The 72,089-nt window shown below is 36.1% G+C and overlaps 2 protein-coding genes across 2 annotated transcripts; one reads left to right on the top strand and one right to left on the bottom strand.

Moving 5' to 3' along the window:
* Nucleotides 1-29,457: 29,457 nt before the first annotated feature.
* Srf (serum response factor) lies at nucleotides 29,458-52,942 on the bottom strand. The gene is made up of 2 exons (NM_001145910.1): nucleotides 52,003-52,942; nucleotides 29,458-30,353 (listed from the first exon to the last, which is right to left on the bottom strand). Exons 1-2 carry the CDS (start codon nucleotides 52,525-52,527, stop codon nucleotides 29,817-29,819), a joined length of 1,062 nt encoding a protein of 353 aa, NP_001139382.1. The 5' UTR covers nucleotides 52,528-52,942; the 3' UTR covers nucleotides 29,458-29,816.
* Nucleotides 52,943-57,751: 4,809 nt separating this feature from the next.
* LOC100122097 (palmitoyltransferase ZDHHC3) lies at nucleotides 57,752-59,373 on the top strand. The gene is given in 5 exon segments (XM_031923913.1): nucleotides 57,752-57,769; nucleotides 57,836-57,984; nucleotides 57,986-58,090; nucleotides 58,168-58,326; nucleotides 58,488-59,373. Coding segments are annotated over 5 exon segments (690 nt in total). The 3' UTR covers nucleotides 58,747-59,373.
* The last annotated feature ends 12,716 nt before the right edge of the window (nucleotides 59,374-72,089 follow it).

Raw genomic sequence — 72,089 nt, 5'->3', positions numbered from 1 at the left:
AAGCTGCAGCAGCAGCAGCAGGAATAGCATCAGGACGATGCAGGATAGAATTCGGTGGCTAATTGCCAACGCTCCAACATTGCTTATGATGTTGGAGCATGTCTCCTGGGCCATGGAGGCCATCAATTCACGTAAGTAAATAATTATTTTGATTTTTCATAATTAAAAAATAAAAAAATAATTTTTTCAAAATTTTTTTCAATTTTTAGTGCCATCGCTGCCACCACTTGCTGCCATGCAGCAATTTTATGAAGGAATTAGGCCAGGAAGCTCTTCGCCCAACCCTGCCCGCCGAGAGAGTCCAAGCTCGTCGTCCAGCACTGCCCGCCGAGAGAGTCCAAGCTCGTCGTCCAGCACTGCCCGCCGAGAGAGGCCAAGCTCTCAGCCCAGTACTGCCCGCCGAGAGGGGCCTTCAGCTGGACCGAGCACATCAGCGAGTACTAGGCCCAGTCGTCCGGCGGATAAGAGGACAAGCTCGAAGAGGTCGAGCTCCTCCTCGAGCTCTAGTTCGAGCTCCAGCACCTCATCTAGTTGCGAGTCATGCAAGTCGGTGAAGAGCATGAGGGATTTAAAACCGATTCCGAAAAAAGCAAAATTGGATGGTGAGTTTTTTTTTTAATTCATAATAAAAAATTTTTTTTATATAATTATAATATTTAATATTAATTATTTTGCATTCTTTTTTGTTTAGGTGATTCAAAAACTGAGAAGCCGTCAAGTCGCGGGCTGCTTAGTTTGAAGAAACTAAGCAGTAGCAGTGGCATGCAGCCCATAACTCAACAGCAACAACAGCAGCAACCACGGCAGCAACAACAGCAGCAACCATGGCAGCAACAACAGCAGCAGCAGCAGCAACAACAACAGCAGCAACAACAGCAGCAGCAGCAACATCAGCAGCGGCAGCAACAACAAAGGAATGTTCCGCGAATTATCGATATGGAGATTGTGATCGACCCTATCGATGTAACAAAATTAAAAAAAAAAGTAATGTAAAAATTTATTAATTATTTTTGTGAGCCTATGTACAAAAAATAGAATAAGGTGTTAATAAAAAAAAAATATTGTATACATTTTCGTCCTTTCTTTTTAATTCACTTTGTTCATTGATTTCATTGAAAAAAATGGCCTTTCTTTTAATAATACTATTATGTAGTAGACTATTAATTCATTAACTTATTAAATGAAATATAAATGCTTGATTGTTATTTTTAATATTTGTTTTCTATCACAGAAATATATCAAACTTTACAATATATGATTCTCAACTTTCTCTTAAATTTTTAAGGTTATATCTCAACTCAGTTTTGTGTCAACGTACACATCATGTTTCTTTTTGTAACAATAGTAATATTTACAATATAGAATATTATAAATACACAAAATATAATTTGATATGCATTATAGTATTATATTTCATTTTAATATTAGAATTAATTTTAGAAATTAAAACAAATCAAAAAAAAATCTAATGATACTTTTTACGCATTCTTGGCTTCACTTCATCCGGTCATGACTTTTTTTTTATACAGGGATCATAATAATTATTATAAAAATATTTAAGCATTGTTTTTTTTTATCTTATTGATCTTTATTTCCAATATAAACATGTACATGTATTATTTTTTTTTTAAATATTATCAATTTCATCTTGGCCAAATGATGATTCTAGATAATTTAACAGCCAAGCTCGTATTGATATAACATTGTGAATGGCGCACATAGGTTTTCTCCGTATGCAAAGAGCATGGTTGAAACAAAAGTACTGGTTTTCACTTATTATTTCTTCAAGAGGTGGACAACTTACATGTTTGGCAAAATATTTTTCATCCATCGGGCTTTCTGTTCTCCCTTTATGAATATTTTTTCTACTCCTTGCGTGCAGATTTGCAAGATTCGATAAAGACGATGATACGGAATATCGCCAGAGTTCCACGCTATTCCATGATGACTCTTTTCCAACCATTGAGACATACATTTTTCCTCTTCTGTCAGTTCTTCCCAAGCCATTGGAGGTTTGAAAAGATATGCGGTCGGTAAGGCAGTTTTCCTCAAATTAAGGAAACTTATTTCTTTGAAAATAAAAGTATCTTCTGCGATTCTCTGAAATCCTTGAATGTCGCAAATATAAGCATTTTCTTCTTTACATTGCAAGATAGTATTTTTAAACAACAAATCGTAGTCACGTGTTCTTTCCATCTTTTCAGCTTGTAGACAGCTTAGCAAGAAGTGATCTCGCGAGGTCCCAGCATCCTCGTTTTATAATGTGAAACTCCGCCTTTCACTCTTCCAGGAATGGATGCTCAAAACAAATGCATAGCCCTCATTTGTTGGGGTGAAAAGACGATTTTTGGTTGGTTCAAAAGGAAGAAAATTCATCCCTTCTCTAGAAAATTTTCCTCCTCTTATTGTTAGTCTCATAATCTTCTAGGATTGGATGATGGAAAAATGCGTACCCCTTATTGGAAGAAAATTCATCCCTTCCCGAGAAAATTTTTCTCCTCTCTCCTCAGCAGCGAGATCTTCCACCTCTTCGTATGATGATTTCAGCTTTAAAAGAGAGAAATTTCTCTTAGACGAGCACAGTTCATCTGACACAGTCAGCAAAAAAAATTTTTAGTCTCATCTTTGTGCAAGATTACTAGTGACACTCTAGTGACACTCTAGTGAAAAAGAAAACAGTAAAAATGGCTTCGATTGATCTTATCGAACGTCTTGTACAAGTGCTTCGCGATACTGTACAAAATGTGGATCAAATGAGCGTCAATGATATTCATTATTGGTTAGATATGTGTAATTCTACTATTAATGAATTAAACGAAAAAATTTCTAAATCCAATCTCACGAGAGGAGAAAAACAGAAATGTCAAACTTGTTTGACGCATCTTTCGTGTGTGCAAGTAGAATTTGAACATAATCTTCACCGAGGAGGTAGTCTGCATGCTGAAGAAGCAGAAGCTAGAGTTGAGTGGCGTGATGTGCAATCAGCCTTCCAAAATCAAATCAGGACAGGTGTGGTTGTTAACATAAAGCATGTGGACATATTGAGTTTTTTTAATGATGCACTGAAGCTCTTCAAAGTTAAGACACAAGCATGTTTAGAAGAATATAATGCGGTGAAAATCAATTCGGATTTTATTTCAGAATTTACAATGCAAAAAAATGGTGAAGAAACGACAGATAATAAATATTTTACGAGTGAGAGTGCTACAGTATACATGTCAACAGATTTAGAGAAATGGTTTACAGACAATATTAAAGAGCCCATTCTTTCGCAATTAGAAGAATTTCAAGAAAAGGATTCAGGCTGGACACTGAAAAGTATTATAAGTTTATGTATAAATATGAAAAAATATTCTCCAATTAAGGGAAGTTCTTATATTCCTCTTCCAAAGTTTATTGAAAATAAAAAAGCTTGTGTTAACGTTCATAATAACGACGATCAGTGTTTTAAGTATGCTGTTCTTTCATCATTATATCCAAGTAACAAAAATGCTAGTAGAGTTAATCAGTATCGATTGCATGAAAATGAATTAAATTTTGCTGGTATAGAATTCCCAGTAAAACTTAAAAGTATTCCGAAATTTGAAAAACTGAATAATATTTCAGTAAATGTATACATGCTTAGAAAGTATGGCCACAAATTCGAAGTATCACCTTGTCATATTACGACAGAGAAGAAGGAAAAACACGTAAACCTTCTCATCATTCAAGATTTTTATATAGATGAGCATGAAGAAAATAATCGTGCTGATGAAGGTGACATGCCTAAATATCATTACGTTTGGATAAAAAGTATGTCTCGACTTTTGAGTTCTCAAGTGTCTAAAACTCATTTAAAATCTTACCATTGTGAAAGATGTTTACAAATATTTTATACCGAGGAATGATTGAAAATGCATGAAAGCGATTGTAAAAATTTAAATGATTGTCGAATAAATTTGCCTGATTGTAAGAATAATATTCTCAAATTCGAAGATTACAGTAAGAGTGAAAAGGTTCCTTTTGTTATTTATGCAGATTTTGAATGTTTATTAAAGCCTACTGAGAATGAGAATGCTTTCCAACTGCATGAAGCATACAGCATAAGATACTTCATAAAATGCAGTTTTGATGATAGCTTATCTGGCTATAGATCATACAGAAGAAAAAATGAAGAAGAAGAGACAGCTGCAGCATGGTTTGTTACAGAATTAAAGTCAATTGGTGAAAAAATTGACGTACTCTACAAGAATCCAAAACCAATGAGACTCACAGATTTAGAGGAAATATCTTTTCGGAGATCATCAACTTGTCATATATGTCGGAAACCAATCACTGGTGAAGAACTTGCTGTACGAGACCATTGTCATCTCACAGGGCGGTAAGTTGCCTTCTCGATTATATTTGAAATAAAGTAAACGAAATTTTGTAATTCTAAGATAGATTTTCTTCTTCAGTTTCAGAGGTGCAGCTCATAATTCTTGTAACTTGAATTATAAGGATTCAAGATTCATTCCTGTGGTTTTTCATAACCTCAATTACGACACTCATTTTATTTTAAAAGAGATTGCTACTTCTACGTTGATGAAAGGACGAGTAAATTTAATACCTCACAATAAGGAGAAATATATTTCTTTTACAAAATACGTGGATGACTGCAACATAAGTTTTAGATTCATAGATTCTTGGCGTTTTCTACCTTCATCATTGGAAAAGCTTGCATCATATCTGAAAAATGTGCCGATAGCAGTAAAGGAATTTCGATCAGATGGACTTACAGATGAAAAGATAGATCTCCTTCGACGAAAAGGTGTATTTCCATATGATTTTGTAAATGGATTAGATAAGTTGACGACTACAAAATTGCCAGAAAAGAATGATTTTTATAATAAGCTAACAGATTCTCATATTGCTGAAGAAGACTATAAGCATGCTGTCCAAGTTTGGAATAAGTTCAATATTAGTACGTTGGGAGAATATTCAGATCTTTATCTGAAAACCGATGTTTTACTATTGGCCGACGTTTTCGAGAGTTTTCGAGAAACATCTCTTAAAGCCTATGATTTATGTCCTGCTCACTTTTATACGACTCCTGGACTAACTTTTTCAGCAGCTTTAAAAATGACAAATGTAGAATTGGAGCTTCTTACAGATATTGACATGCTAATGTTTATTGAATCGGGCATTCGAGGTGGAATAAGTCAGTGTTGTAATCGATATGCCAAGGCAAACAATCCATATATGGGCTCTTCATACGATAATGATCAGAAAACAAAGACTCTCTTATATTTTGATATTAACAATCTTTATGGATGGGCAATGGTACAGCCTTTACCAGTTGGAAAATTCAAATGGATTGAATATGAGACAAATCCAAATTTTTTTAATACACCACCAGATTCTGATATTGGCTATTTTGCTGAAGTTGACTTGGAGTATCCCGAAGAAATACATGATGATCATAGGGATTTACCTTTTTGCGCAGAACATCTTGCACCACCTGGCTCAAAGCAGAAGAAACTTCTCACGACTTTAAATGACAAAAAAAGATATGTCATTCATTATCGAGCACTTAAGCAGGTTTTAGATAATGGACTTCGATTAAAAAAGGTGCATAGGATTTTGAGTTTTGAGCAGAGGGCGTGGCTCAAACCATATGTTGAATTTAACACAGAAAAGCCAAAGCAGGCAAAGAATGAGTTTGAAAAACTCTTCTACAAATTGTTAATTAATGCAGTCTATGGAAAGTGTATTGAACGAGAGCGGAAACGTGTAGATGTGCGATTAGTAAATAAATTTACAGGCAGATACGGAGCAGAAGCACGCATAGCTCTACCAAATTTTCACAGTTGTGCAATCTTCGATGAAAATTTGGTTGCCATTCAGCTGAAGAGGACAAGTATTACAATCAAAAAACCAATATACGTTGGTCTCTCAATTCTAGATTTGTCAAAAACACTAGTATATGATTTTCATTATTCATATATGAAGAAGCGAGTTGGAGAAAAATGCAAACTCCTTTATACGGACACCGATAGTTTAATATATGAAGTTGAGGATGTTGATATGTATCAAGTAATGAAAGAAGATATACATAAATTTGATACTTCTGATTATGACGAAAATAATCAGTTTGGAATTCCACATGTTAATAAAAAAGTTCCTGGATTGATGAAAGATGAATGCTGTGGCAAGATTATGACAGAATTCATTGGTTTAAGAAGCAAAATGTACAGTATTTTGATTAATGGAGCCGCGACAGTGAAAAAAGCTAAAGGTATAAAATCTAATGTTGTAAAGAAATCAATCACGTTCGAAGATTATCGAAAATGCCTTCAGGATCTTGTTATTATAAAACGTGAGCAGTGTAATATTCGTTCAAAATTACACATTGTGCATACTGAGAAACAGGAAAAAATTGCTCTAAGTCCACACGATGATAAAAGATTCTTATTGCCTCATAGTACTGACACTTTGCCTTGGGGACATTACAGAATTATGGAAGAACAGATGGCGCAAGCTGCAATGCAAGTAGAGGGAGATGCGGTGGAGGGGATTGTAGTGGAGGAGAGGGGCAACAATGACGAAGGACGAAAAAGAGAGGGAGAAAGTGAGTGGGGGCATGAAGCAACCAATGAGAATGCTTCGCGGGTGGGGATGACACTTTATGCTGATGGAGGGGAACCAATCAGGATTGAATATGATGTTTTAGAGGAGTTTATGCACGAGTGGGATCCATCATTCGATAGGTTAGGAACTGAACAAGAAGAGAGAAGTGATATATTACTAGATGCTATGGAAGGGGCAGAAATTGTGGTGGGAAACGGGCTACATGAACGGACGCAGCACGATGAACAGCACATTCGAGAAATCGAAGCGAACAGCCAACCTTGTGCAAAGAGACCAAGACTCACCTAACTCTAAAATAAGTAAGTTCTATTTCTTAGTTCTCTCTCTCTCCCTCTCTCTCTCTCTCTCTCTCTCTCTCTCTCTCTCAATTCTCACCTATGAGACATTTTTCACTAACATATATTTTTATTTGTACTTTTCAGAATGGATCTATCTGCACTCAACAAGATTGCCGAACGCGAGTTCTTGCCTAAGAAGAAAGTCACGGACTTAGAAAAAGATCATGACTACATGGTGACTGCACTCAAGGAGGTGAAGACGAGATTCGGCACGAAGATCGTGGCCGAAATCGATGACAGCTTTCAAATATTTCTGCCGGGGAAGATCTCATCAGCAGTCTTGAAAGATCAAGAACTGTTCAACAATCTCTCTAACACAGCAAATAAACTCAGTTTATTTGTAACATATCAGGGTGGAACTTCATTTAAGTTCAGTACTTGCTAAAAATAAATAAAATAAAATACAAAGATTGATTATTTTTTCAAACTATTTATTTGTTCGAAACTTGTACATAATATACATGAATAAATGCAGTATTAAACTTAATTTACAATTGTTTTCTTATTTATATATCCTAGATAATTCATACAACCTCATTGTTATCTATCCAACTATTGTGCTCGTCACTAAATCCTAACCATTTAACATATATGCGTTTACCACTTTTCTTTAAAACTTTTTCTACTAGATAAATTTCAGGATACAAAGTTTTGTGAATTTCCGTTTCATAAAAGCCGCCAGAGACGGGTTTATCATGATAATCTTTGAGGTGGTAAGTTACTGGATCTGTTTTTACAACTCGCGTTATTGTGAAAATTTCCGTAGACCAGTTAGGCGTGTAACCTTTTTCAAAAACATTTTTTATCCTACTTATTCGTACTTTATCTCCTACTTTGAATTTCGGTTTTTTCACTGGTGACTTTTCAGTAGGAAAACGTCTCTTGACTTCTCGCTCATTTGCCTGTGTAACATTTTCAGGCTCGATTCCTGTCGTCCGATGTTTTCTCGAATTGTATGCTTTGAGCAAGTTAGGTAAAATATCCATCCATTTATAGCTTCCTTGTTTGCTGAATTCTAACCACATTGCATTTTTTAACGTTCTATTGAATCCTTCGCATATGCTTGCATGAAGATTACTATGTGAAGAGTATAAGTGTATATTGTGCTTCTTCATAAGTTTTTGAAAAATTGAATTGTAAAATTCTTTTCCTTGGTCAATTTGTAGATTCTTCGGTACTCGACCTTCTTTCAGTATTGACTTCATAGCTGCAGTAACATCCTGACCACTCTTCGACTTGACTGGCACGGCCCACGCGTACTTTGAAAATACGTCTATGACAGTGAGTAAGTAGCGGAAATATTTGTTCTCGCTAGCGTAAGGAATCATTTCCACAAGATCACCTTGCCAAGTCTCATCTATTCCGCGTATATCATATTTTCTTCGCTTGTACCTGCGGCGTGCAGCTTTATGCAGCTCTTCAGCTACTTTTTGCTTTTCCATCTTCTTTGATTATAAAATTATTCAATTGACCAATAATATATTCAACGCTTGCGAAATTACGTTGAGAAATATCATTAAGATATTTTAATTTTTTATCCACTTCAGATTTAAGGCTTTCAACTTGCTCCCTATATTGGTCTATAAGTTCACCAATTCCAGTAATTTTAGAAGATATATAATTTACTTCCGTCTGCATGATAACTTGCAGTGAATGCAAAGTGATTGCATCTTTTGGATTGCGTGGCTCTCCGAGATTATAAAGTCGCTTCTCTTCTAAGTCAAAATCGCCGTCTGATGTAAAATTAAAACCATTTCCTGGAGGTCCACGACTCACTTGCTGCGAGCTCCCAAGTTTTCTTCCGAACACATCGAGACTCATTTTACTACTGATACAAATAAGCAAGTTGTGTGTGTTAATATATACGTCCAGCTTCACGCAATTCTTCAATAATTGAATGAATTTCGTCCGTGTGATTGTTATTTCCAGCAGATCGTTCGGCAATCAATAATCGAAGTCGTTCGACAAGCTCATTTGGATCGTCCCAGTAGACAAGATCTATGGAAGAATTTTTCTTAGCTATTTTATATTTAGGTACAAGTCCTCCTCCACTGCTGTTGTTCTTTTTATTTGGAGTGCTGCGGAACATGGGTGCTAAGATATTTTTATATTTATTACTTCTCGACATTCTTATAGATTCATCTTTGCTGAATTTTTTCCGATGAGCATTTGATGCTTCCAGAATCTTGCGATAATTTTCACGATCTGCTGAACTCAGAAGAAGATCATCCGGATATTTTTTAAATAGCAATTCCATCAGTCCATTCGTTTTAGGATAACTTTCATTTCTGACTTTGACATATTTATCATCAAACTCTATTTCTGAATCACCAATCATATACACTCCATCAACCTTTCGCACTCCGTATATATTGTCAATTGTTCTACGGCTTTTATCTAACAATGATAAAAAGTCTTCAGCTGATTCATTTTTTCCACTCGCAGATTTAAATGTAGAATTGGTTATTGTGTCAAAAGCATCATCTTCATCATCATCATCATAATCATAAACAGTATAATCCAATAAACTTGTTTTATTATTATTTTGATCGTTGAGCAAACTTGATCGATCGATTCTTGTTCGTTTTTTCATTTTCTTACTGTTGTTTTTAACAAAAATGTGATTGGATGGTTGCTGCAGTGGACTTTCACTTTTCATCTCAACAAGTTTTTCAAGTGGTGTGACGACTGGTTTTAGAGTACCGCCGATGACTTTTTCAAAATCATCTTTCTCCTGTTTTAATAAAGTGTATTTTTTTTTAATAGCCTCACGAGCTCGCAAGAGCTCACTAAGAACATACTTCTCTTTCTTGAAGTCTGACATGCTGACGTGGCGATGTCTACAACTGAACTATAAGTTTGAGACTCATAAGTCCTTTTTTATTGCAAAACAGTCAAATCCTTTTCTGTATCTACCCTCATTCATCGGTCTATCTTTGTCAATAACGATGAATCCATATCTATCATTCTTCCAACATTCAGAACAAAGATTCCGAAATTCATTGAAAGTTCGGTATTCACATGATCTTCATAGATATGTTTAAGATTTACATCATCTTGTCGATAAATCACCAACAAATTAACATTATCCCTAATGAGATGTTTACCTATATGAGCATACGATTGACATAGATAGAAACTGTCTACACTTTTGTGTCTCCCCATGCAGAAAAATGCTCTGACGTTATCCTGCTTCTCACAAGCAACATCGTCAAATATCATAATTGAATTTGGAAGGGCTTCATCTGGAGATGCTACGGACTCATGCTCACTGAATGAAAGATATGATACTCCTTCAATCGGCTCCAAGACATTTTTGAGAAACTGATACTTTGGCTGATTCAAGGATTTTGAGTATACATACAAATTCTCGAACCTAAGACCATTGGGATGTGTAATTAAAGCCAACAAACTATTTGTTTTTCCACAGTTTGATGGACCACAGAATACTGCTCGTATACTATCTGGTAGTAATTCCCCATGACGCTTCTTTCTCTTCTCTTTTCCAAAATCGAAATTCGTGACGGGAAGTTTGATGCTCTGCTCGGTAAAATCCATGTTCACGTAGCAGAGTCAGATTCAACATTGAGCTCAAGAAATATAAACGCTCGTTTTATACCATGAACGTCAGTTGTAAATCAACACTCGAAGAGAGATGATCATACACAAATCTCAGAAACAGCCGAAAGGCAATGGACTGCTTGATAAAGTGATCAATAACTTACCTGTTGAAATGCATCTTCCTGGATATCAATACTGCTGTCCCGGAACCAAATTGAAAAAGCGAATGAAAAGAGGAGATCCTGGTATTAATCCGCTTGATCAGGCATGTAAAAAACATGACATAGCTTACTCTGATAAAAACGGGGATCGTAAAGCTGCTGACAAGAAGATTGCTGAGGAAGCTATGCAACGTGTCAGAGCCAAGGATGCGAGTCTTGGTGAAAAAGCGTTTGCTTTTGCTGTTAGCAATACTATGAAATTAAAAGGAAAAACTGGAATGGGACTGAAATTTAATAAGTTAGTGACTGTAGCTAAAAAATCAATGACAGCAAGTAAACATTCTCGCAAGGTTATTCAATCAGCGTTGAAGGGTGCACGTCAGGCTGTTCAAAGTCAAAAGTGTAGGTGGAAAGAAAAAAGTTATCATTCCACGTGTTCTGCCGCTTCCAGCAAAAATTGGTGGAGTTCTTCCTTTTCTCATTCCATTGTTCGCAGGACTAAGTGCCACCGGTGCTCTAGCAGGAGGTGCTGCTGGAATAGCTAAAGCAGTAAATGATGCCAAGGCGGCACAGAAAAATCTTGAAGAAAGTAAGAGGCATAATAAGACCATGGAAGCTATTGCTTTAGGGAAAGGTCTCTATCTCAAACCATATAAAACTGGAATGGGATTATTCATGAAACCTCATGTTGGGAGTGGTCAAGTTATTAGAAAAAAAAAACTTCGATTTAACTTTGCCAAATCGTCCATTGACTGACTATGATGTCATGAAATACGCTCGTATGCTGCAAATCCCATATTTCCGTGGTGTTTTTATGAGTAATAATCTGCCCTCTGATGGTCCGTGGTGTAATGAATCCGCTATTGTCAACTTGGATGATTTTCAGAATAGAGGCACTCACTGGGTATGTTTTCAAAAACGAGGCAACGCAGTCATTTATTTTGATAGTTTCGGTGATCTGAAACCTCCCATAGATCTCATGATATATTTTAACGTGAAAGAAGTGAAATATAACTATACAAGATATCAGTCTTTCGACTCATTCATTTGTGGGCATCTTTATCTACAATTCTTGGCTGGATCACTATAAAACAGGAGCTCACCAGACAAACAAATCATTCTCTTCCAATCAGTCATGGAAGACAGTTTCACGCTGAGTCTAACGGGAAAATCTTCTGTTCTAGAAGCACAATATTTCCCTTCAATCGAACTACCAGAGCATAAAAATTTTGTTTTGGGCTTAGTTGAACTTTTAACATTCAACTCTATTCCAAACGTTGACTCATCAAACAATAAAGTTCATTTGAATGGTGAATTTATTACTATTCCAACTGGCAGTTACGAGATTGATGCTCTTGATCAATTTTTACAAGCAGCTTTGAAAGCTAAAGGAATTAATTTTTCCTTGAAAGCTAACAACAATACTCTCAGAAGTGAAATTACTTGCAGTCATCCCTTAGATTTCAGACCACACGATTCAATAGGTCGTCTCCTTGGCTTCACTCCTCGTATTCTCAAAGTTAAAGATCTTCACAGCTCTGATTTACCTGTGAAAATATTGAAAATCAACGCACTGCGAGTAGAGTGCAACATCACTGCTGGTGCTTACATCAATGACAAAAGAGTTCACACAATCCATGAGTTCTTTCCCCGCGTGCCTCCAGGATATAAAATCATAGAAGTTCCGTCTCATGTCATATATCCACCGCTCAGCGTCAAGTGCATAGATCATCTACAAATTCGAATCGTCGATCAGGATGGAAATTTGGTGAATTTTCGAGGAGAGGAAATCACTATTAGACTCCACATCAAATCTGTATAATGGGTATCGTTTTCAATTCTGGATCATATATAAGTCAGCCATCATGTCAACCAATCATCAGTCGACCGAAGAAACTCAAACCGTTAACACGCAAGAGCATTCAGTTTCTGAAAAGCCTAAGACTAAAAGTTTGTGGAAAAAATTCACGTGTGTAATTCTTTGCTGCTTCCAGAAAAATGGACGAAATTCTAAGCATTCAATCAGGTGTCGTATTCGATGAGTCTATTGCTCATTACGAGGTACACGCCCATCAACCATACTCATCATTAAGCTTTGATAATAGTGACGAAATTCGTATTTCTATACAACATCAAGATCTATGTCTCCTGCCATCACGTAGTTCTATCCATGTATGTGGAAAATTGGAACTCAAAACTGGTTCAACAGCTCCAGCTAAAACTACATTCGTGAACAATGGCATTTGTCATCTGTTTGATGAAATTCGTTATGAAATTAATGCTGTGGAGATAGATAAAAGTAAAAATGTTGGTTTGAGCAGTCTTATGAAAGGATGGACTTCATTTAATTCGAATCAGAATAATATGCTAGAAAATGCAGGCTGGCTTGGCAATGAAGAAAACGACAAATCGTTTGTCGATGAAAAGGGAAACTTTGACGTTGCGATTCCGCTGAGTATGATCATGGGCTTTGCAGAAGACTATAAAAAAATTATAATTAACATGAAGCATGAGCTCATTCTTACAAGATCGAGAAGTGACTTGAATGCAATAATCCAGGAAGGTACTACGACATCTGGTGTAACTGCTTATGAAGATTGTGAAGTAAAAATATCGAAGATAGAATGGTTAATGCCATATGTCATTGCATCTGATAAACAAAAAATTCAGCGATTGAATTTCATTGGTAAAGATAATCCCATCTCTATGTGTTTTCGTTCTTGGGAGATATTTGAATATCCTCTTCTCTCAAGCACGAATAAACACGTCTGGACAGTGAAAACATCAAATCAACTGGAGAAACCTCGTTTTGTAATTCTCGGACTACAAACAAAGAGAAAAGCTGTAAGAACTGCAAATGCGAGTAGATTTGATCATTGCGAGATAAGTAATGTGAAACTTTTCTTAAATTCACAATATTATCCATACAACAATATGAATCTCGACATATATAACAATCAGTATGCGATTCTCTATGATATGTATGCTAATTTTCAAAAATCATACTATGGAAGAGATCCACAGCCGATGCTGACAAAATCTATGTTCATCAAGAATGAACCGCTAATAGTTATTGACTGTTCACGACAAAACGAATCTCTCAAGAACGCTCCTGTTGATGTACGTCTGGAGTTTGAGGCTAAAAAAGATTTTCCTGCTAACACTTCAGCCTACTGTCTGATCTTACACGATCGCATCGTTCAGTACAATCCTATTAGTGGAGATGTCAAGAAGCTTGTCTAAGCTGCACCGGAAAATGGAGTATGCAGTAGACATGACTGGTTTCAAGCAAACCGAAGAAGATTATATTCTAAAGGAATTAGCAATCATACCTCTCAAGGAAAATAGTGCAGATCCTATTGTTCTAATATTTAAAAATCCCTTCCCCTGGAAAAAACTCTCAGACAAAATGCAAAGGGAAAACAACTGGCTTAAACATAATCATCATGGCATGAACTGGAAAACCGATGGACATGACTACTCTCAAATTGGAAACTTGCTTCGTGACGCTTTACACGATGCATCAAAAATTTTTGTCATCGGTGCATTAAAACAGAAATGGCTTCAACGATTCAAATTTCCCGTCTACAACATTCAACAATATGGCTATCCATCAAAACCATTTTTCAAGTGCGTCACAGTATGCACCAACCATAATCCAATCTACAAGACTGCCTGCGCACTTCACACTGTCAAACTTATAAAATTATTCTATCAGTCATGCAAACATTTGTAAGAAAAAAATAAAAAAATAAATAAAAAAATAGTAGAGAACACTATAGGCATACTGGCTCATTTACGGTTTCTGGCTCACTTTGAGAAAGGGGGTGAGCCAGAATTCGTACGCATTCTGACTCACATTGAGAGAGGAGGGGGTGAGCCAGAATCCGCATGAGCCAGTATGCCTATAGCCTATCTACTAGTTAAGTTGATTTCATGTTGTTCTACGTTACATGTACCTAATTTATCGCCCTCTATCCAAAAAACATCCGGATATTGGTTTATCATTCGCTCGATTCTTTCGTCGTTTCTTTTACCTTCGTTTTTTAATTGCAATTTCTTTCGCAATATTTCCATCCGACTCGGTTTTCTGGTTTTATTTTCTTGGTTTATTTAAAATTTCAGCTTCTATATTTAGAATTAATTTCTCATCAATATTAAGTTCTTCTACTACTTGAGCCCCTTCTGGTATATAATCGATGTCTATTGAAACGTATTCATATTTTTTTTCTTCAAAAATTATTTTTTTATCTGCTTTTTTAATATTTCCTTATAATTCAGCCTTTTGGTTTGGGTTAGCGCTTCTTCAGGCGTTACTTGCTCTTGTAATACTGTATTTACGTCAAGTATAAAATTTTCTATATTTTTATCATCATTTTTCAAAAAATTTGCCAAGTTCCTAGGCTTGTTTTCATTTATCTTGTTTTGTTGTAAACTTTGTAATTCTGATGTCATTTATTTCATGGATTTTTGATATTGTGTTTAAAATGGCGAAAACATCAATATTAAATGTGTTTTCTGTGACACTATCATTTTGTAGTAATGGTTCTGCCTCATTTATCTCAGTATTCTGTTTTTCATGTGATTGTTCAGTTTGTTTTAACTCATTCTCTATGTTTCTGATTTTGCTAGTCCTACTCTCTTCACAAATCTCTTGATTTGCTTTATCTTGCATTCTGATTTTATAAATATTATTCTCATGATCCGTTTCTTTTAAAATATTTTGTTGTTCTATATTATATGCATCATTGTAGCGAATAATTTCTTTTAAAATTATATTCAGTTCCTTTTTGGCTTAACTTCATTCCGGTTTTTGTAATCGGACCTCTCTGTAATTTTAATTTTACATTATTGACCTCTAAGTACCCTTCAGATAAACGTAGTTTACTTCCTCTTAACAATTTAATTCCCAGTATTCCATCATATGGAATCACAAAATCATTAGGTTCTATGTGAAAATCAAAATTTTTACCAATTATCGGTAGTTCTACTATACCTAATGTTTTTATAGAATTATTTGCGATGCCGGATAATAATATTTTTTTACTAGCAGTTGTGTTCCTATAGGATGTAACGGGCTGAGACTTTTATTCGCCTAAACGACGTTGAAGGAGATCGCTATCCCACGTTGCGGCGGATAGCACCTCAACGCCAGCGATTAACCCGCGTTGCAATGTAGCTTATCCCGCTGCTTCCTGTCGTGGATACCGCACCTTCTGGTGTGTGCTCGGCTACTCAGGTGCGTTGAAGTTGCTTGTTCAACGCCCGCGTAGGCGGCGGTAATCGGGGGAAGGAATTAGCAAGGTGGCGGTCGTTAAATAATAACAAAAAGTCGTAAAATAAAAAGACTAAGGTTATATTTAGGTTCGCGAGATAAACGTGAATTTATAATACGTCGAGAGACAAAATAATAATAATGCACGAGTCGCAACAACTTTGCGACTCGTCGCGAAGCCGGAGTATTTGCGCTCGACGCGTGTTTCGCCGCGAAGTTCGCACGTCTCGCACCACGCAGGTGGTATCCTCGCGCACAATCTCTCTCTCTCTCTCTCTCTCTCTCTCTCTCTCTCTCTCTCTCTCTCAAGTACTGCGCGCATCCACACTAACCTTCTGCTGGTCCTCTCGATGACGCCGTCGCCAATTGTCGTGGTCTAGCGCTGGACCGCTCGACAGGACCTGGATCGACCTAACACTCTCACACACACACTCGTTTCCCAACGCCGCACGTACCGCGAAACACCGATGTACGAACTTTCGCGATACGAGCGAAGCCGCGTGTTTACAATTCGGGAGCCGAAAGCTATCTGTCCTCCTCGCTGGACTAGCCCGCGCGCTCGCCCCTTCCGTCCCTCTCGCGCCTTCGAATTTCGCACGTGTTTTTCTATCGCGCGCGCGACTCTACGTACTCTCGTCGCGGCGCAGCGGTACTCATACCGCTTCGTGTTAGCCGCGGTGCTCAACACGTTACAAGGAATTTGATTTTGTTTTATATTTATTTGTGCTCCACTATCGACGAGTAAATTGCATAAATTTTTAGAATGGGGATGTATTATCTCAACATATTCTAATAAATCATTTAATTTTAAATGATATATTTCTAGTTTGATTTCTTTTTCCTCGAGCAATTGAACCTCCTGCTGATCATGATCTTCATAATTTGCCCTGTTCTGATTCTGAGATGCTGTTATGACATTTGTTTTAACTGTGTTTTCTGTATTGCTGAGTGGATTTGTGTTGTAACTTCTCGGCCACTCGGTCCGAGAAGGCTTTATTCGTTTCCCGACTCAACGCTCGGCTGGTTTTGTAATCGGAGACATTCTTCTGTCATATGGTTTGTATTTTTGCAGAGACTGCAAAATTTGCTCACACGCATTTACAATGGTTTTACTTCGGTACAATTTTTTATGTTATGACCGCTTTTGTTACAATATGTACAGTTTACCTCTCTTCTAGAAATATTTTCTAAATTCTTCAATTTTCTACACTTATATACAGGGTGACCACGCATTTCGCAATAATCACTTTTTATTTGGCTATTATTTGTATTTTGAAAATTAGTATTTTTATTGTTGTAGTTGCTATATTTTCTAAAGTTATTAGAGTTACTAAAATTTTGATATTTACTATTTGAATTATTAAAACTTTGCTGTTTATTACCTATTTGAGGACAGTTTTTAGCTGAGTGGCCTTTTTCATCACAGACTTGACATTGAATATTCGTTTGAAAAGATTTTGTCTTGTGTTGCGCTACTAATATTTTGACTTGTTCACATTCTATGACTTTATGGTCTTCTGAATTACAAATTGAGCACATTATAAATCTGTTATTTGCAATCGGACTTCTTACTAACGGGCAGTACTTTTTAACGAAAAATGACCTTAACAAAAGTTGAAGGGGGTAAAGGGGGCCATCGAATGACACAAACACCTATGACCTTGAACTCGATTTTCAAGGTCATTTGAGGGCAATTGTGATTTTTTTAAATAGGAACGTCTATTTTAGACCTTGGAATCGGATAGAGCGGAAAAAATTACGTCGCAAAGGATATTTTAAGTTTGCTTTGGTGACCTTGAGAAGGTCAATTCAAGGTCAAATAACAAAAAATCTGCTAAACAGCTGTTTGTCTGGTTTTATTTTACTGATGTCGAAAAATAACCTTGACAAAAGTTGAAGGGAGCAATAGGGGCCATCTAATTACACCAACACCTTTGACCTTGAACTCGTTTCTCAAGGTCATTTGAAGGTCATTGTACTTTTTTAACGGGAACCCCTATTTTTGACCTCGGAATATGGAGCAGCGGAAAAAATTAAATGACATTTCAAGTTTGCCTTAGTGACCTTGAGAAGGTCAATTCAAGGTCAAATAAGAAGTATCAGCCTAAGATTGTTTTCCTTTCAATTTTTTCGTAGAATTATCATTTTGTTATTGTAATAAACATTAAGAGAATAATTGAGTTAAAATGTGATTATGCTTTGCTGACTTTAAAGCCATTTTGTAAGGTCAAAAGTGCAAAAATGCAATATCAAATGTTATGTGAAGTCCATATTTATATCCTAACTTTAGCGTTACCCAGGAACAACGACGTGGACGTAATAGAATTGTGTTCCCTTTGGGGTGCTTGATTAGAGTGAGTCCCCTTGCCTCTCACTTTTCGGGGTGCTTGATTAGAGTGAGTCCCCTTGCCTCTCACTTTTCGGGGTGCTTGATTAGAGTGAGTCCCCTTGCCTCTCACTTTTCGGGGTGCTTGATTAGAGTGAGTCCCCTTGCCTCTAACTTTTCGGGGTGCTTAATTAGAGTGAGTCCCCTTGCCTCTCACTTTTGCTCAAAATTCAACGCAGGTGCTCAAAGACACCACCATTTTGTTGGATACACAATTCAATTCGCTGCTGAAAATGTTCTACTGTTGAGTAATACAGCTCTTGGGATCTTTTCACAAGCGGTTTGAATTCTACAGTTTTACAGTTCCTGAGAGAACGTCTTCCAGTACTTCTTGAAGAAGTAGATTTATACACAAGAGCAAGAATGTGGATTCAATTAGATGGAGCTCCTGCGCACTATGCTCGAATAGTTAGACAATATCTTAATCAAACAAATCGGCATCCAACGGCAAAACTGCATCCAACAAAACGGCGGTAATTTCGAACAATTAATCAATGGTTAACTCCAGTTAGCATTCCATAAAAATACCAAAAAAATAACAAAAAGGGAAAAAACAAAAAAAAACAAATAAAAAAAATAAAAAAAATAAATAAAACAAAAAACAAAAAATGGGATGCTAAATCCTTTTGACAACCTCCTCGATGGTGCATCCTGGGTTCGGCTGATGTCAAAGGTAATTTCCGCACAAAAGATGATTTGTTTCCAAAATCACATGTTCGAACGTAAAATTTCCCGCTCTTTCCATTTCTGGTGCCAAAAGTAGGGATTTCTATTTGAAAAAATCGACTTGACCTTCAAATGACCTTGAAGGTCATGCTCAATGACATTGTCAAGGTCATCATCAGATAGCCAGGGAAAAATCCTAAAACTTTTACCCTAAACTTTTTTCGCTGGCATGCTTTGCCAACGAGATAATTGAGATTAAAGATTAAAATGACTCACCCTGTATATATATATATATATATATATATATTCAGATATAATTTTATAGTTGACTAACTGAATTTCCAAGTTATATGGTTTCCGTTAGGATATTGATTTATGGAAAAGAGTAATCGCTATTTAAGCGATCAAAGGATAAGTCGCTTTTCAGCGTCTTTAGGATAGGTTTTTGCACAAAATTCTAGCACCCTTTTGGGGTATGGATATTTATATATGTAATTTATATTTGTTTAAATTTACAAATGCAACTGTAGATTGATTAATTTGTTGAAATTTTCCCTTTTTTTTTATATGTAACTTTTCTTTTAAGACTCTATAATTCGATTTGTATCAGAACCAATGTTAAGTCTCAATTCCGCCCTATAATTAATTATTGAATTTTACTTAATTGGGTTTAACTGCTTGGGCTGGAAACTCTGCTGCTGTGCTGTAGTCAGACTTATACAGGATGGACATATTCAATAGAAAACCACTTGTAGTTGATTGACTTTCATAATTTATTCAAGATAAGGTTCTATAGGTATCGGGATCGCAACTTAAGCCTGGATAACTCTTGTCGACGGATAGGAGCGTCGTACAAGAGTCCAGATCGAGTGTATAATTACAACTGGTCGCTCGGCGTATACAGGGGATACTCATTAACCTCGCTGATCTACTTATTAATCTTAGTCGTCAGTTTTCGGCTTCATAACGATTCCGCTGATATTGCTTAAATGCAATACGTCGCAGGACGTCACAAATTTATGCGATGTGATGTATTAAATATAATACCAAAGGGATTTAATTTTATTTACCAACCTTGACGAGAAAAATTACGTGATTTATCACACAGCCAATTACATGATAGTTTGCTTGAATTCTTACGTAATGAATTAAGTAACTACATAGTATGATTTTTCACGTGAAAAATCATGTCAGAAGACATTCATAAAACTATTCACAAATCTCAAGTCATCCTCTTCCTCTAATATATTAAAATGTGTCTGGTAGTCTCCGGCTATAAGTTCACTTTATCCCCAAAACTACCCCTCCTTAGGTGTTGGGGTGAACCAGAAGTTTACCGGAAGTAGACTGAACCAGAAAAATACTAAAAATGAACAGAAAATAACCAGAATGATGCACAATTGCTGAAGAACTCTTAAGGTGTGAATTGGAAATAAATTAACAAATAGTTAATAAAAATTTTACAAAGTTTGAAAAGTATTCATAAACTGTAAATAATTTTAAAGCCTTTCTTATACATAAATAAATAAATACATATCTATATATTTTCACGGGGCAACTGGGCTTTAGCGCGACAGCCGCGAAGATGCTGTCGCGTCAACGAGGGGGATTATTCACTCCTTTTTATCTCCGCACGGCTATCCCTCGATGATGCTGAAGTCGGCGACGGGCGTTAGCCGTCGGTGCAATGCCGACTCCGTACTATGCAGCCGGGTTGCCTCAGTGTACAACTGCGCGGCGTGCGAAGCTCGCCGCGCTTTCTTCGCGTATAGAGTCTCCGGCTAGGCGCGCGCCCTGTAGCCGCGCCGCGATGTAACCGGCTTTACTCTAGTAGTTCGTTGGAAGGACGCAACCGGAATAAGGAATAAATACTCGTGCATTCGTGTACAATTGAAAGATGGCTATATTCTTCAAGATGTTGGTACAATATATCGCGCGTCGCAAGAGGACGAGTTCGCACTCGCGGCTCGGACTGGAGACGGGCCGACGACTCGGTGGCAGCGAGCCTCAGCCTCGGCGCCTGCAGCCGATTCGGTTGTTTATAAATCGCGCAATAGCTAACGTGACGAATTTACAGTTTAGACGCGCGCGTGTCGTTCTCGGTCGCCGCGTGTCCGTCGGCCGCCGACGGGGAAAAGTCCTTTGATGGCCGGGAGGCATCCCTCTCGGCTGAAGCAGTGACGTGCTGGGGTACCCCGGATGCTCCAGGTGAAGGTGGCTCGGGTGTGTCCTTCCAGCAGGTGGTCTCTGGCCGTCGCTGTTCTCTCTCGTCTCAGTCGTACGGGTGAACGTGGGTGACGTACCGGTAAAAGTCTCTCACACGTCCTTACTGTAGTCGCGCTTTTGCCTATCTGTCTAGCGCGCTGATTCCGCGCGCGCTTCCCGAGCACCGCCGAATTGGAAACGTCGCCCTCATACATGAAATGGTCGCGCGACGCGACGAGCACGCGAAATACGAATTCGCGTTCACTCGTTACAATATACACACATACACACACATGCATATATACTGTAACGGTTGCCAGTGCAATTAACGCACGTTGAGCACGTTACGACGTCTCTCCGGGACAGAATCAACATTCTGTATAATACTTCTGTTGTTACAGCTACTAAAGGCACAGCATGTGAGAGAGTAAGAGAGACAGAGAGAGAATAAGCATCGAGAGAGATTTAAATTCAGCAACGTACAATGTTGCCACCTGCTCGCACACTGCTGTCAAGAGTTGACAACAGTGTGTCAGAGGGCATAGGTAAATCTGTGCTCACGCTAGCGAGCCATTCCGTTTCGCGAATAGACACTGCGATTGCGATTATTGTGTGCGAGGGTTGCGAGGTCAACCGAACCGAGGACAATCCGTCCGAGACCATCTTCGCGTGGGTTAGAACGGCCATGCCGGCCACGTACATCTGTAAGTACTAGTTCTTATCAACTCTCGCTTACTTGGGCGACTTTAAGCCTCCTCTCTCTCTCACCTCGACTACATGCTGGTAGCTGGCATGCGCCCGTCTAGCGCGCTTGTGTAAGCCAAGCACCAATAAACAGTTAGTCTAAGTTTTACAATAATCCGCGAGTGTTCATTGACTTTTCCTCCTTTTGAATCCACGTCCTGAGTACTACTATCACCGCCGCGTGTTCATACGTCTTTACGTCCGTGCACGGATAGATTATAGTCAGTAGAATCTAGTGCCTTCTGCACAGCCGACGGAAACGGTGAATAGTAGCATAAACAACAAACAACTTAAAATAATAATGACGGCCGAGCTACTGTCATAATACATATTGTAGTGTTGAAATATCAAAATATCTAAAATTATGCACAATTCTAAATGTATCTAATACTTTTAAATTACATCAATATAATTAATTTAAAAAAATGTACATTTGAATAAATTTTAACACAGTATACCGTTGAATACACTTCAATGTTATGTGACAATTGAATTTGAATAATAAATATGGGCTATATGAAAAAATAAATCAATTATTTATTGATCTATTATCTGTGTATTTCATAATATCTCATATATTGATCTATTATCAATAATGTATTATAAAATATTATACTGTTTTAATCAAATTTTCGTTTTAATGAAGTTTTTTTGCTATTTTGATTTAATAAATATACACTATCATTGTTATCCACATCCATCAGTATGATTCTTCCAAAATGATGATTACAATTATTAGTTGTTTTATCAGCTAAACTTATTATTTTATTATCTATATAATTTTTTGAATTATTTTTAGCATTTATTTTTTCTTTGTGTTGGCTTCTAAAAGAGTTAATGATTGCTGTTTATAATTAATAATATAGTATTAATTATATCAAAATATAATTTAAATTCAGCAAATTTTATTGCGTGAGTAACGTTTCTTATAATTAAAATTTGAGCAATTGTTTCAAAATAAATTTTATTTTTATAATCTTTTGATATTTGAAAAAATGATAAATTTAATGTATCATACACTCTAATCAAATGCTCTCGCATTTTACTAATATTTAATTGCATGGGCAAATATTAAATACAATAGCGACTGCAAATGCTATATAGCAAAAACACCGCAATCATAATAATTAGTCTGATACTGTACTTGTTCAAAGGATATGTGTTGGTATATTAGCTACAAGCGGACGCGAATAATAGGGATAAGGTGATACTCAAAAGGAAAACACTTCAGTTTATGAGAAATATAAACGTGGCTTTATTTGGTAACTGAACTTAACGTGGACAAAGAAAAAGAAAAGCTTGGCGTGGCTGAGAAAGCGTGTGGCTTGCTCGGCGAGCGCGCAAGAAGTGAGACGGCGTGCGGAGCGCGCCGACGAACGCAGTGGCCGATCACGTGGTCGTGGCTGTTTTACGCAGCGAGGGCGCTGCGGGGTTGCTAGTTGTCGGGTGTTAGCGTATATATTCTAACACTCCCTCCCGATTACACTCGACATCGTCCAGTCTCTCTTGGGCGCACCGCTGTGTTGTCTTTCATCGCGCCTCTGCACATGGTTATCTCTGAGGAGTTACTCTCTTGCTGGTATGGGTGATCGTCTGAAAGGCGACTTGGACGGTGACTTGGTGAAGCGTTCCTCGTTACGCCTAGGAGACTTGTTCTCGTGTCTTCTCAGCTTTCGCTTCGGTGACAAGCTCCTTTTCCTTTCAGATGTTCTCTTTCGTAGGATTCCCTTCTTTGGCTCCTTACACTCTTTAGCAATGTGGCCGAACTTGTTGCAGTTGAAGCACTTGGGCTCGTCATGCGAACAGTCGGCGGTGACATGGCTCTGTTTACCACACCTTTCGCATCGTTTAGTCGGTCTTTTCCGGTTTTTGGATCGTCCCTCGGTTGAGCGGCTTCTCCTGTCGTCTCTGACAGCTCCAAAACAGAGCGGACGTTTCAGTATTTCTCTGGTGTGAGTTGTCAATCTGAAAAATCAAATCTTTTAGTTCATTATACGTGGACTTCCTACCCGTATTACGGCTGGCTATGTTTTCAGCTGTAATAATTTCCGGGTAGGCTTGTTCTACAGCATTGTAAAACAGGCTTTTCTTTGCTGTTTCGGTCATTTTATCTATTCCATCATTGCTTTCGTATTTTCTAACGAGATTCTCGAATCTTAAACAGAAATTAAAGGCCGTTTCTTTATTTTTGTTTTACTTTAGATTGAACAACCGTCTTTGGGCTGTATGTGCGTTGGTTCGAAATTCGTTCCTTTTCATTTCTTTGATATTTTCCAGCAGTTCTACCGGATCCTTAATGTTCATCGTGTACAGGTGGTATTTGTCATCTATTGTGTTCAGAATAATTTCCCTTGCAACGTTCCTGTCATGCTCAATTTCATCTCGATTTATCAGACCGAATCCCTGATTTTCAAAGAGATAGAATAGCTTGCGCGATTTCAGTTCTGAGAACAAGAAATCCTCAAATGGGGCGTACTCTGAATCTAAATTTAATCTGTACGTTCGCGTGATGTTAGTTTGTTTGAGTTTCGTATCGTTCATACTCGTGTTAGACCGATTCACAGACCTAGACTGATTCAGATTATATAATCGTATCAAATCGAGATCATAAAGTCGTTTACTTGCGTCCATGTCATCGGGCAATCTTACGTCATTAAACGTGGTTCCCAGGCGTTCAGCAGATTCCTTGCGCCAATCCTTGTATGGAGGCAGATCGCAGTCTGAGTTTACGTTAACGTCATTGCTCAATTCATATGGGTTGGAGGCGCACGCTCCAGGCATGAAAGTGGAATAACCTTTGAAATCCGTGCTCGTAAAATCTCGGAATCCTGGTGTCTGAAGTGCAGACTGCTTGCCATTCACAGGGCGAAAGCCGCGTCCGCGTCCTCTCGGGAACAGCTTGAATGGTTCGTCAAGACATACATCGCTGGTGACCTTTGACCGTGCTCTGATCTTTGAGCCTCAGATCGTTTACGGACTTCGTCAAGGTACTCATGTCTGTTTTGAGCGTATTGGTCAGCGCTTCCAGGTTTGCATTCATCCTGGCGCTCTCTTTCGCGACTGACGACAGTCCATTAACCAGACTGGTGCTGAGATTGACCTGAGCTTTCGTACTTTCTTGCAGCAGGCGTACGAGGTCGTCCATATTGCCTTTCGTAACCCCTTGATGCGTGTGTATGGGCGTCGACGTAGTGGCTCCTGTTCCCTCTACCTTGCTGCAGTGGCTTAGAGGATACCCTTGCAAGGCTCCCGATACTTTGTGTACAAGCAGCGGGCTACCTTGCGGTCAGTCAAGGCACTATCTAAAAGAAAGCTCCCTGACCAACCTAGTCTGTTTTTGCAGAATGTGTGCCGAAGCACGGCTCCTGCCGTCCGAGACCCACTGAGCACGAGAACAGGTGGCAGATCTGTGTGAGGATCCGGTTTTTCTTGAGTGTAGGACACTGACTAAGTGTCTGTACGAGCGCACGTACCAAGTCAAAATGTGGGTTTATGTTAAACTTCTCACAGATCCGCACAGACTTTTAGATACATATCCATATAATCATCATACATTATGCTTAGACAAGACTTCATTACCTAGCATCAGACTCTTATCCGCGCTGGTTACTAGCCAAATGTTTCCACTGTAGAGTGTCAGCCAAAGTTCCTCGTCAGGTCGGTCGTGGTACAGATCGTAGTGGTCCAGGATATTTAGCATTTAAACCATCTTTTCCCTTTCCCACATACTAGCTTGCGAGTGGTTCGCGTTTGTTGAAATTACTTAATCAATTCATTGCAGAGTTCACTTACATCAGCAGCCCCACCCACGCGGTGTCTGCAAGCAGCGCAGCACGCAGGTAGACTTACACTTGATGTGTAAGCTTACGTTCGCTTGTATAGCGTCTTTCTTTTTATGCATGAGTCGTTCTTGTTTAATTAACTTATTAGATTAATTAATTGCATCATAATATTTAATTTATTTATATACGTTAATACTGAACATTAATTTAATTTTTCTATACATTAAAATTTTTAATATAGTTATGTATAAGTATGCCCTGCCTAATAAATAAACAATAAGCATCAAAGAAATAAAAATAGCAGTAACCAATTTCATTGCCATTAGAAGCGCTTGTATATTATCATTTTTATGAAATAAATTAATTAAAAAGCAAAATATAAGTATTTGATTATAAAAATTTTATATAGTAAGCATCAAAGAACCAATTTCATTGACGTTGGTAGCACTTGTGCATTATAAATAGTACAAAAATACATTTTAAATTAATATAAAGGCTGTATTTTTAAATCTCAAATTTAGCAGCGCTCTTTTAATTATATTTACAAATTCATGGTATAGAATATGTATATAAAAATTTAAAAATAAACCATGTGTATAAAATAAATTTTGAATTTATTAATGAGAAGTAAGATGTATAATTTGTAAATGAACTACTGAAAAACTCTAAATTTACTACAAATTTAGTAAAATATTCATTCCAAAATAGTGAAATTACAATTTTGTGTAGTAATTTTAGCATTTAAACAGACTTATGAATTGAATAAACTTTACAAAATTATATTATCTTTAACATTTACTTTTTTATAATAATTGTATTGACCATAAATTATTTATCCCAACTATTTGAACAATATTAAATAAGTAAGCGTACAAAACTTATAATTTTCTTCATTAATATACACATATATTGTCAATAACATTAATGCGGACTTCTTTCGATATGCTATCTAATTTTTAAATATATTCTGACATTACACATATAAACAGTATGGCTTTAGAAAAGGACGATCCACCATATCCTGACATTAAGATTATTATGTATTATAGTATTAACATTTTATGGATATTTCGTATATTTTAGAATCTTATTTCTTATTTATTTTAATTCTTTACAACTCTTAACTTTAAAATATTGCATATTTGATATGATTTATTATACTTGATTATTACAACTATTAAATGCATATTTAACTCTAATTATATTTTAATAGATTAACAGTTAAATTTAGTTTAATAAAAATTTAGGTAATTATATTTTTCCACTCATTGTTATATCGAAAGAATGACAGTTTCAACCCTGTTGCACGCATAGTGTATTATTAATAAGCTAATAAACTCTGATTAAAATCTAATTTTTTTACGTATATAAACACGGATTAAAATCTAATTTTTTTCTCGGTCTATATGCTCACACACACACACGCAGACGAAATCAAAAATAAAATTTTTACTTCTAGTCGACGATGTCCAGGTGTCAAAATCACCTTCTGAATGACGAGACATTGTCTATGATACAACGCACTTAGTATACAACAAATGTACCAAAAGAAAGTCTCCACTTCCAGTCGACGATGCCCAGGTGTCAAAATCACTTCCCGGATGACGAGACATGGTCTATGATACAACGCACTCAGTATACAACAAATATACTAAAAGAATATTTTTACTCCTAGTCGACGATGTCCAGGTGTCAAAATCACCTTCCGAATGACGAAACATGGTCTATGATACAACGCATTTAGTATACAACAAATATATCAAAAGAATATTGTTACTTCCAGTAGACGATGTCTAGGTGTCATGATGATCCTAAGGTTAATCCATTATACATGTAGTATACATGATAGATGTTGCTACCTTCCAAGTTATACAAAGTTTAATCACAAAAAAACTTTGTTTATTATCATAAATGTATTATCAGCGTCAGAATTCCAGGAAGACTAAAATTCCAAGAAGTCCAGAAAAATTCCTTGAAAAACCCGGAAAGTGCAAAATTCAATCTTTACATTAAAATATCACAATATTGTCGCACAAAAAAAAAATAAAATAAAAAGGTAGAAATGTTCTTAGATGTTAGTACTGATGTGACAGTTAGAAAAATTTCAATTAGAATTGAAGGGATTTAAACAAATTGAACTGGAAATGACGTTTTGGACAGAAATTTAAGCAAATTTATACTATGTAGAGTAGATGTAGATGTAGATGACTTGTTTAATTTTCCATTTAAAGAAATTCTCGTTTCTTACTTAATACTATTCGTCACTTTTGGCTTATTTGCTTTCAATGCAAACAATTTTTACTTCTTTGACGAATAATTCAGGGTTATGTTACTACAACACCTACACGGAAAGAAGTAGGCACGCAGAGGAACAGTGCAACTGTGCGAGCGGCGACGGGCTTGCTAGAGACTCGTCAGATGGCGTGCGCGCATTGTCTTTTCTCGTGCACGCACGCTGACTAGCAGTGCGTTAGAGCATGTGAAATTTTAATGCTACTTTGCACGGCAAATCAGCGTGCACGCACCGTCGTTTGACCTACAACAAAGAATCTCGCGTCGTCAGGATTATTAATTATTGAAGAATAATGAAGTGCGACAATGTGACAATAATGTAAAATGGACAAGTTTGTAAGGAACAAGTTAACTGAGTGGGGATTCAGCGACATCATTGCCTACTTCCACAGTAAGTTTTTTTGAGGTTATGCACATAACTATGCAAGTTTCATGCATGCGCCTTTTGTACGTATAGCAATTCGTATTTATTGGTTACAGTTATGATTTTGTTATGGTTATAAGTAAATATAATGTTTTAGTTTCACAAATCGACGAACAAAAATTTGAACAATTAACTGATTTACAAATAGATGCACGCTGATTTGCCGTTCAAAGTAGCATTAAAATTTCACATGCTCTAACGCACTGCTAGTCAGCGTGCGTGCACGAGAAAAGACAATGCGCGCACGCTATCTGACGAGTCTCTAGCGCATCTGTCGCCGCTCGATCAGTTGCACTGTCCCTCAGCTGTATACAGTAATGTAATCATGGGCTCCACAGTACTGAAAACCGTCACCATGATCGCTGCAATCCCATTCTTGGCTCATCACATAGCGAATATATTCAACGAAATTGTGTATGGTTGTTTTTTCCTTCAAACTTGTCACTGTCGCCTGGTGGATGACCACAGCGTAGCGAATGCCTGTCGTGATCGAACATCCAAAACTAACTCGCGCTGTCGAACTAAATAATCGAAAAGACTCACTGTTTCACAGACTAAATTTACGAGTTACGTTTCCTCGATTTTATATAAAGAGTGTAAGATTTAATATTAAGTGTTTATAAGCGTGGGCACGAACTCGCTTGCATTCAAAGACAGGCGTCCTCTTGTTCTATGTGCAATTTTCAGTGCCTTACTCTGGAGATTCCAGAATCTAGGAGTTCTAGCTGCTATGCTTAATAAATAATAGCGATAATAGCGATCGTTTGATCGACGTGAAAGGATACATTACAGCTTATATTTTTAAAAATTTTTAGAACTGCAAAATTCACTATATTACAAACCTCCTTAAGAAGAAAACAAAGATTTTAAAGTTATATTTAAACATCAAAAATTAAATTGATCATCAATTAAAATTTAGGCGTTTTCCTTACATTAAACTACTTACTCTCAGTATTCAAAAATTTTATTAAAAAATTGGAGTACGTTATATATTTAAAATATTCATTTACAACCTTTATCTTAGAATCACATGATTTATTGAATTTACAAAATTATGTTACATCTTGAATATAAAATTTTTCATTTAATACATAAATATATTCTTTTATTTTATATTACAAATGTGACTGTAAACGTAGAAAATCGTAATAATCGAATACTTGTGTTTCATAGTAAAACAATAAAACTTACACATATAATTCAACAAATTATGCATAATGAAAATAGGCCCCCTTATAATCAAATATTAAAAACATATTTTTGGCCTTGATGGGAATTAAAATATTGCACATTAGTTATAAAAAAGTTATTCATTCTTAAATACATTAAATACAAAAAATTATAAATAAAATTTTGAGTTAATATTATTTTCACTACCGTTGATTGTGAGAATGACTCATATGAGGATGATAACTGCCATGCGGAGGAGGAAGTGGAGAAGGACACGATTGAACGTAAGGACTGCCACCAAGCATTGGACTTGGACTTGAACAAGGTACCAAATGTGAACTTTGGGCTGACCCATGAGCATGTGCTATAAGATGGGTATGTTGACCATGAGAAGTTGGCGTGTGCTGAGAATTGAGTGGACCTCCAGTATTTGAATAGCCAACGTGTAAACCACTTCCATGAGGCGAGCCATATACCATTTGCCTTACTTTTTGCTCATCATCTGCAATATTGTATGTTAATTCAGTTTCTTCAAATCCAGTTGCTGACATTCTTTGATCGCCTGACGATCCAGATGTTGGTGGATCCGGGCTATTTAAACATGTCTGAATAAGAGCTTTACCAGCTTCGCTAGTTATCATTGGTTGCAGTTTACGAGTTGCAAAAGTGTAAACGTGCCCTGTTTCACTTGCGACTAATAGCATCACTTGGGTTCCTGTTAGAGTTGATAACTCGTACGCCTGTGATGAAAATTAAAGAAAATTAGAAAAGAAAAATTTAATAGAGAAGTAAAATATATTAGTTAAAAAAGCATTTTGTAACTTAAAAGTGAAGCCTGGGTTAAAACCTGTAAAAAATAACGAATATTTATTGGATATGAAAAATTGGTTTTTAAAGAAAAGGACAATTTTTGGAAGTTTTTGTACGTACAAATCGGACGCAAAGTACTCATTTAGCTTTCTCCTAGAGGAAGCTTTGTGATAGTAAAATTTTTAGTTTCGCTTTAAGTTTATAGAAACGTATTTGGAGGTGCTCGGAGTTCGAATCATACGTTTTTAGAACATTTCCGTGCGGATGGCTGCGTGTGTGTGCGTGTATGTATGTATATATACCGACGTAATGCTGGAACTACGCGACCGATCGTAATAAAATTTGACATGCATGTATGTTTGCTGATTCTGAATTCGGAAAAAATTTTTTTCTTTTCATGATTCTGACCATTTTATGGTCATTTTTCGATTTAAAAAAAAATATATTTGCTATCTCTTAATGATACGATTTATACAATAAATTCAGCAATAGTGTTTCTAAAGAGCAATAAATTGCCTACTTTTTTCACAAGGTTTTTCAGATTGACCGTTTAATTGTTATAATAAAAAAAGATATTTAAAAAAATCGATATCTTTAAAACTGAACTGTCAAACGTTCTGAAAAAATGTATGACAATAAATAACAATAATTTCTAATGGCTGTAAACATTTTAAGCCATTTTGGCGACTAGTTTTTGAGCTAAAAATCTCGAAATTTCCAAAATTTCAACTGAGTTGGGAAAAGATAGATCTTTTGCTTATTTCGGCTAAGTTATTTTGCAGCTTATGGAATCGCTCAGTTTAAAAGATATTAAGATCAAAATTCTTTGTCTCTCCCCCTATATACCTCGTATAACTACTATTTTTATATAATTACTATTTTTGTTAAACCTTATAATTTGCTGACAGAAGTTCAGAATATTTTAAGAAAATTGATGGTTTCATGAGGTTATGAGAACCCTATGGTATTTAAAATATTGAGGTTTAAATTTTTTCATAAAAATTATATGATTTTATATTGTGACGGGTGATGGACAGGAACAGCACCCGTTTAGAAGCTAGTCGGCGTGATTGCAGGCTAGTTGCGAGCATCCCACCGATGTCCAATACACTTTTTTTATTCACTTTGTTTTAATGGGCCCACCCACCGTAGCTGTCACCCTACCCCTCTAACTACTGTTCATTTTCGTTGAGAATTATCGAAGTTAAAGATGAATATTCAAAGATTGTTTGGCCTTTTCGATAACCATGATTAGGTAGTATATAAGTATTAGAAAGAATTGATTTATAGTCTAAAAGTTAAATTAAACCTCAAAAAATAAGTAAATGAGCTTCTGTATGTAAGTTTTTACTAATAATTATGAGGAAATATAGTGTGTGTTCATTCGTGCATCTTTATTAGCAAAGTAAAATCGCAAATAAACAAGAAATAAAAAGTGCGCCTATTTTGATTAGGGATACAGCGGTTACCTTTAATTAATTTTGTTAAGTAAATATCGTCTATAAAAATTGTATAAAGTTTAAAATAAATATTCTATATCTTTTACTTTTAGCTTTCAGACTGTTTACGCTCAAAGTGAAAGCTAAAGTACTTATATATCTTTATTTAGTAATCTTTAATATCGTTGCAAACAAATTTTTTCTGTTATGAAATGGCACAGATAATCACGGCATCGACAGTATGGTCAAAAGTGCGTCATGATATGTTGTAACAAACTGTCACGTGTCACCACTGTAGCGTTGAAATAAATTGAGACGTTGTTTGATTTTCTCAGATTCCTCTTTTTGCTTGGCTATAGATAAGGCTAGAGCTTTGATACGCGCGTTTGTATCATTTCGTTCTACTTCGTTTCGATTAGATCTTAATTTAATAAGCGGGTATAATAAGTTACTATCTTCTTCATTATTGTCGTCAAAATTATCTATATGTTTCTCCAGTGCATCTTGTCTTTAATCCAGTGTTTTTAATTCTAGAACTACAGCTTCTTCCTATTCAAAATTTTTTTCTGTCATGGTGCTTTCATAGTCATTATTTTTTAACACCTTTAGGAGAATTCCTGAACGTCTCTTGGGTTTTGTAGCCATTTTGACATAATTATAAGAAAGAGAGAACAAAAATTTTGCAATGGAGTTTGTTTGAAACTGGATCTGTTAAGAAAGAAGAGGGGGGGGAGGGGCACGAAGCATAGGTGTGTAAATTTTGAGATTCTAGATGCCCTTCGCAAGTTTCTTTATCTGTTCTTCAAGAGCTTAGATCCTTGTTTCTGCTGTTTTTAAACGTGTTTTAGTCACAATAATTAAGTCTGTAACAATCTCACGAGTCAGGAGTGCATCATCTTTCAATTTATTCACCTCATTCATTACATTGTCAAGATTTTCGGATATTTCATCGTATTCTTTGCGCGCTTCCCCAAAATCTTTCCAAAAATCGAGCATGTTCTCGTGAAAGCAGTGTATGTTTGCTTGAACGAGTGATTTTCTTGAAGTGTCTCTACGATATTGTTTAGTTTTTCGCGTTGTTGATCACGGCTGAGAATTTGGTCGACCAAGTTGGTTAATTCTGAAAGCTTGCCGTGCTTTCTTCACGAGCAGATTCGTTCGGCCAGGCGCGCGCCCTGTAGCCGCTTCGCGATGTTGCCGACTTTGTTTTACCGGGTTCGTTCTGAAGGACGTGACAAGGTTGCGGAATAACAAAACATGCGTTCGAAATCTTTACGTAAATGATGTATATTCTGCTCTAGGTGATGTAGGTGCGGGGCCAATTCGCCCAGCGGATGGTCTCGTGTCGTGCTCTTACTTGCGTTACGCCGATGAAGCGACTTCAGGTTTTGCTTGCCGGTAGATTTTTGAACGTGTTGACCGCGCGCGCTTCTGCCTACACTGAAAAAAATGGTCCTAGCGAACTATCAAGCTCTGGAAGGCGTAGAGCTCAATAAGCAAAGTAACGCAAACAAACAACAGTGGTAGTCCAGCGTCGCGACAGTGGCGCTTTCCCGCTACGCGACGCCTGGTGGTGGAGGCCTCGCACGCCTGGTAGTGCGGCTCTTCGGCTCTTGTGTGTATTGCAGTATGTAAACGTGGCGCCTGCGATATCTTTGTTATTTATCATCGAAAAAGCGTAATTTATACGGTGAGTATATGTTAATCATCATCAATAGATTTATAAGGCAATAATATCCTTTTCGTATATCGTAATATATGTTAATTATATTGTAGCGAATGAAGCATGAGTGAAGGAAACTGTGAAATAGGAGGTTAGGTTTTCAAATGTTTTGACTATGTACATTGATTCAATTGAGAAACAGTATAAGCTAACAAATACATTTTGATTTGTAAATATAAATAGGTCCTCCTCAAATGTTATCCACGATGGCTCTGGCTATGCATGCATCAGCGACTGTTGACAGTGTGTTTACCTTCGAAACTCCGGTTGCTCAAATTAGTCATGAATTATCTTTTACTAGTCATGACGAAGAAACGCTTGATCTCTTAGACTTGACGACTAATTCTCATTGCCCTTCTGCATCTGCAAAACCTATAGGCCTTGCACAATCTCCTGCAATAACCTCGAAGACAACACCTATACTTGCACATTCTGCGAATAAGGACGAAATTAATAATTCTTTGCTTACACAATCCCCAAACAAAGAACCAATAGATAGTTCTCAGCGCAATATTTTTTATTTTATTATTAATCATGCATTTTGTCATTATTTAATTTGTTCTATATTTAAAACTAAATTTCTTTATTTATAACAAACACACTTATGTTGTACATTGGTTCACTTGATACAAATAACAGTTTCTTCAAGGGGGCACAACACCTTTGAAATTACAATCAGAATTTTCCATTAAAAATTTATAATTTCTTATATAAATAAACCAAATTTTTTTGCTATTCTTACACATAATTACCTTTATTTTGACTGTTTTAGACCTTCTATATACCTCTATAATACCTTCGTATAGTAGGGTATCCATAATTCACTGACCGTAAGATTCCAAAGGAACGAATGGCCCAAATGAGCTCATACTCCAGGATATTGTTTAAAAGTACATTAGTTATGGTATGAACGAGGGGATTTGGTTTCAATTCCATAGAAAAAGTTTTATAAGCATATTGCTGATTTTTCAATCAATTTTTGATCAATTTTAACATAATCATCATGTAATTTTTTTTCTATGGAATTGAAACCAAATCCCCTCATTCATACCATAACTAATGTACTTTTAAACAATATCACCAAATTTGAGCTCATTTGGTCCATCCGTTCCTTTGGAAACTTACGGTGCAGCACCTGAAATTGAGAAAAACACAATTAGGAGAAAATCAGCATTAAAGTTTTGACTTACAATACTTATACATAATCACCGTAATACTTATCTCTATCATTTTTTTATTGCTCCAATCATTGATATCCATCAAAATATAACATTGTGTACCAGACTGTCGCATCTGGACACATAAAAACTCCTGTTGGGGTGTAGATGTATCTAGAACACAAAAAGTTTAAATTAGTACATTTCATTTAAAAGCATGTTTTTATTAATAAAATTTCTTCAAAGCTCTTATCTTTTTTTCACCGTAGTCACAAGGCATTTTGTGTCTCCTGTCCATCATAACCTCGTCTGTCATGTTTATGAGGCAGCTGTGGTAACCCACTTAGTCCAAGATTTGCTGAAAAGTGATAAAAATAACTTTTAAAAAGAAATACTTGAAAGTATTAAATGAAAATATTAATAATATTAGATGTAAGTACTTACAAAATTTAATTTTCACCTGCTCCATATGCATCATCCTGTAGTATGAAGACAGTCTGTCGATCACTTGGGCAATCAGTCGTCCTCTTCCTCCAATTCCTTTTCCATCCGAGAGTGTCTGTCGTCCTAGTGATTTCTTCAAATTCCTGAGACGTGTACCCATCCTCTTCTGCACATGACCGATACACTCTTTTTTTGCAACGGTCAACCTGCTGCCATAGGGTTGCGCTTCTGTCACTGCTTTGTACACTTTCGAGTCACCATCACCAATATAATTTTTGTACATTACACCGTACTCTTCTTCTGAATGTTGAAACATCTGGACGATTCCATCCACTTATCTGACCACACTGTTCACAGACAACATCAATTTTGAAAGCAAGCCCTTGTACACTTGATTCACTAAAATGTACATTGCTGTGACAGACACCACAACACAACATCTTGAAGTTTACTGTACAAACTGCTGATATCAATAAGCCTATTTTTTTTGTAGAAGCAGCATCTGTAACTGTTGATCTGCTGATTTTCTTCGCAGATGCTGAAAGTCTTGGTCTCTTCTCCACTTGATCATCTTCATTGTTTTTAGAGCCAAAAAATCCTCTTGGCCTCTTCTTATTCCTTCCTCGAGAATATTTTTTGTCTGGATGAGTGCTGGCACATCTTCCTCTGACATCTCTTCTTTTAGCCATTATGCTACACTTACACTATTTAATTTATTTAATTTACACTTATCACATAACACTTTCACTGACACTTGCACTATTTGAAAAAACTTAACCTATATAAACGCACCTATCACACTCGCGGATTCACTCACGAACGCGCAAAAAATAATCCACATTTACACTGACTGACAATTGTTAATTAATTAACGACGGGCAAAAAAACTGACATATACTGATAGCTGATAATAGCTGTATTTGTGTACATGTATCAGCTGTTCAGTATATACAACACTATACCCGTGCAGCGTAGGTGTAGACATGCGGAATCAGAATGAAAGGAATGATGACAGTCACAAGACAGTCTCAAAAAAATTCAAACAGTAGATTTTTCGTTCTTTTTTATCAATGAATAATATCGCCTATATATCGATTTAAACATAAAAATTAATTTTTTAACGTATATATAACATAAATTTTGTCAATTTTTTACTCACTGGAACTAAAATAATAATTGTTATTTATTTAAAAATGAATTAACTGAATTTCGTAAATTTATGAAAAAACAGATAAAAAGTACTTTTAGCGTTTGCTGTACAACTTAAAAAAAAATTTTTTTTTTAGCGCAATAACGACAATAGGAACATATTCTACGGGAAATTTCCTACCCAAATACGGAATTAAAAAAAATCGATTTTTTCATGATTTCAAAGGTGTTGTGCCCCCTTAAATATAATATTCAATTATTGATTTAAAAAATATAGTTTCTAATAATTCATTATTTCAACAAAATACAAACAATTATTTATTATAAAAATAATTACAAAAAATTCCACTTTTTTATTTATTAGAACCGAAGCGGATCGAAGAAAATTTCGTTTATCAATTTTTGATATTAACTCATAAGGGACGCTATTTCTTGCATGCAATCAAAAAGATTATGAAAGATTGAGAAATATGAGTGAAATAGAGTTGAAAGAAAGTAATTGTCATAATGAGGAGGAGCATGAGAGTTCGGATGAATATCAAGAGTATGGGTTATTGTTTAATAGACATTGTTTAGTCTTTTGATCGTTGAAAATGAAATCGAACGGGCTGGTTATAAGTAAGAATTTAGAGATTAATAATTATACTCTACTTGTTATTATACCTTTTTTCTGATATTTATTATATTTAACTTGAATCTGATTGATTTTTTTTAATATTAGCATATCAGCAGAAAGATTGAAGTTTTTGGCTGTCTGTATAGAAGAGCTGTTTCCGACCGAGAAGAGTGTATTTTATTACTCGCCTAGTACAAAAGGTCAAAATGGTCCAATAAGTGCTAGAGGTTACTTGCAACAACAGTACCGAATTATAAGATCTAAAGCAATAGAGGTGGGAGCACTGCTTGTCAAAAAAAAAAGAAAAGCCAAAACTGATAAATCTTATATAACTTGAATGTAAGCGTTAAAAGTCACGAAATTGAAAATTATATATTCGTATTTTATGTATATGTATCAAGCATTCAAAAATTAAGCAGCAAAACAGAAATCAACGAGTATTTACAAGACTGGGACAGTGCAATTTCAGAAAGGACAATATGGTTTGAAAAACACTTCCTTGGTGACATTTTTAATAAATTTCCAGCGTTTTTGCAAACATTAGGGATTGCATAAAATCGGGACATATTAAATCTAGAAATCATTTATTTAAAAAAAAATTCTTGCAAGTGATCTTTGCGATTACAGTGAAGACACACCAATTGTTGGAGCGGTGTACACATAACAAATTGGAATTGGTAGTGACGTACTTGTACTCTTGACAAAGAATTAAACCCCAAAATGGGCCTACATATTGCATCGTTTATGATTCTATAAAATTCATATTCCTTCGGAGTGCTCTTTTTTTCTTGCTTTACTAACGCTTTTTAGTCAAAAAATGAAAAATTCAATTTTTCGTTTATATTTTTCCCAAATTGTTTAAAAAATGAATTAAACTATTAAATATATTCATGTATAATGTAAGAAACATAAAACTATGTTTATATGTACCATATTATCAGGTATGACATTTCTTCGAAGGCCAAAATTCAGAATTTCCATTTTTCAGCTACCACAGACTTACTTAAGATTTGGGCTTCGAAGGGCACTTTTATACTAATAGATATGCTTCAAACACATATAGTGTCCCGATGAGTGTGGGGTTTAAAAAAAAAATATTATTTAAAAAAGTTGTCTGGATATTAACAAAAAATGTATTACTTTTTAACAATTTTTGTTGATTATTTTCAAAAAACTTTTTTTTTGAGATTTCAATCTTTTTTAGTGATTTTTTTTTGTGTATTTCATATTTGACGTTGTAAAAATAAAATATAAGCATCTTCAGCACCTTTTAACAACAGCTTTTTTGTAACATTTTTATCACTAACATGAAATCACTGATTGTTCTGATATACACCACTCTCGAATTATTTCTACACCTAGACACCAAAAACCACGGTGCGAACTACCCACACCTCGTCATCGGCCACCCTGTATATCTAGACACCGCCCTGGAATGATTTATACACCTAGACGCCAAAAACCACGGAGCCAACCACCTAGACCTCGTCATCGGCCACCCTGTACATCTAGACACCGCCCTGGAATGATTTATACACCTAGACACCAAAAACCGCGGAACGCTCCACCTAAACCTCGTCATCGCACGAGGGGGAGGCTGTACCCCTATGTGGCACGTCCTCAGGTGGTGGATAGAGGGTGCTCGCTGTGGGCACATAGTGCTACACACGTAGTGCTGCCTGCAGAGGGTAGAAAAAAAATAAAATATCTCCCGCGGACCAAAAGCCTAACGAAGATCCGTTAAGACTCACTGCAAGAAACGAGGTTGGATCTTAAAAACATCGCTGAGCAGACGCTCACCGGTTGCCGCAGTGCGACTTAACTTCGACGTTTGAAGTAGGAGGAAGTGAGATAAACTGGGTTCTGACACTCCCAGGCTGCCGGGTAGTACAGGGGCCCGGGGCTGTTACGCTGACACGCTCTGGCTGTCCTATCAACCGGCGAAAATCCTGATGCCTGCGGTGGTGCCGGGTTGCGACAGAGGGGGGCCTCGCTATCCCTCCGCTGATGCGTTTGAGGACTACTTGCGCTGTGGCACGAGGCCAGAATATACGTATGCGAGGCTAAGTTTCGGAGTTATAGTCGAGTGGAAGGTAGGTGAGAGAAGAGAGAAGGGAAAAGGAAATATGCAACACACACCAACAAAGAATAACTCGAGGACTTCGGATACCTCAAAAAGTGTCATTGAAGCTGGGTTCCCTACCCAGAAACCAAGCAGCAACAACAACTTGGGAAAAGATTGGCTAAATCAGGAGCAAGGAAGTAAACTAGACAGTAACAGTCTGGGTAGCGCATCAAACGCAAACCTGATAGACCTTCTGTCCCCTATTGCCCATGCGACGGAAGATGAAAATGGAGGTATAGATTGGCTAAATCATGAGAGCATTAGAAGGAGAAGGAAAAGAAAAGGATCAAGAAATTGAGGCTATGTCGTTCAGTCTCCTCAAAGAGAAAGTTGAAGCTCTGGTGGATTTTATCTTGGATAAGAAAAACATCCATACACAGTTGAAAACTATGGCAAATGCTACTAGAAGAGCGCTAAAGGACTTTACGACTACGATTCAGACCAGAACAGGTACACAGTCGAAGGCTAAAAGTAGCAATGATCGAGAGAGCCAAACCTCTCCCGCCTTCGTCCAGAGACAGATGGAGCAAACGCCGAATAAGCGTAGGAGAAGATCACCGCAGCAGGACACGGCGACCAGGAAGAAGGCAAAAATGCCACCTTGGCAAGTGGTGGAAACGAGGAAGACGAAGAAAAAGAAGAATGAAGAGAACGACAAAGATGGCACTGGTACCTTAAGCCAAAAAGGAACCAGAAATAAGAGACCGCCACGGGCAAGACTAACCCGGTCAGATGCCCTTATTATAAAGGCTGCGGAAGGGAAGTCTTACGCCGACATCTTGAGAAAGATGAAGGCGGACCCTGCACTGACGATGCTCGATGATAGCGTAAGCAGGGTACGCAGGACGATGACAGGAGACCTGCTCTTGGAACTCCAACACAAGGCGAAAGGGAAGACAGCAGAGCTTCGAAAAGTAGTCGAAGGGGTGCTGGAGGATGGTATCAAGATAAGGACTCTACAAGACGTAGGGGTCTTTGGAATAAAGGACCTCGACGTATTAACCAGCAGGGAAGAAGTCTTGGAGGCACTACACAAGGAGTTTCAAAATGACGACACGTCCACGACGGAGAAGATGGTAGTGAAGTCATTGCGGAAGGCTTACGGTGACACGCAGACAGCGGTCATCCAAATACCGGCGGGAATGGCCCAGCGGATGCTAGCAAAGCAGAAAATCAGGATAGGCTGGGTGGTCTGTCGAATAAGCGAGATGAAGCGGAACACGCGGCCGCTTAGATGCTTTAAATGTCTGGGTTTTGGCCACATCGACAAAAATTGCCCAGTAACTCAGGATCGCAGTGGACTGTGCTACAAATGTGGAACCGAAGGACACAAAGCCAGAGAATGTAACAACGAACCGAACTGCGTACTCTATAAGGAACGTGGTGCAGAAGGGAAAAGTGATCATGCAGCTGGTAGTTATACATGCCCAATCTACTGAGCTGCAGTAGGAGCACTAGATAGACCCAGAAAATGAAGATAGTGCAGCTAAACTTGAATCACTGCGAGACAGCACAGGACCTACTAATCCAGTACGCCCGCGAGGCAGAGGTTGACGTAGCCATTGTGTGCGAACAATACTGGGACTTAGACGAACCATCGTGGAATACTGACAGCACTGGCAAAGCAGCAATCTGGGCATGTGGTGACGTTGCTTTCCAGGAAAAAATGACCAACCGTGAAGAAGGATTTGTACGCTCGAAGGTAGCAGGAATACATATTTATAGCTGCTACGCTTCCCCTAACGCGCCAATCGAGCAGTTTGAACAACTACTGGATCTGCTTGTACAAGATGCGGTAGGAAGAAAACCGCTACTAATCGCAGGGGACTTCAATGCTTGGGCCGTAGAGTGGGGCAGCCAACGGACAAACCAAAGAGGGCGAGTGCTACTGGAAGCATTTGCTCTACTAGACTTGGTGCTAGTCAACCAGGGTAGCACGTACACTTTTAGAAGAGGAGACACAGGATCTATTGTAGATCTGACGTATGTTAGTAGCTATCTAATTGACACAGTTGACACGTGGACTGTGAGTGAACACTACACAAATAGCGACCACCAGGCCATAATAATAGAGCTGGGTAAATCGAGACAGGAATCCAGCGAGAGTACAAGGACCAATAGAGTCGGTTGGAAAACGAGGGACTACGATAAGGAGATGTTTCTGCTTGCATTGGAAGGAATGCAGTTGATAGGATCGGCAAGCAGTAAAGCTAAACAGGTGTCGGAAAATATCACCCGAGCCTGCGACGCTGCTATGCCGAGAAGAGTTCCCAACCGAAAACGGCCACCAGTATATTGGTGGAACAAGGAAGCGGAGGCTGCCCGTAGCGAGTGTCACCGGACCAGGAGGCTGGAACAGCGGGCAAGGAAGAAATACTATAGAACTGGAAGAGGACAGGAATATCAGTGGATATCTGCAATCAAGAAATGAAGGACGCCAAGCGGAAACTAAAGAAGACAATTCGCGACAGCAAACGACGGTGCCTTAAGGAGCTACAGGACGAGGTCGACCAGGACCCCTGGGGGTAGACCATATAAAATAGTATGAAGAAGATTAGGGGAAGTTATGTACCCCCTCCTAAGTGCCCGGAATTATTACAAAGGGTTGTGACTACACTGTTTCTCAGGCAGCTGGACGAACCGTGTATCACGGAAGCCGAGGTAAACGAGGAAAATATCCCCCCCCCCCCCCCCCCCATTACGACGGACGAGGTGCTAATTGCTTGCAAGAGGATAGGAAACAACAAGGCTCCAGGATTAGATGGCATACCCAATATCGCATTGAAGCATGCTATAGAAGCCCGGCCGGAGGTCTTTGTAGACTTGTACAACTCATGTCTCAAAGAGGGGATTTTGGATTTTCCCCATGAACTGAAAGAAACAACTCCTAGTGCTACTACCAAAAGGCAAGAAACCACCCGATGATGCTGCAGCATACCGACCACTCTGCATGCTAGACACCTCGGGCAAGATCCTAGAACGCATAATCTGCGTCAGAATGGATCAAGCTATAGAAGGCATTGGAGGACTTTGCGGAACACCAATATGGCTTCAGGAAGAAGCGTTCAACCCTGGACGCGGTAGGATTAGTGATTGATACGGCGCGATCAGCGATAGCAGGGAAAAGATGGAACGGCGGAAGAAAGGAGTACTGTGCCATCGTTACACTGGATGTCAAAAATGCATTCAACTCGGCGAAATGGAGTAAGATTCATGAGGCACTCCGTAAGCAGGATGTGCCTGTATATATAAGAAGGATGATGTCTGACTATTTGAAGGACAGAATCTTATTATATGACACCGAGAACGACACGGAGAGCTATTAAGTAACAGGAGGCGTCCCCCAAGGATCAGTGCTTGGCCCACCTATTTGGAACATCATGTATGATGGGGTACTAAGACTGGAATTACCCAAAGGGGCAACAGTGGTAGGCTTTGCTGACGATATTGCAGTAATGGTGGTAGCGAAGCACAAAGAAGATGTGATAGACATAGCCGAGGAGTCCATTCGTATAATACACGAATGGCTAGCAGAAGCAGGGCTAGAACTGGGCAGTCACAAAACCGAAGCTATCCTTATTTCTAGTAGGAAGAACGATAACGCAACAAATTTCTTATTGACAATAAGAAATTTGTTGCGTTTATCGATATGGGAGCTTCAGTTTGTACGATTAAGTCGATTATTGTTTTGCGTGAAGGATACAAAATGTTGAATGCGCCTTCGATTCTAAGAGGTTTTGGCGGTAATACTGTTGAATCCCCGGGAGTAGTTGTAGGAATGGTACGGTTAAATGATTTAAAACCGCGCTACGTAACTTTTAGAGTCGTGCCTGATACAGCGCAGAAATATGATGTAATTTTAGGACGTCCTTTCACAGAAGCTCAAGATATAAGTTATTCGAAGGTTGGAGGTAATTTAGTGTTTTCGGATGTTGACTTAGGAGAAACAAAGAGGCCGACAAAAACGAATGCTCATGCGTTGGAATGCGTCGATTTGAAACCCGGTACAATAAACTTTATAAATGTCGAGATTGACTCGTACAAAGTGCCAGTAGGTGTGATAAATACGAGTAATGAGTGTAGATCTGTTGATGTGTTAGACACTGTAGGTAAATCTCTGTTTGGAATAGAAGTCGCGAAAGAATTAACGCCTAGGTATGCTCCGATTACGCTGGAGGAAATTGTAGTGGATAAACACATTACGGAAGAGCAAAAGGGTGTTTTACTTGTACTTTTAGAGATAGGCAGAACGGACAAATTAACCATGGATATAGAAGTCGAAAGTAATGAAATAGTTTCTTCACAACCGTACAAACTTAGTAGCCGAGATCGAGATGACCTAGACACGTTAGTCACAGACTTTAAGCGCGCGGGTATTATAACAGAGACTGATTCGCCCCACGCCAGTCCAGCCTTCGTTGTGCGAAAGAAAGATGGTAGCCCTCGAATGGTTGTTCACTACGGGAAGGTAAATAAACTGTCGCGTAAGAGGAATTTTCCCATTCCGAATTTCGACGATTTTCTGAAAAAGTTTCATAAAGCTCGTATATTCATCATTGGAGATTTATATATGGGTTATCTGCAGATGCCAATCACAGAAAGGGCTAAGCCTTTAACCGCGTTCATTACCGAAACACAAACGGGACAGTTTGAAACGGCGATGCTTGGTCTCTCATGGGCACCGATTTATTTCGCGAAATTGATGGAGTTAGTATTAGGAAAAGCCCGTAAATTGGGAATAGCTTTGAATTTTTTGACGATATATTTGTTTACGCAGAAAACTAGGATGATTTATTGAAAAATTTCGAGATTGTATTGCAGTTACTGAAAGACGCAGGTTTAACTCTAAATATTGAAAAGTGTAGATTCGGAATGAGACGCGTCGAATTTTTGGGATATATGCTTGGAAAAGGTGAACTTCAACCTGGTGAGCGTAAGATTGCGGCAATCGACCAATTTCCGCGTCCGACGGATAAAACACGCGATTCGACGATTTCTTGGGCTAGCGGGATTTTTTAGGCGTTTCGTCCCTAATTTCGCTAGGAGAACAAAGCCCCTGTCCAATTTACTGCGAAATGATGTTGTTTTTGTATGGGCTCAGGCGCAAGAGGAAGCGGTTCAAAACATAAAATCTGCGTTAGTAAAGAAACCTGTGTTAAAATTATACAACCCGAACGCTGCGAAAACCGAATTGCATACAGATGCTTCAGCTGCAGGTTTAGGCGCGATGCTACTGCAAGCTGATACGGAACATGAGCCACTGCGGTTAGTCTATGCGATAAGTAGATGCACGAACACGGTTGAAGCGAAATACCATTTGAGTAAGCTGGAATTGATGGCTATTTCGTGAGCTTTAGCTAGGTTGAGACCGTTATTAATTGCGTTGAAATTTGTAGTTGTAACCGATTGCCAAAGTCTTGTGTATCTCAATGCGTGGAAGACGAAGAACGCGCAAATCTCAAGGTGGATGAGCGAGATTGCAGAGTATGATCTAGAAGTTAAGCACAGGCGCGGAGAAAACATGCAACACGTCGACGCTCTATCACGAGCTCCGTTAGCAGAAAGTCAGTCAGATTGTTATGATGTGATGACGATGACTGTAGATTCCGATGAGAGCGAGATTTTAGTGTTTCAACGTTCCGATTCGACGATCTTAGAATTAATTAATATACTGAAAAAGCGTGAGTTTGAAAGAGATAAATTGGAAAAGCAACGAGTAGAAAGTTTTGTTTTGAAAGACGGATTACTTTATCAAAGAATTGTACGCGATAATCAAGAGCGAGAATTATATGTAGTACCGGCGGCTATGCGAAAAGCGCTAGTTATAAGATATCATGATTTGGGGAGTCATTTTGGCATCGAAAAGACAGCAAAAAGAATCGAAGAATATTATTATTTTCCGAGGTTGAGGAGATACGTACGCATGCACATCCGCAATTGTTTGGAGTGCATAATGGCAAAGAACAAGTCAGGGCCAGGTCAAGGGGAACTACACCCTATTGCTCCGGGACGTCGTCCATTCGATGTAGTTCATGTCGATCACGTAGGACCGTTCCCTTCTACGCCGCGAAATAATAAATATGTGTTTGGTCTAATCGACAATCTAACTAAGTTTGTGTTTATTGTACCCGTTAAGAACGTTACTGCTGTTTCGACTGTTAAGCATCTCACTGATTTTGTAAATTTGTACGGAGCGCCAGGGCGAATTGTTTCAGACCGAGGTACGAGTTTCACCTCTCACGTTTTTCAAGAGTTCTGCGTAAAACAGGGAATAAAACACACGCTTAACTCGAGTCATCATCCGCAAGCGAACAGATTAATTGAGAGGCTTAATCAGACACTCATTCCAGCAATGAGAATGCATAATGACGGTAAAGAACCGAATGATTGGGATCGCAACATCTCGAAAATCGCGCGGGATATTAACTGTACTGTCAACGCAGCCACTGGTGTTGAACCATACAAAGCGTTGTTGGGATATTTACCACGATTCAACGATGGTAATTTGCGTTTATTAACCGAAAATTGCGAAACATATACCACGCCTAGTGAACTTCAGGAGCGCCTCCGCGAGCGTATTTTGTTAGAGCAAGCTGAATATAAAGCGCGATACGATAAGAATCGAAATTTGAAAACAGCTTTCAAAATTGGCGATATCGTGTATATGAAGCAAAACACTGTAGCTACTGGTACGTCCACCAAACTTCAAAAGCCTTTCGGTAAAAGACCGCTTGAGTTGTAGGTGTTGGTCCTAGCGATACGTACAGAGTCAAACGTTTAAATGAATCGCAAGATCGAGGATTCGAAACGACAGCTAATGTAAGTCAGTTAAAAATTTGGACAGGTTTCGAAAAAGACAGCGTTGACAAGTTTGAAGATGATAGAGACGGCGAGCAAAGTATTAGCGATGTACCGGATGAGACAGATGTAAATATTGATAGTAATATTCCGAGTTGTTCAACGAGTGTAATCGAAATTTCAGGCAATCAAGAAGAAAAGCTTCAGATCAGCAAAACGAAAACACAAGCGCAACATCATTGCCCTTGGAAAAAGCGAGTCGTCAGAGGCGCAAACCGAAACGATTCGATGACTATGTAATGTAATTATTTAGTTTAGCAAGCAATTATTTTATTCTATGTATTATTAAACAAAAAAATTGTCATGCGATACGTTTTATAATTTGTATTTTTCAAAAGAAAAGATTAGCTACAGTTTGGAGACCAAACTCCTCGAGGATGGCCGAATGTGACGATCAAGAGTAGTGCTACGATGCAATAATACTCGTGCCGTACTACAACCGTTTGTAGTCGAGAGTAGCGCACTCGTGCGGCCTCGCGGCAAGTCTCTTCGAGCGACTCCGAGCGGGCCAGACTTTGTCACACCGCCGAGCGGTGCGTTTGGTTTTCTGGGCAACTACCTGCGAGTTCATAACTTTTAATGTAACCTTCCATTTTATTTGATTATTAAACTTATTTACACGTTTTTGAAAGAGTTACGGTTATTTTGCGTGAATGTGTCCTCTTTTGCCCCTTTGAATAAAGTGTCATTTAACAGGAATGTGTTACTTATTAATCATTCACGTCAATTCTTAGCTAACATAAATTATTATTATAACAACCGTGGAACACTGCATTATGAAGCTATAAGCAAATCAAATAATTTATTATCTAATGCACGCACGCACACACACACACAAATATATAGATTGGATAGGCGCAATGCCATGATGTCTCATCTAGCACAAGTGCGCTATCTGGCCATAGCTTGCGTGCGAAACATCCTAAAAATTTTAGGTTTAAGAAATCATTCTACAAAAAGAAAATGTTTATTGAACTTTGCTTTTTTTAGAAGTTATGAAATAGCTGTTAATACAATTAGCGCTAACCTTCAAATACTGATACTTTAATTTTATTGATTCACTTTTTGTAATTTGAATTTTCATTAATATAGTAAGCAGAATACCATAGGTCTAAGGTTGTTGAATCATTTTACCAACAGAAAATTTAGATCCAACTTGTAGTTTTTGACATTTGAAATAAGTACTAAATACTCTATCTGCAACATCTCCTTAAGGCAAGCAGTGTTATAAAGTAGTATACAATATCCATGTCTGTAATACTTTCTCAGAAAATGCTAGTTGTGTATCATAATGTACTATTTTATTATTTGTTTTTACTTTTGCTAGCAATGCATAGGACTGCAATATAGGGGAGAGAGGGGCAAAGCTTTTCTTTTTGTCACTTTATATTTTAAAACCGTTAAAAGAAAATAAAAAATCAATAAATTAGGTTTCAAGTATTTGGATTAAAGTTGTTACACAAAAATGTTCAGCTACCTAAACGGCCACTGTAATAATCCTTTAAGCTATAATTAAAGTACTAAAGGCATGTTTATAAAAAATGGATTTTAAGTCCATATCTCTCTATGTTAATCTTATGTACAGTATTGATCCGTACCTGATGTACCAATTAGCCCCAAAGGTTTTGAAAAATTCAATTGTCAATATCTAGCCTTAAAACTTACGTACAACAAGCAACCCGGCGTCAAAATCACCCTTTTAAAGTGTACTTTTTGATCTCACAGGCCAGAAATATTAATTTTTAGACACACTGGCGTGGTCACACTTTTCCTGACTTTTAAAAGTTATAGAAAGTGTTTGAGAATTTTTGATTCACTGGCCCTGCATGCATAACCGCTGCTTACAGAAAAGTCTAACGGCTCAAATGTTAAGCAGTAGAACACTTAGTGGTCGGCCATTTCAGCTGTATATTTAGTTTTAAAAGACTAAACGAAAAAAGTAATGTCGAAAATTTGTTCAGTGGATACTGTAGCACGATTTAAGAAGGTTATACGACGAAATAAAACAAACAAGTACCTCTATTTGCGTTCATATAATGGCTGACCACTGGTCTTAATCAGAAAGTTTGTGTACCAGTAGTTGGACACTTTTTTATACTTTCAAATAAGTAAATTTGAATCTTTTTACGCAATGAAATAAGTTTCAATGGGGCAGACAAGTTCTATGGATTTGTATCGAACTAATTATTTTGCATATAATAACCGAAATTTATTTAATTAAAGTAAAACTGGCCAACTACTAGGAGGTGGCCAACTACTAGCGCCTCTACCCTATGTTACCGGCGGATGGTAGGTGCGCTTTACTCAAAAGTTATAGAAGAGTTATAGTATTGCCCTGCGTTAAAGTTCGCCCCTCTTTCCCCTAACAAAGAAAATCTAGGAAATGTCTGGCTTTTTTTAATTTTAAAATACTGCTAGTATAAAATATTTTATAACTAAAAAAGAGTGTCTGTATGAATGCTGCCTTCCAGATAATAGCAATATCAGAAAATAGGTACTATAATATAACACTTGAAAAATTTTAATTTTTTTATTTTCTTCCCCTTAATAATATTCTTAAAAAATGAATATTTTATGATAATTATGGCATCTACAACTTGAGTTTGCTTCAATAGGCCTAAAGAGTATACAAAATTAGTGCGAGAGAAACTACAAAAATTCTGCAGGAAATTCTACAAGAAAGCATGTGGAAATATGCAGGCAATATATGCCATTATGCTGCGCAGCTCTGTCAGAAGATTTAATTGTAGATTCTTTTGTGAAGGATTAGAGATTTCTATTTTTCAATATTTGTTTACTTATATACATTAAATAGAATATTGAAACTGCAAATTAATTTTTGAATAACTCATATCAGATGAATTACAGAAATATCTAGTGTATTTCTTATTCCACACCAATATGAAGACTGCGCCATATATAAATTATGCAGGATTGTAAGTATTTAAACTAGAGAGGACGATGGGATTAATTATATACATTTTGTATGCCCTTATGAAAAAAATCTAAAGCTATAAATTTGCAGCCAAAGCCTGCCATGCATATTTTTTGTATAATATCTCCAACTTCTTTTGCAAAGCTTGTGCAGACTTTTTGTGCTTGCTAAAGCCAAGTAAACTCTTATATACTAATGGAGTAAAATCCTTTATAAGAAAAAAAAAACAGGTGCTACTATTCAGATCATAACAACAAAAATAGGTACTAACATCCATAAAATATTTATTTATTAAAAATATTTTTAGAGGAAATGAAATAAAAAATACAAATTTTATGTGTACTAGTATCTATTTTTGTTGTTATCTCAAACTTAAGTCTCATTCTACTAGATGCAAAAAGTCTAGAAATTCAAGAATTTTCTGAACAACTAATCACTTGGTTGCAATACTAACTAGTGATACCAACGAATATAGACTTGGTATAGAAGGACGGTCAGTATTGGCGCCGGGGTCCCATTTTGAAATACACGTAGAGCCTATACTATACTATAGCTGTCCCCTAAGACTGCATAGGAGAAACCTATAACGCACTATACCTATCCTCCAAGTTTTTATCCCTTCAATTTAACCCGTGACCGTTCTTCTATACCAAGTCTATATTCGTTGGTGATACTAACAAACCTAACTGAAAAAAATGTTTATGAGCTAAACGGCTAAAAAAAAATTTTTTGTTTAAATCAGATTATTAAAAAACAAAAATTTTGTAGCTCACAGCCAGTGTTTTGGTGTTATCATCTGGATGGTAAAACCGTATTGGCCCTCATTATGTGAATTTTATAAATTTTATTAATTTAAAACAACTTCAAAAAAATATACTGAAGGTTAAAATTATTTTGATGTTTATCACCTGATAATCAGCTGATTGTCATTAGCATTCTATCTCATATAAATGCATATTTGTAACTATCAGCTTAAATAAAAATATTAAGCTGATATCACCTGATAATCAGCTGACGTTTTGACACGATTATCACTTTTTTAGTAGGGAAGAACCATATGTAAACGCTTATAGTTCATTTATAATTAAATATTTTTTACCTATATTTTACAATATTGACATAAAATTGCAAATAATCTTCTGGCAATATTACTACAATATGAATATTGAATTTTGAAAATACAATCCAAAAACGTATATTACGCTTTATAGCAATATTGCTTAGATAGAAAGTTATTTTTCACAACACGTGCATTGAAAACGCGCTTTTCGGCTACGAAAAAGTGGAGGGAAAGTAGAGTTTTTTAAGCCTGAGGCGAAAGGCTTTTTTAGTGTTTTTGTGTGTATATATACATATAAACACACCCACACATACATATATACATATATCTAAGGCAAAAGTGTTTTTTCCCTAGAGGCGAAAGTGAGCACTTTCGCACCTAGGGAAAAAACACTTTTGCCTTAGATATTTGCATTTTCATATGTGTATGTGTGTGACACATTTCATATATGTATGGATATACTGTCGGTCCATGTGACATCAAACACAATTCAGATTTACAACGAAATTCTACTATGAGATACTGAATGACTGCTTTTTCAGGCAGACTAAAAAAACGTTATCGATGCACTGATTATAAAAAACATGGTTCACAACAAGGGGCAAATTGGCTTTTTCAGACTCAGACGATAGTTGAGAACTCGTTCCCGTCTCAAGCACCTATGGCACCCTCGACTCCCACTCGTGCTCAATCATCATCCTCGCTTAAAAAAGCGTACTTTCACCCCTAGTTGAGTAATGTGCCTTCTTGCAATATTCTCGGATCTGCTAAAGCAACCCTCTGGCAATATTGCGGGAGAATTAGGTGCTATATACGTAATGTCTGGAAGATTGGGGCAAAAAAACGCATATTATTAGGATCAAAATACGGGATGAAAGCTTTAATTTGAATAAAAATCTTTAATAATATTTGTTCAGGTAAAAACCTCTGTCTGAGGTAAGCAACCATTTTTAATTTTTTTTTTCTGTATATTGAAGGTTTTTTTAGTACTCTAATACCAAAAAATTATTATTCTTAAAAATAAAAATATCTGATACCTCATTAAGTATATATATATATATATATAACAATTTTCCTCTATAGCAGGCCTGAATGACGAAGTCCCAAATCAATAAAAATAGTACAATAGCAGTATGACTACTGGTATATAACCTCAAAAAAATAATCTAATAGTGACTCATTAAGTATAAAAGTTTTGTTTTGAGTAAAACGTTTATATATCACTGTTTGTATGTCAAAAATTGCCAACAAAAATTTAGGAAATGAATAGGAAGGACAAAATTTCCCTACTATGGATTAGCTCCATCCTTCTTTACCATCATATATTTCTAAAAGGATTAGCACAATTTACTTGTATATAATATACTACAATCTCTCATAAAAACACTCATACATTTTCTTTTTGTATTTAAAATTCAGTATTATCAACTATAATTTTACTATGATAAGTATATTCGTTATATGTTGAAAAACATACTCATTTTAATGTAATTTAAAAGGATGTCGTTATTTGCACCAAGATTCACGCAATTACGTGACTCTGGTGACTCTAAGGGTAGCTTTTTTGTCGCATTCTTAGAGTTAGGTAAATTTTTCGTAAACTGTTTCTTACAGTCACGATTCAACGTTTTTAGTGACTAGTAATTTACTTTTCTTCTGCAAAGAGTAAATCTGTGTACTGTTACTTTAGCATACTGATGTTTTCACTCAGATATGCTAAAGCAATCATACCCACTCAGGAACACTTTTCGCAAACGTACTCTAGAAAAATGGCCAAATGTTGAATTGTAACAACTTTGTGTTTTCCTTATTCAAGTGATTGGAAGCTTTACGTGACTGTAAAAAAAATGTACGTGTCTCAGAGCTTTTACGTAACTTTAAGATTTTTCTGGAAAATTTACATGACCCCAAATTGTCCGGAAAATTTTCGTGACTCTAAAAATGCGACCGAAAAGCTACTCAGAGTCACGTAATTACGTGAATCTTGGTGCAAATAATCACTCCGAATTTAAAACGAATTGAGTGTCTTTGTAAGGGGTAAATCAGTTGAAGAAAATTATTGAAATATTGCACCTTTTTCATGATCCCAGTTTTTCGTTTCGAAAATGTAGTGTATCTTCTTAGTTTATTGTCAATATACTCCATTTTAATCTTGACTCTGCCCTTGGTTTTCTTACCATTTGATGGTGGAGATTTTTTGGATATTCCAAGATCGGTGTAAGTTTCATCTGTATTATTAGTTATACAGGCTCCTGTTATATTTAATGTTTGAGTCTGAGGAATAACTTGTTGACTTTCACTGGTATCTTCGTCGTAACAAATATCAGTTGATGGTCGTTTCATGCCTCTTTGCAAAGTGACTGTAGAATCAACAATTGCATTAGTTTGAGTTATGATATTTACATTCCCAGAAGTTAAAGATCCTGCAGAATCAGAATTATTTCCAGTGACTCCACCACTTCCATTGTTAGATCTACTATGTACGTGTGAAGTAGAAGGTCGAGAATAAATTTCTGTAACAGTATCACTGCCCATCATGCCAAGACCATAACCAAGGTTTGCGTAACGAACGTCTCTTGCACTACTCGACTGGTCCATCACGCAAACTGACAACACATTTATTTTTTTTTTGTTTTAGACCTTCATTTTTGATGATTTTAATTTAATTATTTTGATAATTTTAATCAGTGAATTTTAGAAATTTTGTAAATAAATAAAATAAAACAAAACTTGTCAATTTTAGTCTATGTTGTTTTTATAAAAGTTGTAGAGATAACTCCAATAATAATCTAATATTTTAAGTACTTCTGAGCAAATAAAAAACCCACGTGCTTAACCATATAATTGAACGCGTAACATTAATACATGCGTACAGAGCGGTTCCCGCAAACTGAAGCGGCACTGTCGACCGATGATGCCTCTACCCTCTCAATCTGTACATGAGTAGCCAGAGAACAGTATTTTCGCGTATTCTGTACTACTGTTGCTACTACTACAACTACTCTACTACTACAACTGTATTACCGTCACTACTTAGCAAATCGTAACATGACCTATACCTATATACAATACACCGTTGTTTCACATACACCTGCACTACCACTTCTATTTTACGCGCTGACTTAGCTGTTATTACGCCGCTCGCTTGGCCTCTCGGCAAATGCGTAGCCCCCACCACTCATTAATACGCTTTTGATATGTAGTCCAATGCTTAATTTTTGTAACATATTTAAATTAATCGCTTATCAATGTAAATGTATGAATAGCTGTGTAATATTCTAATGCAATAGCTATTTAATGTTCATAAAGTTTTAATTTTGAAAGTATAGTCTTAAGTGAACTTAATACTTATAGTCACATGAGCTGCTTTCAGCGGAAGCTTTGAGCGGTTGCCATATTTAGAAGTAGGCCCTACCATATAAGGAAAGCTTTACTATATAAGGTAATCAGCCGTGGTTCATCCTACCTTTTCAAAATCATCATATTGCCCGCCACACATCGCTTCACCTCTGATGTATACAACTCTTGATCTTACTTTTTTAAATACATAAATACTAATGCAAACAAACAGCCACATCAATATATGACACCTACAAAACCGCGCGCGATCGCATTAAATTAACACATACATATACGTTCATTTGTGATGTACTATCAAAAATATTGTTATTGTACATTGTAATAAATATGTTTATTTATTTATTTGTTCATTCATTTATGACCATATACATAAGCCTTTTAAAGGCTTCCTATAAAGCCAAACAAGTTGCCTGTACATATATTGGAACCTATAGGTATGGTACAATAATTATACAGATATTAGCTTAAAAACTAAAAACTAAAATTAATCTTTTCATACTGTTCTTTCTTGTACTTATAACAGAAGTTAAAGTAGTGTCTCTAATTCATTTCATACTATTAGATTTCTTATGAAATCCTTTAATTTATTTTTTATAGTTACTATTCTAACTGTTAACTCTTTGAGATCATTAGAGAGTAAATTGAAAATTTTTACAGCCATGTAGTAGCTGCTTTTCTTACTTATAGATTTCTTAATTTTTGGTATGTATAATAAACATATTTCTTGAAATTTTTATAAATAAGTACATATGTTAAATAATGATGGCAATTCGATATTGAGAAAGTCCGATAAAAATAAAAAGAATAAATTTAAATCACACACACACACACACACACACACACACGAGCGTCTATTTTAATAATATGCTATCATATGTACGAGCTATATACCCTGCTAATATCCGAAGATCAAAAACGATTTCAAAAACCGTAATCGCTTTTGATAGTCGTTTGTGTAACGTAATTTTGGCTTTATTAGGTATTAGAATGTATTGTATCAGTTCAGCATACAAATATATTATAAACTATTATTTTGTACTACAATAACGATTAAAATGGTATTAAAAACGATTAATATATTATCATAAAATGTTTTAAAAATCCGTTATATATATATATATATTAGTCGTTTTTTATCGTTTTTGATGCTAATTACTGCATTTATAAATCTATTCGCTTTTAATCTCTTATAATCATATTTAATATTCATGTATCAGTTTTCTTTTTTTTATATTTTCATTATATTTTACGGAAAACTTTATAAATACATTGAGAGAACTCTATATTCAAATGTACTACATATGTAGAAAAAATTACTATATTAGAGATACATAGTAGCGGCAGGTCATACTCGCTCCATGACGATTTTTACTATATTCATAGTAAAAATGGTTAGACTTATATTAAAATTTGTTACGTGTTTACTAGAAATTACTACATTATATAGTAAAAATTATTTTAAGAATTTGAGGTTATAAAGTTGATTTATGCAGTAATCAGAGACCAAAATCTATAATTTTTTGTTTATCTGATATTATTAAGTGATAAAATATCATGCGCTGCTATTATTTATTAATTTTGGTCAATTTATTATTAATATTAACTCATGAGTAAATGTGATTAATATATCAGATTTGAAATTTAGTACATAACAGAACTGTTTGGGTAAGTGGTCGCAGCGCGCTCGACTCCCATTCCAGAGGTCCAGGTTCAATTCCCGTCGCCGCAGAAAAATTTCTTTCTTTCGTTTATTTCTTTCACTTAACAACATTAAATATCAATAATGATAATAATAATCATATTCGAATAAGCGCGTAAAATTGGCCAGCTAAAAAAAAATTAAATTTTTAAAAATTTAATTTCAGTATAGAAATTACTATCTGAGATAGTAAAATTTAATACAAAGCAAGTATAACCGTCCGTTACTATATAATATAGTAATTTTTCCTGCAGATGTAGTAAATTTTAATATCTAGTTTTCTCAGTGTACACGGTAAAAATAACTTATTAAATCCGATTCGAAAGATAATAGGGTTTAATTGGATTTCTTAATCGGAAATTATCGAATTAAAACCTATTTATCGATTAAAATCTATTTAATCTGATTATAAGTTTTAGCCGGTCTTAATCGGATTTAAACAGTTGTGTTTTTAAATAAAATGTTATATTTGTTGAAAAATACAACTGATTGAATCCAATTAAAACCGACTAAAAGTTATAATCAGATTAAATAGATTTTAATCGATTAAATTGGTTTTAATTGAATAATTTCCGATTAAGAAAACCAATTACAACCTATTACCTTTTGAATCGGATTTAATAAGTTATTTTTACCAGGGCACACTCGTTCTGCCTAATCTTACACGCACTGTTACATTAATGCATGTATTACACGCATTTTATAATGAATTATTTATGTAATAACTTGAATGGTCTTATATACTAACCATCACAGATTCTTACCACTTGCGAGTAATAAAATCCGGACGCCACCTGGCGACGAGTCATTCTTAATCGTTTGTTATAGTGTAATTCAAACGTTTTGCATACACTGAGAGAAATGTAGAGTTAGAATAGCCGTACAATTTTCTGTGGTTTAAGCCTTGGACGACCACAGCTGATTTAGCGATGGACTCAGGCAGATTCTACCGGAGTTTGCAGTAGTCCAAGCTTGGCTCCTTCCCGCGCTATTATCAGCCGCGTCAAACACGTGAGGTTTTACTTATATGTTTATGTTTTTTAGCATATCATATTACAATGAGTGACAAATTCATATCGGACCTATTGGTTTCGTGGAATTTGTAAAAGTTTTGCGAAAGATTTGAGAATAAGTATTGCAATATGTACAACCTAACCTCTTAACCTCAAAATGTGTATACTTATGCTGAAGCACAAAATTTAAATAACTATAAATCAATGCATTATTCAGCCACGAATATTGGTTTACAAGCTCTCAGAGTACAATGTGACATACCTGTAAAGTCTCTTGACTTATCTGAAAGTATACCCTACTAAAAATATGCGATTGAATTCGATTGAAATCGATTAACTTTTAATCGAATTTAATCATTTTAAATCCATTCAATCGACCAGCCAAATTTGGTCGATTAAATTCTTATTGATTTAATTCGTTTTTAATTACAATCGGTTCCCACACAGCATGAAATATTTCCGAAATATTTCGGAAATATTGGAACGAAATATTTGAAATCTTCCAGGAATCTTTCGACGAAATATTTCTGAAATAATGTTATGTCCCTCGAATTCCTATATTGAAATATTTTTTGAAAGAATTCAGAAATATTACTGCAATAATATCATTTCATAAAATGCCCCGCCTTGCAAATCTCTCATGAAATATTTCTTTAAAATATTTCTGATTTATTTCTGAATTATTTCAGTGTTTTATATTTACTGGAAAATTTGCAGTAAAATAATTCCGGAACATTCCAGAAAACTTCCATAAAATTTCTTTAAAATATTTCGGAATTATTTCCTAATTATTTCAGTGTTCAATATTCACCTGAAAATTTTCAGTATAATAATTCCGGAATATTCCAGAAAACTTCCATAAAAATTTCTTTAAAATATTTCTGAATTATTTCGTAATTCTGTCAGTGTTTAATCTTCACCGGAAAATTTTCAGTATAACAATTCTGGAATATTCCAGAAAACTTTCATAAAATATTTCTTTCCTAGATTTAAGCAACATTTCAAAATTATTTCTTAGCCCGTAGTTTCCTGGAATTTGTATTTGAAATAATTCTGGAATATTTAAGCAAGCTTCCAAAATATATTTCTTTAAAATAATTCTGATTTCTTTCAGAATTATTTCTGTGTTTAATATTTACTGGAAAATTTGCAGTAAAATAATTCCGGAACATTCAAGAAAGCTTTCATAAAATATGTCTTTCCTAGATTTGAGAAACACTTCTGAAATGTTTCTAAGTTTAATAATCACTATAAGTTACTAGTGAAATGATGATTCAGAAATATTTCTGAAAAATTTAATAAAATATTTCACCTGAAATAATTCAGAAATATTCCACATATCTTCCGTGAAATATTCTTCAAATGTTCCCGAATTGCTTGAAGGTACAGTTGCCGGACACAATAACTTTGACCCCCCTTACCCCAGCCCGCAAATATTGAATATATATAATAAAAAAAATACTAGTCGATGTATTTTTAATTGCACATTACAAATAATCTATTTATTGTAATTGAACCTCCGTAGTTTTTTAATTAAAAATAAAAAAAGAAATGTGCTATATGTACCTTGGAAAAATACGTTTTTCTCAAGAAATATTGTGTTTACCGATATTCTATCAACGTTAAAAAATTGAACCCTAGCTATTTGTAATTGAGACACTGCTAAATATTGCAAAAAAAGCATTTATTTATAAAAAAATCTAAAAAATCACTTTTGAGAAATTTAACATACAGCACCAACGTATTGCGCATGCGCAAACCACTCCGAGTGCGTCAGCGGTCAGCGTGTGGCAGGCAAAGCGAGCAGCTGTTCTGCAGTGGAGAAAATACTTAGTGCTGCTGGCTGCACTTTGTGCTGATGCTGATGATGTCGCATCTGAAAGCAGTATGCAGCGATCCAGGGGTTGTGCCATTGCCGCAATCAAGGATGGACTTTTCGGTTATTCATACAGGAAGTTCTGGTGGAGATGATTGTGATGAGAAATGACTGGACTGTGTGCACTAGGTGTGAGACTTACAGACCACCTAGGGCACATCATTGTAGGATTTGTAAAAGGTGCATTAGGAGAATGGATCATCATTGTCCCTGGTACGATTGATTAATCATGCATATTCACTGTGGATGGGTAGTATTGGAATACTTATCTCTTTCCTCCTACTTTTCAGGATAAACAATTGTGTTGGTGAAAGAAATCAAAAATATTTCATACCATTTTTAGTGTATGTCGGTACTCTAGCTTTATACGCGATAGCCTTAGTAATCGTGTCTTGGGTATTTGATTATCCACAGTGCAGCAATGACATTGCAATAAAACAGAGTCGCATGTAAGTACTGATTTTCAGAGTTGCTTAATTTCTAGTTAAAAATTATTTGCAAAGAATAATAGCTTTTCGATAAATAACTGTGACAAGAAACATGCATTTTAAATTACTAGTATTACAACGATATTTGATGATTGCTACAAAATTATATTTTTTTGTTTCAGTTTACACTGTGTGATACTAGTTCTCGAATCATCATTATTTGGAATGCTTGTAATTGCAATTCTAATATATCAATTCCAAGCTATTCTTGATGATGAAACCGCTGTTGAACGTGTACAAGGAACTCACAATCATCATAAGAATACTCATGCTTTTACTCTACTAGCTCAAGTCTGTGGCAAGAGCCATCCTATATTCTGGCTGCTTCTTTGCCATAATCCTCCCCGTTATTCTTGCAGGCGAGATGATCATCTTATTTGAGATGACCATCAAGTTTGATTAAATTATCTAATTTAAGTCAACAAAAAGAAAGTCTTTTAAAAAGAAATTGTCAGTCAAGTTGAAAGTTGTATATTTATTTATCTTATTTAGGTGGTTTTAGTTTTTATAATGATTTGCTATTGGAATGAATTCAATTTAAACTCGATTTATCTTTTTTGTTCTTGTTCTAAAACATAAAACAAAGTTTTTCTTTTCTAAAGACAATATTGACGAAACGTAATAAAATCTTGTGCCACTATTTTTTTTTATATTCTTACCAAAGGCAGTATCAAGACATAAAAAATAAGAAAGTGTCATATAAACAATTATTAAAGTACATTAATTCGAGTACAATTAAAATAATGTCACAAGGTTTCAAAAGCTGTGTTATGTGTATCAATAGGAACTTCCATGATTAACAACATATTTTATATTATATCTTAGTCTTTGTAATGTATTTTATATTTTAAATTATGATTGGATTTGTTTGCAGTTTCTGTATTATACATGTGTATATACACTTACTTGTTTATGATAGATTGTAATGCAACAATTTTATTCATGAGAATATATTTTAGTATATTAAATATCTTGAAATCTTAAATATACATAAGTGAAATATGAAAACATGAATTCTTTTAATGCTGATATTCTAATTTCTAAGATATTTCAACAAGTTAATAAAAGTTGTTGCTACATAAACAAGTACAAGTCTTGAGATTTTTTGGGATATTTATGTAGCAACAACTTTAAGCACAAAGTGCAGCCAGCAGCACTAAGTATTTTCTCCACTGCAGAACAGCTGCTCGCTTTGCCTGCCACACGCTGACCGCTGACGCACTCGGAGTGGTTTGCGCATGCGCAATACGTTGGTGCTGTATGTTAAATTTCTCAAAAGTGACTTTTTAGATTTTTTTATAAATAAATGCTTTTTTTGCAATATTTAGCAGTGTCTCAATTACAAATAGCTAGGGTTCAATTTTTTAACGTTGATAGAATATCGGTAAACACAATATTTCTTGAGAAAAACGTATTTTTCCAAGGTACATATAGCACATTTCTTTTTTTATTTTTAATTAAAAAACTACGGAGGTTCAATTACAATAAATAGATTATTTGTAATGTGCAATTAAAAATACATCGACTAGTATTTTTTTTATTATATATATTCAATATTTGCGGGCTGGGGTAAGGGGGGTATAACTTTGCTTTACGCGCTACAACATGGCGGCGGGTCTCTTGTTAATTGGACTCCTTAGATCGGTCATGACTGTCAGGAAAGCGATATCTGACGTCATGACCGTCCTAACCTTCTTCTTCTTCTTCTTTTTATGGCCGTGTAGTCCAGTAAAATTAGCTGTGAAATCGCCCTGCGGTAGAAATGGCTGCATTTTTGATATTTGGTAAATCGGGGTCGGAAAAGCCGATTCTGAAATTTGCAGCTTCCTAGAACGAGGGGTTCTATGCTTAAACAGCGTGCGAAAGTTATTTTTGCTTATATCTCGAGATCGGCTTGACCTATGAAAAAATGGCTGGCATCAATGGAAAGAGCGTTAAATTTTGCATTGGAAACGATTTTTTACTCGATTCCGATGAGCGCAAAGTTTCGAGATAATTAATGAAAAAGAAATTTGCTTGGTGTAGAGGCAGGGGAGGGGAGCGCGCAGACGACATGGCCGCCACCGCTCTCTCCGCGCGCAGCGGCGGGACGGCGGGAACCGAGCCGCGCTTGAATGCGTCCTGCGAAAATATCATTTTTGACTTCGCGGCGACACCCGGAAAACTTTGTAAATTACTTGAATAAAATGTTTTTGTTAGACCTATTTTTTAAGGAAGTAAAGGTAATCACAAGGAGTATGTACATACAATTCTTCTTATTAAAATTAATCTTGTGAATAATTTATGAAAATATTGGGATACCATTTTTAAATGTGGCTATTACACAACACAACGGGTAAATAATAGAAAGATAAAAATGTTAATTTAAAGTTGACCTTTTTATACAAAGTTATAAATGACCCTGACTATCGCAACTTATTTAATTATTTTCTCTGTGTTTATTAACAATTCCGTTTTGAAATATAATTATTTTTATAACTCCTTTTATGGTTCTTGATTTTTCTATATAATAAAAGGTATTAGTATTTTCAAAATCATAGCTATACTATACTATTTGATGTTCTTTATTTTACGAAAGTATGAAAAATATGAAACGCAATTACTACTAAATTTTTGGTAATCTCGAAATAGAATTTCGAGAAAAATTTTTTAATTCAGATTATTTAGTGCGATATAAATACCAGTGTCTCAAATGCACTCTAGAAAAAATCATTCGCGACGTATCATATAACCGAACTCATCCCAACATCCTGTCACCACATACTAAATGTTTATAAATTATGAAAGTCAACGCCACATTCTCAATTCATTACTCGAGCTGGTTAATCATACGTCAGAACACTCTGGTATCTCATCGAAGTAACATCGTGCTCTAAAGAGTGTATTCCAGAGTCATTTTTAACTAAAAATCTATTAGAAATCACAAAATTATTGTCTTTTGAGTGTGTGCCTTGGCAGTTTTTTAAATTGTGATATCAGCTTATTGATTGGTTTCTGAATCCTAGAAGAATATTTTATTATTTTCGAAGAATTTATTCAGAATTACGGTATGTACACATATTTTATTTATTCATATAAATGCTAGAAATTTAGATTAAATATTTTAATACGATTGACATTTAAAAACTTTATAGCAAAGAAAATAAATATTTATTGAAAAAAGATGCTAGGTTTGTAATGCAATAAAATAGTGTCCGCACTACATAATGACATTATTCAAATAATGCACTGCAGTAGATTTATGTCAAATACTTTTTCATTTTAAATAGTACAAGTAAAAGTGTTAAGTTAGTGTATGCGTTAGATATGAAAATATTATTTGCATTTTCGCAACGAAAACTAGTACATTATTACGCTCTTTTGCGCAAGATATCTGATTCGAACTATTTGAATTTTGCATCGTGTAATATGGGCTTTGCCGAAATCAAAGTCGAGATTGAGTGTAAATGATAAGAGGTAAAATCAAGCTCATTTTTAAAAATGTCCATATTACACGATGTTAAATTTAAATAGCTCGAATCAGATATTTTACCTGTCAAGTGTACATACATTTCGCACTCCCGCGGCAAAATGTAGTACATTTTATACTTTATATTAATGCATGGTTAGCGAGTTCAATTGCACCACGTACAAGTACTTGATTCTTTTTATTTTGATTTGTAATACCTACTTTTATTTATAGCAGCCTACGCGATTTGGATTATATTTATATTACGCTTGTTTTCTTAGAAATTTTTACGTGAAAGCTGAAATTTTGCGTAGGTCTTCTTAATATTATAACGAGTATATTGTAGTTTTTATTTTATTCTCTAAACTTTAAAAACATGGCAGTCTTACATGTTCATCGACTATTTTTGACCTCGCTTCATATTAACCTGCCAACTTTGAAATCGAAAATTACGGAAATATGTTCGGTAACCAATATTGGGAAAAACGAGAATTTTGTATACACTAGACGCATATATCTTCAGAGTTTCACATTGCATACTCTTAACATTCGTTGGTAGGGTTCGTTTTATACACAAGAATTTAACACGAATTTTTATATGAATTCTTTTTACACGTACGTTTTTACATTGAACACAAAGAGACTCGCTACGCTCGGGCGCTTAACCTCGCCGTGCCAGAATGTTCCTCATACGACACTTGTATCGTAATGTACTATGGGTCACTGAAACTAAAGAAATCGCTTCCGCGCATACAAAAGTATATGAAATATGACTATTTCATTTTTTCAGCGTCATTGGTGCACCGGTTAAATCAAATTTGGGATGCAAGGTAATGCCATTTTTCCGCTCATTGGATAGCTATATTGTTGAGAACATTTATTACTTATTTAATTCATAATTAACTATACATACTTAATAATTATATAGCTAATTTCGATAATATTAATAAAAAGTTCATACAATAAGTTTTCCGGATGTCGCCGCGAAATAAAAAATGATATTTTCGCAGGACGCATTCAAGCGCGGCTCGGTTCCCGCCGTCCCGCCGCTGCGCGCGGAGAGAGCGGTGGCGGCCATGTCGTCTGCGCGCTCCCCTCCCCTGCCTCTACACCAAGCAAATTTCTTTTTCATTAATTATCTCGAAACTTTGCGCTCATCGGAATCGAGTAAAAAATCGTTTCCAATGCAAAATTTAACGCTCTTTCCATTGATGCCAGCCATTTTTTCATAGGTCAAGCCGATCTCGAGATATAAGCAAAAATAACTTTCGCACGCTGTTTTCGCATAGAACCCTTCGTTCTAGGAAGCTGCAAATTTCAGAATCGGCTTTTCCGACCCCGATTTACCAAATATCCAAAATGCAGCCATTTCTACCGCAGGGCGATTTCACAGCTAATTTTACTGGACTAGTGGTTCGCTGTCTATGCGACTGCGAAGCCGATGCGCCACCTTGTTCTGAAAGCCCAATCAACAAGAGACCCGCCGCCATGTTGTGCGTCGCGTAAACCAAAGTTATTGTGTCCGGCGACTGTACCACGACACCATGAATATATCTTATTTTATATATATAATTATAGTAAATACACAAACAGTTTGTATCTTTGATCTTACGCCATCGGCTTTCGTAAACTAGTTAATATTAGTAATATTAAACTTTTGGATCAAATTATACGACAAATAATTGAAATAATCATATAAAAGATTGCGAGACATGTGTATGGAATAATTCTGAAATCTTTCAAGAAATGTTCCATTGGAATATTTCCGAACTAATTACATGATAGTTTTCGAGACATATGTATGGAATAATCCTGAAATATTTCAAGAAATATCCAAAATTTATTTGAAAAGTTCTAATAAAATATTAAAGTATTATTTCATAAATATTTTAAGAAATATTCCATTGTAATAATGAAGAAATAATTATGTAAAAGTTTACAAGATATATCTATAGAATATTTCATAAATTTTTTGATAAATGTTTAAAAATTCGTTACAAAAGTTCCAAAGAAATGTTTAAAAAAGATTCCAAAAATCTTCCGCAAAATATTTCAGTGTATTATTAAGTAAATAATACTGAGCAATATTTTATGAAATATTTATGTAAGATTTCCTAAAGAACATTGAAATATTTAAAAAGGAATTTCATAGATTCCAACAAAATATTTATGGAATATTTCTGAAATATTTCACGAAATATTTCCATTGAGTCGGTTGATAGCTCTTCTATGGAATATTACTGGAAGGTTTCAGAAATATTCCGTGGATATATTTCACTGAAATATTTCGAAATATTTCATTGAAATCTTTCATGCTGTGTGGGATTTTAATACGAAAAAAAAGTATTAAATTTAATATATTTTTATCGATGTTTATGTAGTAATTATTTTAGTGCAGTTGAATTGTAATTTTTTTTTACTAATTTTAATGGATTTTAAAATCTCTAATTATATTACTAAATCGTCTATCGATCTTAATACTAGTTTTATGAATAGCTTTGAATATATTTTAATCGACTTTATAATAACTAAAACAATTACTATTCTTGTTATATCATTTAAATGTTAATTTGTCAATCCATTTTAATCGATTTAAAAATCACTATTTATTACTAAATAGTTTATCGATCCCCAATACTAGTTTTATGAATAGCTCTGAATACAGTTTAATAGCCCTGGTAAAAATAACTTATTAAATCCGATTCAAAAGGTAACAGGTTGTAATTGGATTTCTTAATCGGAAATTATTCCATTAAAACCAATTTAATCGATTAAAATCTATTTAATCAGATTATAACTTTTAGTCGGTTTTAATCGGATTCAATCAGTTGTATTTTTCAACAAATATAACATTTTATTTAAAAACACAACTGTTTAAATCCGATTAAGACCGACTAAAACTTATAATCAGATTAAATAGATTTTAATCGATTAAATAGGTTTTAATTCGATAATTTCCGATTAAGAAATCCAATTAAACCCTATTATCTTTCGAATCGGATTTAATAAGTTATTTTTACCAGGGAGACTTTAATAACCAAAACGAATACTATTCTTGCAATATCATTTAATTGTTATTTTATCAGTATACAGGGTGAGTCATTTTAATCTTTAATCTAAATTATCTCGTTGGCAAAGCATGCCAGCGAAAAAAGTTTCGGGTAAAAGTTTTAGATTTTTCCCTGGCTATCTGATGATGACCTTGACAATGTCATTGAGCGTGACCTTCAAGGTCATTTGAAGGTCAAGTCGAATTTTTCAAATAGAAACCCCTACTTTTGGCACCAGAGATGGAAAGAGCGGGAAATTTTACGTTTGAATATGACCTTGCCTTGACCTTGAATTCAATGGTCAAGACCGATAACAGTACAACTGGTTACAAAGGTCATGCCGATAACAGTACAACTGGTTAGTTGAACTCGAATGCATTCAAGGAGAAAATGTTACCCACAAAAGTTTTCAGTTTTCTCCCCGGCTGACGAATGGTCATCTTGACCCTGTCGTTAAACAGGATCTTCAAGGGCATTTCAAGGTCAAGTTGATTTTTTGAAATGGAAACCCCTACTTTTAGCCCCATAAATGAAAAGAGAGTGACATGCGTTCAAAAATGAAAAAATTTTCAATATTTCCAGAAATTTTCAATATTTTCTAAAATTTTCGTAATTTTTTCAGTTTTCACAAATTTTCAAAGTTATTCCATTATTTTGTATTAGTGTCAATTTTCAAAATTCTTGATGTAGTTAAGTCATTCCATTATTTTGTATTAGTGTCAATTTTTGAGAGTGAACTACTCTTAACAGTTATGTAGATAGCAAATTAGTGCAGAAAAGCTTAATCGTGTTTTTTACTTCTTGTAAATCGATAATTATTATTGAAAAAAATCTGTTTCCCTGTTTACTGGTCTGTAACAAATTATTTTGATTTTGATCATGGCTGATTATGGTCCCAACGAAATCGTTGATATGATCATGATTTTGGGAGAAAGTCGAAATAATTATGCAGCAGCTGCCAGACTTTATGCTGAACGCTATCCCAATAGGAGACACCCAAGTAATGTTACTATTCAAAACGATCCTCGTGTTATTACCATTCTAGCGATTATTCATCTTGATCTTCACATTAGTACTCGACAAATAGAAAGAGAAATAGGTATACCTCAATCAGCAGCATCCCGAATATTGAGAGCGAGAAGATAGCATCATAATCACATAACATTAACACAACAGTTAACTCCAAATGATATGATTTTGCGAGTACGTTTTTGTCGTTGGGCAATACGAATGATTCAACAAGATCAAGACTTTTTCAGGCACGTTCTTTTTTCAGATGAATCAACATTCAGAAACACTGGAGAATTGAATAGACATAATTGCCCTTATTGGTCAGATGAAAATCCTCATTGGTTCAGGCCCATAGACAATCATACCGCTGGAGTGTTATGGTCTGGTGTGGAATCATCAATGGCTATTTGATTGGTCCTTATTTCTTTGAAGAGAACGTGAATGGGGTAAACTTTTTGAGATTACTTCGAGACATTTTACCTGAATTACTAGAAAATGTAGACCTAGACACAAGGCAAGTGGCACAAGAATGTGGATCCAATTAGATGGAGCACCACCACATTATGCACGCATTGTTCGTGATTATTTAAACACCCGCTACAATGGCAGGTGGATTGGGCGAGGTGGCCCAGTTGCCTGGCCCCCTCGTTCACCTGATTTAACCCCTCCCGATTTTTACTTATGGAGATATCTTAAGAATGTTGTTTATGCTCAACGGCCAACAACGCGAGATAATATGATCGAACGCATTCGTACAGCTTGTGCAGAAATCCCTCGAGATGTTCTACTTAGAACCATAAGACAATTCAGAGCTCGACTTGATCTTTGCATCCAACAAAACGGCGGTAATTTCGAACAATTAATCAATCGTTAACTCCAGTTAACATTCCATAAAAATACCAAAAAAATAACAAAAAGGGAAAAAACAAATAAAAAAAAAATACAGCAAAAATAAAACAAAAAACAAAAAATGGGATGCTAAATCCTTTTGACAACCTCCTCGATGGTGCATCCTGGGTTCGGCTGATGTCAAAGGTAATTTCCGCACAAAAGATGATTTGTTTCTAAAATCACATGTTCGAACGTAAAATTTCCCGCTCTTTCCATTTCTGGTGCCAAAAGTAGGGGTTTCTATTTGAAAAAATCGACTTGACCTTCAAATGACCTTAAAGGTCGCGCTCAATGACATTGTCAAGGTCATCATCAGATAGCCAGGGAAAAATCCTAAAACTTTTACCCGAAACTTTTTTCGCTGGCATGCTTTGCCAACGAGATAATTGAGATTAAAGATTAAAATGACTCACCCTGTATATAAATCTGTACGAATGGTACTTTATTACGAATAATAAAAATAATAATCATTTTTCTAATATGATTTGTTCGTTATTTTACCAATAAATTTGAATTAATTTATAAGATAATTCGTTTATATAATATTTAATCGATCTCGATACTTTTTTACGATTAGATTCAATTATCCTTCAACCGATTAAAATAATCAAAAAAAGAATCCCTGCTAAAAATACTAGATTGATTTAATCGACGTTTAAAATTATATCGATGTGAATCGGTCGCAATCGCAATCTAAATATCAAAATGAAGATATTTTTATTGACTTTTATGCGATGATTATTTAAATGCAGTTTAATTGGGATTCTTTCAATAAATATAAATCAACCTATTATTCGATATTAAATTAGTTTAATTTTACAAATAATTTTGATAGCATTTTAAGTGACCTTAATGATCAAAGTTTTGTAATATTCCTTATGAAAAAAAAAACCTTTATATTTCGATTAGAATCGATCAAATTTATTGCGAAACTAGTCGATTTTATTCGACCCTATTGTTTCTTAACCCATTAAAAACCAGGCAAAACCTGGCAGAGATATCGAGAAACGAACTGAGCCATCCTTTGCATAACCAAAAAAAAAATACCCGTGTTTTTTCTTTTGTCGATCACAATTGTTTATAACAAATTATTAGTCTAAAGAGTTCAATTTATTAGTCTAAAACCGCTTGGTGTCGCTTCAAATGTTCATACTCGCAAGTGACAAGATTTCTTCTCCGTTACTATACAGGGTGACCCAATTTAAACGGGCACCGCTCATAACTCGTCAGGGACAGCCACAATCGAAAAAATGGTAGAGACCAAAGTTGTAGGATATCGAAGGGGCAACCCGATGGTGACCTTGGATTTGACCTTGAACGCGTTTTTCAAGGTCATTTGAAGGTCAACTTTGGATTTTTAAATAGGAACCCCATTCTTTTATTGCGGGAATGGAAAGAGCGGTAAATTTTACGTTCAGAATGGTATGTTCGGTTGCGGCACTGAAGGTCATCGCAAGGTCATGCAGCCAGAATGAAACCCCGCCTACGTAATTCCTCTAGCAACGCCAAATTAAAAAAATAATATTTTTGGCGGAAGGCCGAGTGTGAGACTCTTTCGACAATTTTCGGAGGCTATTTTTATTTTTGCAAATCGAAAGTTCGGGCGGCAGGTACGGCGCGGGGCCGGGGCGCCTGCTTGAAAATCATTCGTGAGTTAAGCGTCGTAGGGGAAGGTTCGACGGAGTCGCGGTGGCAAGACTGAGCGCGGGACTTATTTTAAAAGGCTTATTTCGGGAGCCATTTTTATTTTTCGCACATCAGGAGTTCGGGTAGGTAGGTGGCGACCACTAGAGGAGTCATTCGCAAGTTAACCGTCGGAAGGGATCATTCGGGGAATAGCGAGACTTATGTTTGGACGCTAGCGAGGGCTCATTTGCGTCTTGGCCGCTGGACAGAGAACATCTAAGAAGGGATTTCATCTCGGATACAAAGTAAAAGTAAAGTTTGAAAAAAAATAATTTGACCTTGAAATGACCTTGTAGGACTGGCTCAAATTCGAGGTCACAATTCTCCCCCCCCCCCCCCTATACAACAACTTTGGTCTCTACCACTTTTTTTTAATTTGGCGTTGCTAGAGGAATTACGTAGGCGGGGTTTCATTCTGGCTGCAGGACATTGAGATGACCTTCAGTGCCGCAACCGAACATACCATTCTGAACGTAAAATTTACCGCTCTTTCCATTCCCGCAATAAAAGAATGGGATTCCTATTTAAAAATCCAAAGTTGACCTTCAAATGACCTTGAAAAACGCGTTCAAGGTCAAATCCAAGGTCACCATCGGGTTGTCCCCTCGATATCCTACAACTTTAATCTCTACCAATTTTTTTAATTTGGCGTTGCTAGAGGAATTACGTAGGCGGGGTTTCATTCTGGCTGCATGACCTTGCGATGACCTTCAGTGCCGCAACCGAACATACTATTCTGAACGTAAAATTTACCGCTCTTTCCATTCCCGCAACAAAAGAATGGGGTTCCTATTTAAAAATCCAAAGTTGACCTTCAAATGACCTTGAAAAACGCGTTCAAGGTCAAATCCAAGGTCACCATCGGGTTGCCCCTTCGATATCCTACAACTTTGGTTTCTACCATTTTTTCGATTGTGGCTGTCCCTGACGAGTTATGAGCGGTGCCCGTTTAAATTGGGTCACCCTGTATAAGAAAGGTCAAATGCTGTAGAAGACAGAATAGTACTACAATCGATTTCAATTGAAACTTTATTAAAACATATAATATTAGTCGAAGATTTTAATACTTTTTAATTGTTTATTGTTCAATAAGTAGTTAAAAATGATTTCAATGATTTGCATTAAATACGATCAAAATGATAGAATTATGTATTATTTGCGATTTTAATACTGTATATTAAAAACGATTAAATGATTTAAATTATATGCTATTAGAAACAATTTCATTTGGCTCATCATTAATTACGATTGTTAAATATGAACACGGATATAAGCAGGATATTAAAGGTTTATTGAGAGAGAGAGAGAGAGAGAGAGAGAGAGAGAGAGAGAGAGAGAGAGAGAGAGAGAGAGAGAGACAATGTCTGTTTGATTGAGATTTATTCTAGCTATAAGTACACAAGAGAGGCACCAGACGTGTGCTCACTCTAGACGCTCGTGCTCAACTAACTAATTTGAATTCTTATTCTACGCAGAACAGGTAAAAGCGACGCTCCGCGAGAAAGAGATAGAGAGCGTTTTGGAGCGCTCTCTCTCTCTCTCTCTCTCTCTCTAGCACATACATACTCATACGCTCTATATAGACAATACGAAAAATTACACTACAACACTTCCGCCTTTTGAGTATGCTCTCCAGCTACATTATTCTAACAACTCCTTTTCACTCACTAGACCTATGCTATGACGTAGATACAAAAATCGGTCCCTAGGCAAAGCCTTGGTAAAGATATCAGCTAACTGGTTCTCAGAGACTACATACACAATATTTATTTCTCCACTCTCACATTTCTCTCTTATAAAATGGTATCGTATGTCGATGTGCTTGGTTCTCTTGTGATATTGAGGATTTTTTAGCTAATCTAATAGCACTTTGGTTATCAACTAACTAAGTTACACCATCTTCACATCGACAACCGATTCCATTTACAAGCTTACTCAACCAATAGATTTCCTTTGCAGCAGCAGCTGCAGCAACATACTCCGACTCTGTAGTATTAAGCGTTACCATTTTCTCCACGTTAAACATCCACTTGACATACAAAATAAATATCCCGTCATGGATCTTCTCGTGTTCAAATCACTCGCATAATCCGCGTCTGAGTAACCTATTAAATTACAATTATCTTCATTTTTACAGTACAAAATTCCTACATCTATTGAGCCTATCAAATAAGCAAACACTCTTTAAAATTAAATCTACGCAAGAAATTAGACAACTTTACATTCCAGCACCGAGGTGCTTGTTTTAATCCATATAAGGATTTTCGCAACAGACACACAACACTACCACTGTCTACTTTCTCGACATGTACACCTTCAGGAACTTCCATCCAGATCTCCTCTTCCAGATCACCGTACAGGAAAGCAGCACAGACATCGAATGACACCATTTCCATATCTTCTAATGTGATGTAAGCCAAGAGTACGCGTAGAGAGTCATACCTCACTATGGGAGCGTAGGTCTCACTGTAGTCTATACCTTCTTCCAGCATGAATCCTTTGCCAACCAACCTAGCCTTGAAACGAGCCTCACCAGTTGACTGATTGTTGATGACCTTGAAGACCCATTTGCTTTTAATGATCCTTGTGTTCTCTTGTCTTGGCACTATGACCCATGAACCATTGCGTTCATGAGCTCCTAGCTCTTGGTAGGACTACTGGTTGCTTCTCTAAAAGTAGTAGGAAGTTTAATTTCAGCTATATTTACCAGATACTTAGCAGGTTTCTGAAGTTTGGTCCTATCTCGTAGTTCCCTTTGAGCTGGTGGTATACTAGTTTGACGTTTGGAGACTGACTCGGCTGCACCCTTTGCCGCATTCTCAGATGGTCTGATTCCAATTCCATTGTCCTCGTTCTCAACTTCTTTTACTTTTTCAGGATTCCTTGGTGGGTTGTTGACATCTTCTCTAACTTCTTTGTTTGTTTCAGGTACCAGCAGCAGATCTTCCTTGTCTTCATCGTCTACTTCTTCAGTCTTTTCAGCTTTTTCAGGTCCTATTTCAGCCTCATTGACTTTTACATAACGAGCTACTGACACCTTCATATTCTCTGGACATAGTAGTCTGTAGTTCGTTGAGTTGTCTTCATAGCCGACCATGATCATCTTGGTAGCCTGATCGTCGAACTTTCTGGTGTGAATTTTTGGTACTTATTTGTATGCACTACAGCCGAATACTCTCAAGTGACTCAGATCTGGTTTCTTCCCAGTCCACAATTCATATGACGTCTTGATGTTGTTCTTACTTGGAGTCAGCACTCTGTTCAGTGTGTATACAGCTGTGTTTACAGCTTCCGCCTAAAAACCTGCGCAGTTGTTTCAATGTCTTCGGAGTCGGGTAATCTATAATCGGAGCGATTTTATCCGGATCCGGACGAAAACCGTCCCTGTTGACGAGCACGCCAAGATACCGTACTTCTGATTGACAGAAATGGCTTTTCTCGCGATTTATGGTGAACCGTGTTTTGGCTAGTTTCGTCAGCACAGTCTCTAAGATCTTCAAATGGTCTTCGAATGACTCAGTACAGACGATAATATCGTCCAGATAACTGTAACAGTGTGGTTCGAGATCGGACGTAATCAAGGAGTCGATTATACGTTGGAAGCAGGCAGGAGCGCCAGCTAAGCCGAACGGGAGGCG

This window comes from Nasonia vitripennis (assembly GCF_009193385.2).
Source record: "Nasonia vitripennis strain AsymCx chromosome 2 unlocalized genomic scaffold, Nvit_psr_1.1 chr2_random0002, whole genome shotgun sequence".
NCBI classification, from domain to species: Eukaryota; Metazoa; Arthropoda; class Insecta; order Hymenoptera; family Pteromalidae; genus Nasonia; species Nasonia vitripennis.
Note: the sequence above shows the minus strand (reverse complement) of the source record. Positions and strands in the feature narration are given on the sequence as shown.

Bases quoted from the DNA above. Each gene is read 5' to 3' on its own strand.
- Srf (NM_001145910.1), bottom strand. From the start codon at position 52,527: ATGGACCAGTCGAGTAGTGCAAGAGACGTTCGTTACGCAAACCTTGGT. The intron at 30,354-52,002 runs GTGCAATATTTC...TTTTCATCACAG, and splicing joins AAACTGGGATCATGAAAAAG to GCGTACGAGTTATCAACTCT.